Source organism: Podarcis filfolensis (genome assembly GCF_964270895.1).
Source record: "Podarcis filfolensis genome assembly, chromosome: 2".
NCBI lineage: Eukaryota > Metazoa > Chordata > Lepidosauria > Squamata > Lacertidae > Podarcis > Podarcis filfolensis.
Window position 1 is genome coordinate 67,423,441 of NC_139605.1, and position 72,089 is coordinate 67,495,529.

A 72,089-nucleotide genomic window follows, 5' to 3' on the forward strand; every position below is an offset into this window, starting at 1 on the left:
GCTAAAGTCCCAATGCTGCTTTCTGCACCCAAAGAATTTTACTGACAGTTTTCCAGATACACAAAATATTATCTACAAATCAATAGGAAAGATCCCCGACACTTGTTCTATCAGACAATCAAAACAGATGATAGTCACGCTGCATTCATTTATATTCTCTCAAAGTGCACCATACTGACAACTAATGACAAGAGTGTTATCAGAGATTTGCAGGACCTGGTCAATTGAAGAGGACAGTAGCAGCAATCAATAGTTTTCCATCATTATAGCAGCACTATTCATAGCGCTTGTGTAAAGAGGCTGTCAGCATTTCCATTTACACACCTCTTTGTAGTTGTTTCAAAGACTGGAAAGAGGTGATGATTTTTAAGAGGATTAAAGGTGGTAGGATAAACATAGTTGCCCATATCGAACATGCCCTCTGTTGTTCTAGAGTCATCCTTTAAAGCCCTAAACAGCCTTGGTCCTGTATACCTGAAGGAGCATCTCCACCCCCATTGTTCAGCCCGGACACTGAGAACCAGTGCTGAGGGCCTTCTGGCAGTTTCCTCATTGCGAGAAGTAAGGTTATGGGGAACCAGGCAGAGGGCCTTCTTGGTAGTGGCGCCCGCCCTGTGGAACGCCCTCCCATCAGATGTCAAGGAAATAAGCAGCTATCCTATTTTTAAAAGACATCTGAAGGCAGCCCTGTTTAAGGAAGTTTTTAATATTTAATGCTGTATTGTTTTTAACACTCGATATTATAATTATTATTGTTATCCTTGGTCAAACAGGTTTCACAGGTTGTTGAATCATTGCAAGAACCTTGCAGATCCTGTGATCAGAGGTGACGTGCATGTGATGGGCAAGGATGCCACTATCATACCAGCACTTGGAAAATATACGAAGAACCTTCTTATTCCAAAGTAAAAAATAACATGAAACACTGAAATAAAATGTGATGCAGAACATGGGACTGACTCCGGAACAGATATCCTCATATTTCATTCTCCTTTTCTCCTGTAACATTTAAGATCATCCAGTCTGTTTCATGACATCATCAAGCTCTGAGTCTTTGCCAACTACACCCAACATTGTGGAATGAGGGTGGGAAACCTCACCATCCAATGGCATGGCCACTTGGAGAAAGAGAGAACAATATGGCACAAAGGGAATGGAGGAGAACTCAATGAAAGAAAACTATTTTTGGCAGCACACCCAGGACATATATAAGCAGAGCCGGTGCAGCCATTAGGCAGGCTGAAGCAGCTGCCTCAGGTGCCAGAAGCCCTCAAGGTGGCAGCCCCGCTTAATGGGATGGTATTCAGAATCTTGAGTTAGGAAAATGAGAAATGGTTCACTGTAAGGCTGAGAGAAAAGAGCAAGCATTCAGACAACTTTTTTTTTTTAGGGGGGGGGGGTGTTGACTAAGAAAATATGATTTTGGGAGGGTTAGAAAAAAATGTCCAACAAAATCCAGGTAGTGATGGGACAAATGCATCCCCCCACAATTTGGCTTGGAAATGGATTGTGAATTCCCCAGTGCTCCTGGCATGTGGCCCACGCCTGGTGCTGTAAAGAAGATAAGTGGCTGGGAAACTGAGAGGGTAGAGGAAGATGGGTGGTGTGTTTGACAAAGGCATGGACGGTAGACTTAAGTCCTCCATCTAAGGCTATGCCTTTAAAACATATTTGAAGTACATTTTCCCACCCAAATAATTCTTGGCACTGGAGTTTGTTAGGGGTTGCTGGGAACTGTAAGTCTCTGAGGGGTAAATTCTTTGAGGGAAAGAATGTGTTTTGTATGTGCTTTAAAGTTATAGTGTGTATGCAGCCTTACATTAAAATCCAAGTCCAAGTCCAAGAAAGCGTGTTCTCCTTCATGGAGAGCACATGTTGCGGTGGGGGCCGCCAGGACACTCCAAAGTTGGGGGCGGGCCAATTGACCGTTGGCTTCCCTTGTTGTTGGGAAGAAGTTAATGTTGCCATTTGTTGATTGACAGCCAGAAATGCTAAAACTCCTTGCATGAGGCTAGGGCTTCCTCTTTTCGCCCGTGCATCAGATTGCCCCTCCCCCCCTCCCTAGAATAGGGTTGTTCACTTTGACCTTGCTATGCCTGTCATGGGGTCGTCTGCTCTTGGGGCAGGGGCCCGGTAGGAATTTTGTCCATCTGGCTGATTGGCTGGGGCCATTTGGTTTTTGCCTACTGCGTAGCAAATCGTCACAACTTGTAAGGTTGCGGTTAGGCATTGGTTTATGGTTTGGTTGGTTGAGGGGCATGGATTGGCTGTGCCTGCCCCTCTAATGCTGCTGCTGCAAGGGATTCCGTTAAGGGAATCAGGGGCTAACTATTGCTTGTCCACTCTGTCAAGGGGGCTCGGGCCACTGCAAGAGCTCCTGGCTGCATTTGGGGTGGGCTGAGGGCAGGTTCCCTGCTCCGTCGCTAGCCCAAAGTGTATTCCCCTTTTCTGACTTTCGCAGGCATGCAGAATGTCAGTCTGTCCCCCACGGTGGGGACAGATAGTCGCAACCAATGCCTAAGCAACGACTCACATGTTTGTATTTTAATAAAGTTGTGGCCAAAATTATGCCAAAAACCTTAAACAAAAATTTTGGTGTGATGTGTGAGTTATTGGGGTGGCCCTGGGGACCTTGACACGCAAGAACTTTTGGAATGAGACAGGAAAGCAGAAACTCAATCTACAGCACTATAATAACTCTAGTCTCATTCCATTCAGATGCACAAATGTATAATTGTTTTTGATATTGCGAATAACCTGATTGAATAGTAAGTTAGGGTTGCCATATTTCAAAAAAGTAAAAACCAGGACACCCCAAAAGTTGTTCAGCTTTGAAATTCCAGTAATATTTGGGAAACTCTGGATGTATGGCAGCCCTATATTTAGTTAAATTTTGGATTTTGCCAAAGAAAATGACTTCTGAAAGAAGCAAGGCTCATTTTATTTAACTTAGTAACGGGCAGAAGCAGTCTAGGTCATTTTTTTTTTTAGGAACTGAAAGCTAAGCCCCCAAATCCATATTTGAGTTTCTTAAGTACATGTCCTGATTTTTCAAAAGCACTGAACACCCATCAGCTCTTTCTGATAAAATACTCAGGGTTCTCTTGATATAGTTCTCCTAATTTAGGAGGAAACATGTGGATTTGTGTTACCTAACCCCATGCTCTCAGCTTTGAAACTTTGTCCCATCTTAGAGATGAAGTTTTGCAATTTTGAAAACAGTTTCCAGTAAGATTCATGTGGATAGAAATTCACTTTGATAATATGTGTTAAATAGCAATAGCTTTTGAACTTTTTGGTTGACCCCCAAGGTATAGCTCTTCCATTTTGTTCAAGATACCAAGAAGTGTATAATGTGGCTCTTTTTCCTCTATCCACCATGGAACTATTGTCCGGATTCTGCACCCTTGAATCACCATTAATTTCATTGGCTTCTATGCATTAATTTCTTCAAACATGGCAATAGTAAAGCTTATCAGCTAAAAACAGAATTGAGCTCATTCTCCTAGGAAGGCACTCAATTGCCTTGCTGCCTCATGGGAACACATCGATTTTAAACTGAATGGTATTGCTGGATATTTTGAGCATATATTGAACTTGGTATGTTTAGTGCTAGCTTCAAATCAAGACCCTTTCAAAATATATTTTATGCAAGACCAAAAGGAGATGAAAACTTTGATTCAGAGAGGGACAGAGTCTGGCACCAGCATTCTGCATAACTGCTCAGGAGTTGCCATCCACAATGTATTGCTGCAAGGGGACTCTTTCAAGAAGAAAGGCATGTTCCCTGATCACTGCTGCACTAACTCTTTCCTTCCTCAGCACCCCTTTCAATTCTGCAGTTTAAGCAAGCAAATAGAGCTTGTCATCTTCACCCTGACCCATTTCTATTGCATGCCTCTCAAGGCCACTCTGGGATTGTGAATCCACCATGTGGATTGAGATAACATGTTTCCAACTCCTGATATATATAGATTGAAGTAATAATAATAATAATTTATTATTTATACCCCGCCCATCTGGCTGGGTTTCCCCAGCCACTCTGGGCGGCTCCCAATCGAGTGTTAAAAACAATACAGCATTAAGTAGAACTCGCCATGTGACTCATGTCCACCTTGCAGTGTTTATCTCCATCACTGTCACTGGCCACCACTGAAAGGGATCACAGGAATGGAAACTCACAGGATTCCTTAATTGAATGTGATATGACAACATGGTCCCCTAAGCAATATGGTGGTGGGAGGAAACCTAGCATGGAAATGTCAGGATGTAGGTTGTGCCTAGGCCTTGTTCTCATGGAGGTGGGGGACCTGCACATGAGGTGTGCTGTTTTAGTACGCAATTGGTGGCTCACCTAGGTGAATGTTTCTCCACATAAACATCTCCCTCCGCATAGCAAGCTTGATGAATAGATCTAGCCTAGATGTCTCTCTGATATGCTAGTCTTCTATGTGCAGGGTTTTCTTCATTGTTTGGAAGAAGATTCAGTTATGTGATTCCCCCGCCTACAGTCTGAAGGCACTAGTCTACTATTTCAGTGAGAACTAAGTTGGGGACAGCTGCCAATGTTTTGAGCCAGTGCTTGCACATTCTCCTTAATCCCAGGTGAAATGAACCGTACTTGAAGATAAGTGTGACTTCTGAGGAAAAGGGCCATAGCTCAACAGTGGACCACCTGCTTTGGGTGCAGAAGGTCCCAGATTGAAGCCCTGGTGTCTCTCCAGGTAGGGCTGGAAAAGACTCCCAGCTGAAACCCTGGAGAGCTGCTACCAGCCAGTGTAGACAACATTGAACTACATGAACCAATGCTCTGGTTTGGTTTGTGGCAGCTAATCTTATGTGTCTATGTCCCTACATCACAAACTGCTGAAATCTCTTCATAACTCTTTTACCATATTGGCAGAAAAATATACAAATTCAATTGATTGTAATTAACTTTGACACCCTACAATTAGCCAGTTTGAATGACTGTATTAATAAACCCTGCGAACTAACAAGATTTGACAAACCATGTGTGACTTTGATGCTACAGGGCAGAGCTGCAGAACAAAAGAAAACATCGAATGTTCATTGACAAGCAGAAACTCTGGTGTCTCGAAGGCTTGACCTCGTCTTAAATTAAAAGGTGGTTTTCTTTTGCAAAAGACGAAAAACTAAAGATTGTTGGGCAGTAATCCAGAGTAATAAAATGGATATTGGCTTTCTTTGACAATGCTTTATTTGACAACCTCCCTGTGGCAGCTCCCACACCTGAAGTGGCAAGCTATGTAGAAGCAGAGGAGGGTGGAACCTCCCCTTTCTGTTGATAGAACTGGAAGTAAATATGGTCAGGTTTGAAATGGAGCGGGGTGAGGCCATTTTGGCTCTAGCAGAGGGGGCATGCTTTCTGATGGCTTAAAAGCTATGTGGGGACCCATGGAGAAGACTGCTCTTAAAGGGTAAAGGAGCATCATCTTAACCGCTTAGGAAAGAGGCATGTTTGAAATAAATCCTCTAGGAGGAAGGGAGGCTTTGTAGATTCTTTAGATTCTCTGTGCACCCCCATTATGAGCAGGGCTTCGCTGTCTATTGTAAAGACAGAGGGATGACAGCTTGCACTCCAGACATAACCAGGGAGCAGCTGTATTTGTCCCAGGCAAGCAATGTGTGATACGACATTTGTTTGCTTTTAAAATGGGAATTGGACTTGTAGAGGAATGAAGTTTGGCAATAGCCCCTCTAGCTTCAAGACTGTGGCTTAGATATGGTCACATCCACACCATACACTTAAGACACTCTTATACCATTTCAAGAGACAAAAGGAATCCTGGGAACTATAGTTTGTGCTGACCACACAGAGCTACAGTTCCCAGCACTCTTTGCAAGATTATCCATGACTGTTACGGTAGTGTAAGAAAGCTTTAAATGTATTGTGTGTTTTTGACTATGGCTAGGAAAAGTATCTTTTTCAGGTACTTCAGTGATTATTAATATGATTGTTTTATTTTAAACTATGGCCCGGTGAAGTTTCCCCGCACCCACCCAGCATAGTTCAGGGGCCTGCTTTAGGTGGTATCATGAAGGAAGGACAGGGGAATACAGGAATTGGTTTTTGATTGGTGCTCCATGAAATTTTGGAACTGGTAAAGGAGGATGGCGCCGTTTGGGCTCCACTTCAGGCAGCAAAATTCCTTGGGGCAGGGCTGGCATCAGAAACTGGCACTATCCTACACATGATGTTAGATATCCTGGACTTGGACTCCGATCAAAATTATTTTCAGTGACATGATGCCCATGAGTACTGCTTTTGTGTTTGCAATAAGTAAGGTCAGGAAAGAATTAACTCCTGGAATAGGTTCATCATCATATTTTGCTTTTGCCAGTAATGAGTGGCTTGGCTGACTTACATGAGCTTCGTGTGCTATGGACATTGTCTGCTATTGCTCTATTGAAAAGTTTTTCATATAAGAATATTTGGATGGGGGCGGGAAATGTTTCACTGCATCTAGTTACGAGATACTGCTTTATTATTATTCAAGGTTGTTTTGATTTCCTTGAGGGAAACGGTATTTTACATTAATGTACCCAGAGGCTAACATCTAACAGCCTCCACAGCGGAAAAGAAAGAGCCATTAGTGGGTCTTGTAATCAGGCTGATATTAATCCTTTCTAATGGCAGGAGGGAGATAAAGCTCAAAGCAGTCTAGCAGGGCAGATGATCGTTCAGGTGCACACTCCTGTGAAGAATCGCTCTTGGTGTACATGTTTGTAGCCAAAAGAATTAATTGCATACAATATAAAGGGAGGCTATCAGCTTTGTGCGAGACCCTCAAGGCCATCACATTTTATCTAATGCAAGTCGTTTCTACCTGCGTAGCTAGTTCATCAGAATATTTCCAGAAACAGTCCACTAAGAAGATGCCACAAAACACGTGTTTACGTCTAATGGTGCAGCAATAAAACTGCTAGCACATTTGCAAAGCTAAGCAGGGTCTGGTTTGGTTTCAAACTGGGATTCCTGAATTACAGGGGGTTGGACGGGATGACCCTTGCGAATCCTTCCAACTCTGCAAATCTATGATCATTGTACACAGGTTTATATAGCACTTATAAGAGTTGCCTGAGTGAAGCTGAAATTGGTGCAAAGAACGGACTTGTGCTAGTTCTTATGTGCAACCCTGACACTCCTTGCTTATGAGTGTTTGTTCTCTTTGGAAGTGAAAAGCAAGCAGGAAGGGAAAATGGAATGAAGCAGCAACGTGGAAAATTCTGTTGAAAACCCATGGCACCCACTTTCTTATTAAACAGTGGACTCTGAGTGCCAGGAAAGCTTAGACCTGCACAACCACAGTTGTGCACGTCAAACTGCAAAAACTTCCTTGTTTCCCCCATTTAAGCAGTTCATTTTGGGGACACACAACGACAAATGTGCAGAACCTAGAAGTGGTTTGTATATGGAGGTAACTCCAAGAGAAATTAATATTTATAAACAGTGTCTAAAACATACTTGTCTTACCCAAATCACATTTTAACCTGAGTTTCCTTTTCATGCTTCTTTAGCACTCCTGTTTATTTCCCTGTTTACGGATACTTTCTTAAGGCATTTCTGAGCTTATCGGTAACAAGAAAGGCTTAAAGCAAGCAATTGCTTCTTGCAACCCAGAATTGTCATCACACCTCACCATCACATTTTCACTTTTGTAGGAATGACAGATCCCATCAATCGTTCTACTTTTCTCTTTCTCTTTGTTGGCATGTGTCCATGGAATTGTTTTGGCACTTGTTATTGGATGGTTGGGGTGCGGGGGAGTTTAAACAATCCTACTGGATACCAAATATACATGGCAATGTCTTTGTGCTCCAGACGGTTTATTGTCATCTCTCTCTCTCTCCCCCTTCTGCTTTGTATTTGTTATTTTTGGAGTTAGACACTGGGCTTCAGATCTGAACATGATTTCAAACACAAACCATGCCAAAGTTGTACCGGTATTTTTCTTCCACATCAAATGCTATTAAGAGACATGGCTGTTTTGTATTTGCAGTGACCTTTACCTCTATACTTCTGCGTCAATGAACTGTGCTTTCTTTCTTTCTTTTTAAACAAAACCAACAAACAAAATTGCTGGTGGCATTAAAATAACAGATTTCTTCTGTTACCGCATAAAATCTCGACCTATTTAATCACTTATTCCAAAGCAGACACAAAGCCCGAGCCTTCAAATGATGTGTCTACAAACAAATTAAAAATAACCGAATTCATATGCATTTTCATCAACTGGTCGCATCCACACCATATTTTTAAAACACATTTAAAGCATCTGGCTCACCCTAAAAAATCCTGAGAAATGTAGCTTACCCGTCACTTAGCTACAGCACCCTTAACAAACTACACTTCCCAGGATCCTTTGGGGGATTCATATGCTTTAAAATATGGTGTGGTTGTGATTAGGCCAAAGGAAGGAGGATGAAAAAGTAAGAATATTAATTGCCTATTTATACCCTCCCCCTGGGTGGGTGTAGGTACCATGATCTCAGGCAATTTCTTGCGTGGTGCTCCAAAACAAACAAAGTGCCTCTTCTGGGCTCCATGATCTTGTGGGTCATGTGGTGTTTTCCACAACACAAAAGTTGGTGTTGCCTGCAAATTTGACCATCCATGATCAAGCTGAATAGGAATCTCCACATCTTATTCCCTTCCATTAGGAAAACAGGCCATTTACTCTCATTGCTGGGTGAGAGTTATTCTGTGGTAAGAAGCCTTCATGCCATCTTGAGTTGAGTATTTGCAAAGTCCTCTTGAAGTGTTCAACTTGCTAGGATGTTTTTTTAACTTTTTAAAGAAACGTGCTTTGGTTTTAACCAGGGCTGCTCCCACTCTGGTCCCTTAACATCTGGGGCTCCAGCTGTAAGGCTTTCACCTTGCTCCCCACTCTCCGCTGCTCGCTGCTGAACCTGAATTGTCTCCATGACAAGATGACAGCAATCACGCCTGTTTACAGTTAATTTGTTCTGACTAGTAGAACATACACAAAAGGCTTCAATTCCCTGCATGGAAGAAAACAAACCCACCACCTCCCCTCTTGTAAGGTAAAGAATTATGTTCAAATTCCTTGAAATTCCTAGCATTTCCACTTAGGAGACCATAAGGGAGACCTTGCCCAGTGCAGGATGTTTTAACATGTAACTTGCCTAGGTGTGCCCTTGTGCTCTAGCTCTGTGCAGCTAGAAATTAAGTCATACCTACTTCATGATAGAATGGAGCCTGTTCCTATCTCAAGTCTTTTTCACTTAGATCAAATGTGTCATGTTCAGTAATGTAAGTCCTAAGGAACTAATGTTTTGACAGGTGGACTGATGTGCTCGCCTCCCAATCATTCTCCATTAAGGAGCAAGTTCTCACACAGGTGCAGCTACGCATTTAAGGGGGTTCCTGAAAGATCCCCCCAAAAATAACAATCCCACAATTGTTCTACACAGCATGGCTGAAGGAAAGTGGTTCTGGAGAGCACTTTTTAAAATGGAGGATGAAGCAAATGTTACAATGTGGGAATCAAATGCAAACTTCACATTAATATTGATAGATACTGTCTTGGAAACTAACACAAACACCTACGTGGTTTTGAGGCAATTACACACTATAAAATATATCTAAATACTCACTACATGCTCCCCATTGAATAAACCAGTAACAGGATATGAATTTATTGCTTAAGGAATTATTTATTCCTATATATGTGTGTGTACACCCACCCGCACCAGATGTCCGTGGATCACTGTTAGCCTTTTGCCTTAAGGGGCCTGCAGCAAAAAAGGAAACAGCTGCACACCAGTCTGATATATCATACAAAGCTTTCTCTATTCTCAATTCATAGCCAGTGGGTTATAGGATGTAAGAGAGAACTGGAGTTGCCTAATCATCCTCATGAGGCAGACTTAAGAATGGATGAATCTGCCAATTTTTAGTTTCTATCAATTTCTAATTTTTCCAGTCTTGTCCAGCTTGCCACATTTGCACATCAGCTTGCAATTTTTAAAAATCAATGTTTTAGTTTGTATTTCTTCTATTGTTTTTTTTAAGAAATATTTATTAAAGTTTTACAAAAGCATGAATACAAAAATACATGAAAGAAAGAATAAAAATAAAAAATACAACATACAAAGACAAAAAAGTAAGAAAAATTTAAAAACAAATCCGTTTTTCATAACTTTAAACTCCTTTGCTTGTTTCTTTGACCTCCTCACACCTCCCCTTTTTGTATTCCCATTTACATAATCAAGTCAGCAAATCCTTACCCTCTTTCATTTATCTTAACTCTATATCTTAACATTTTTTAACTCTATATTTTCATCCATTATCAATTCATTTTTGCATATTCTTATTAACTTTGTTGCTAATGCCACTTATTTTCAATCCAACATCATTTTAACATTCATTGATTTTACAGTATTTCTGCTAGTTTGTATTTCTTCTAATAGGCAGAATTTGTATGCAATTTTGCCTAATAGACATAGGGAATATATTCTTTCCCTAATAGGGATGTGTGTGGATGTAAGTAGAGTGGAGGAGAATCTCCTCAGCGTTCATCTCCAAGAACTGTGCTAAAGTACACACTATGTGCAGAGGCTGTTTTCCTGTGAAGAACCCAAGTTCAAGTACCACTTCTCCTACTTCGACTTTTGAAATGGTTTCTGTGGGTTACGTGCACGTTACATTTCACCAGAATGAGAGATGCCTTATAGCAGTTCAGTAACTGTAAGCATTCAATTCAGATCTTCAGTTGAATGTGTGGCAAGGACCACCATGCAAGCCAGTCCTTGTGCAGCCTGTTAAATCAGGACTGAGGAACTTGTGGCTCTCCAGGTGTTGTTGGACTCCAACTCCCATCATCCCCAGCCATCCTGAAGGTCATGGATGATGGAAGTTGTAGTCCAATAACTTCTAGAGGGCCACAGGTTCCCTAGCGGTGAACACATCCAAAACTATACCAAGTCATTTATGCTACTTGATGATAGAGTCTATCTAGAAGGAGATTCCTGTGAGTTCCGGCCGGATTCCTTCACAGATGTGGAGTGCAGGATTATCTACTATTGTGCTTGGATGGTCGTTTTATTCTGATAAAACCCTTTCAACTTATACACTCATAGGAATCATTCCAATAACCTTCCTCTGAATGTTAAACAGATGCTGTCCTTCGGTATTGTTGGTTTGAAACTGTACATTCAAACCTAAGATAACAAACAATGGCACATTTGTCTTCAGTGTTTTTCTCTTGCACTGCTGTCCTTTAGAATTACTTCAAGCGATTTCTGCATATTTTGTTGCTGAGAGCTCTCTGACAATGCGGCACACCTGGGAAATAATAGAAAAATCAGATTACACGAGTTTTGCCAGTGTGGAGAGCAATTAATGTAACAAGTGTGCTCCGAGGACTTCTCTGCAAAAAAGCCTAACAATGGCTAATTAATTTCATGGGTGCAAATGCTTGTTCCTCTTGGGCCAGATTTTCCTACTGTTCCACAGTAGGGAAAAGTAATTTTTTAAAAAGGAAAGATGATAAAGAAAATATGAACCAAGGGAGAAGGTCAAAATGAACATTGGTGTGTTTGAATAAGTGGAGGAGCGCAAGCAAAAATATGCAGTAGAAACCAGAGCCTTGGGCAGGTCCCTGGACCTTGAGGATCATGTATAAGGACCCAGGCTCAGCTGCTAGGACCTCAAGTAAAATGTCTTGGGAAAGACCCAAGAGCTTACAAAAGGACCTTGATCTTCGGGAGGGATGCACATGGAGTGGTGTGGGAGGGAGGGGACACCTGCCTAGCCAGCCAGATTGCCCGAATCAACCCTGGTGATCAATGGGGTGACAGATGTCGCAGCCAGATCGCCCTCACATCCAAAACTCAAGAGCCTGGAGCACTGAAAACACAAGCTGCTTTAGTTTCAAGAGACCCAAGAGCCTGCATTATCACCACCATTTTAGACTGAACAAATGGTCTGACACCACTTTCACAAGTTATTTCATGGTCATTATAGGAACAAATTGTTCCGCTCCTAAACTTAAAGCATGACTACACATTTTTCTTAAGTATTGTACCTTCATGTTCCTCCGGCCCCCCAAGGAGCACAGAAGCTTGAAGGGTTGTTGTTGTTGTTGTTGTTGTTGTTGTTGTTGTTGTTGTTGTTATTATCACTGAAGGAATGATCAAGGCTCTCTCTCCCCAATGTCATGTTCCAAAGCAACCCCCTCTTTCAGTGATTTTAACATAAAATAACCTGCCTTTTTCATATCATATAACCCATGCCACTGTTATTGTGCTGATGATGACTGCTAGCTGCCCCCCCAGCCTTAAAAAACAACAACACCCTCCCATACATTTACATTCCATTTTTCCTTCACAGAATTCAGCACAGTATGGGTATGTTAGGCTGAGAGCCAGTGACTTACTCATGACTGAGCAGGAATCTGATCCTGGTCCCTCCACTCCTTCATCAGCATTCAAATCCAACAAATCTAGCCACTGGGCTAGAAAATCCTCAAAGAACATGCAATAATGGTTTAGCACTTGATGTTAGCTGTATTAGCAGCAAATCTAAGCATTAACAGACCCAACCCATTAGTCTTTTCTGCTTCTTTGTTCAGCATCCTCAAGACCTTACCTGAATAGGTTTTTCTACTGCTAATCAAACCTATCCATTTTTAAGGAAATCAGCCCCGAGTGCTCACTGGAAGGACAGATCCTGAAGCTGAGGCTCCAATACTTTGGCCACCTCATGAGAAGAGAAGACTCTCTGGAAAAGACCCTGATGTTGGGAAAGATTGAGGGCAGAAGGAGAAGGGGACGACAGAGGACGAGATGGTTGGACAGTGTCCTCGAAGCTACCAGCATGAGTTTGAACAAACTGCGGGAGGCAGTGGAAGACAGGAGTGCCTGGCGTGCTCTGGTCCATGGGGTCACGAAGAGTCGGACACGACTGAACGACTAAACAACAGCAACTGCTAATTAGTAGATTGCAAGCCACTGCTTGGGAGAGAATCACTGTATGGTTGTACATCATTGGATACATATTTTATTTGGATTTCCACTCCCATTGCTCTGAATTAGAGTCCCCATCCCACAACAAATAGCTCCTTATGTTAAATTTAAAGTGAATTTGGAGGGTCCTGCTTAGAACCATGGAAAGGAAAGTAATTATATAACATTCAGGAAACATCTGAAGACAGCCCTGAATAGTGAAGCTTTTTAAGGTTTAATGTTTTATTCTTTTTTTATATATGCTAGAAGCTGCCCAGAGTGGCTGGGGCAACCCAACCAGATGCGCGGGGTACAAACAAACAATAAAAAAATTTTTTTTAGTAGATTTAACAACATTTCACTTAGAGGTTTTGTGCATCTCTAAGTCCTCACCAAATTTTGGCCACTGTGAAATTTGGGAGCAAAATTTCTGTGTCTGTGCTTAGAATAATCATTTGAAGGAATTGGGATAAATGCTAAGAGAATGAACAAGTTATACAATATTCCCAGGGCAAATTTCAAACTTCTCTATTATGATAAAAAAAATTCCTTCTGCATCCTGCACTATACTGAAGATTATGCACATTTTGTGAAAAATAAATAAACACTGCACCAAAATTTAATGAACATCTGTTGAAGACTTTTGGTACACTTGGTCTGAATCAAACTAGGATATATTAAAAACAAAAACAAGCCCAAACTTTTTTCTTCAGTTTTAATAACAAAAATATGCTTTTGTTCAGCAATTTTCCTAAGAGGATAGCAACATGGCTCCAGGCATAAAAATCCATTAACACAAGCAGATGTAACTCTCACAGCTAATTTCTCAATATGTTATATCCAATCTCTTTGTTGGACTGGTTTAAGGGAATGGGTAGTGTTTTCCACTAAATTGGGACATGATCATAGATGAGTTCTACTTAACAGGGCTTTCTTTCAAATGCGGCTTGAATCATAGCATAACAAACCTGAAGTACTGGGAACTTCCTGACACCTTATGAAGCACCAGGCAGATCATACAGGGCCATCTTGCCCATAGAAGCAAGTGGCACGGGCGCCAGGGTGCCAAGTTCTGGAGGGCACCAGGGAAGAGGTGGAGGCTGGGTGTGGCGTGGCGCCTCCCTGCATCAGTTTGCTGCCCTTGCCCGCCTCACTGAAGCAGCACCGCTGCCCACCTCCTCCAGCCCCGCGAAGCTGCTGGCAGTGCCGTAAAAAGGTCAGCAACTCTGGGAAATGGGGGGTGGGGGTGCTGGAGGGATCTTTGCACTACGGCACCGGATATACTTAAGACGGCCCTGACATCGTATAATCTCCCCTCCCCTGTTTTGTTATGCTTTACTCAATTTAGATACTCTTTTTAAAAAAATCCTTTCAACTCAAGTTGGAAAAGTCAAGTCAACTCAAATTCGGAAGACATTTGTAATAGGTGTGCTACAGTGTTGCACTCCACTGATTGTTTCATCAGCACTCCTGCTCGGCAGATGGATGATTCCTCATGTCTTATGGCCATGTGCTGTTCTAGCCTGAATTTTGGGGAGGCACAGGGGGATATGGCGGGGAGAGAAAGTCCCATTGTGCTGGTGGGAGCCCATCCACTGATGTTCAATTGAATGCTTCCCAGTAAATGACTGTTTTAAAGCATATCATTACGAAGTTAGCCAACTAACATCTACTCAAAGTAGACCCATTTAAATCAATTGCTCTAAGTTAGCCATGCCTATTACTTTTAATGGGTCTTCTCCAACTAAGACTCACATTGTCTACAGCCCTTCGCATTATTATTTTTTAATGGCTCTCTTGCTGTTTCTCAGGTTAGTGCATGAGTTGCCTAATGGTGCATAAGAATTTCACATTGTGTGTGAAATTCCATGCAGGCAATATCCCGAAACGCTACCAACCTTGCCTGTATTGTGATTTCTTCAAGTCATATCATGGAGTTCTATGGATAGATAAATTCCTTGTTCAATATTATAGAGCACAGAGTGAGGGAAGCCCTAATACCTCGTAGAAAATATTTGTTTTTGTTTTGAATTCTGTTTGGCTTATGCATGGGAGTAGTCTTGAGGTAAGTAATTGTGCCCCTTGGGATCCTGATTAAGAATGTGATTTTATGTCAGGTGAGTGCAGCTGGGTCATGTTCAAGGATTGATTTCAGCATTGTCGTTATAATAAAAGAGCTTCTGGAGGCCTAATGAACCGAACTGTCAATGGAGATCAATGCGATTTTGTAGTAATGAAAAGCAGCTGTTTAACCTTTGTCTCCTTTATATAGCTTCTGGTCCCAGTTGCACGCCACAGATTGTAGGAATCAGAAGGCAGGAAGGAATCATAGGAGTGTTGTTGCACTCAGGTTCTGCTTGCGGGTTTCCCACAGGCATCTGGTTGGCCACTGTCAGAACAGGATGCTGGACTCGATGGGCCTTCGTATGTTCTTAGTTTAGTTTGGTCACATCACAAGCATTTTTATAGAAGTGACACACAGTCCAGCCATCTGGATGCAGACATAATGCTGCCCTGAAGAAGAATGGAAGTGTTCTGAAGCACCACCATGTGTTCTGTGCCTATCTTAAGAGCAGGTGCTGATATTTGGAAAGATTTTCCACTTGGCTTTCTGTGTATGAATTTGCATCTGAAAAAGAGACACATGAATGGTCACACTGGCTGCTTCTCTCAACAGGAGGGCGGGAAAGCATTTTGCAGTGTTTCTAGTCATTGAAACACCAGGGAGTGCTTGGTAGCTCATCACTTGAGATTTTATACTGTTCACTTGCATGAATAATCAGTTATAGTGACTAACTTGGGGCAGCAACACTTGTACCAACTCTAAACAAGGAAAAGAAAGCTGTAATGCATGCCAGTAGAGTTGAGTTTCTTTTTCTCTGTCCCATAAACTAGGGATAGGCAATGTGGTTCTCTCCAGATAACATTGGCTACATCTCCACCATCCCTGACCATTGAACATTGACCAATGCTCCATATTATGAGGCCTCTCTTCTGATTGTCCAATGCACTGAGAGTGTATAGGGAATCTAACAGCACAAACCTATAGATGTCTACTCACAGGGATATCCCATTGATCTCAGTGAAACTTATTCCTAGGTGAACGTGTATAGAACTGCAACCTAAATGTTATGAGTAGGTAAGGTTTTGTCAAAATAATAAAAGAAAAGGAAACAAAGTTAAGAAGACAAAAAATTGAACGAGAAATAAATTATAGTGCAAGTATTCAGGCTAATGTGATTAATAGACAAGGAAAACTATCGAGCAGCTTTTTCCCACATGAAATTTTAGTGCTAGAGATGACTAGTTCACAGACTCACCAGAATCATTCATGCAATTATTTCTCAAGCCTCTCAGGATACACATTAATGTGTGCTGCATGGTCTATGATTTGGGACCTTTGAGGATGATGCTGGAGTGTCCCCACATTTTCTGCAATTAGAGCAGCACACTTCTCAGTCATTGCGATTGTGGGAAGAATTTCTGGGTGGCTGATCTTACCTTACATTCATACTTCACTTTACATTCCAGTAATGTCATTGTGAGGGAACCATAAGCATAAAGTCATAGAACTGTAGAGATGGAAGGGACCATGAGGGTCATCTAGTCCAACTGCCTGCAATGCAGGAATCTTTTGCCCAATGTGGGGCCCAAACCCATGACCCTGAGATTAGGAGTCTTATGCTCTACCAACTGAGCTATCCCCAGCATGAGATGAAGCATGTGGTTCTTTTTTCCATACATCTACGGCAGACGTATGAATCAACCTGCTGGACTGGGAGAAGAAGCAGCGGAAACGCTTTGCAATGACCAAGAACTGTTACAACTGACACAAAGCAAGGAAGGTCCCTACAGTTTGTCCAGAATTCTTCTTCCTCCTTCCCAACTAACTGCATGGCACTTAAGAATGGATTATGGAGCTGCTGGAAAGCACAACCCTGTTCAGAGCAAGATCAAACTCAAGCGCAGAAGTTAATATAGTTCCGCATACTAGAGATGGTGAACTGATGCAGTGGAAGTAGGAGAGAGTATGTTTCCATTCATTCTGCTTCTGCATAGCCCCCATGTTCTCTCAGTGAACCTGCACTGCATTTCTCCCTGCCATATTCCCCTTGTTTCTTCACTACAGAAACAGCATTTGACAAATTTGCAGTGAGTTGTCAACAGCTCTTAGAACAATAGTCCTTATTAAACTCTGAAGCCCCCCTGGGTCATGATCTTTCTCCCCTTTGCATTTGTATTCATGCCTTCTAGATGGAAAAGACAAGCTAGATAAATTCTGATAATATGGAGGGCTTCGGCTTGTACCTGAAGAAGTGACCTTCGTGAGCCAAAGGTTTGTGTGTAATAAATTATTTGTTTGCTCAGGTATTATCTGTAGTATTTTTTGGTGTAGCAGTGAATGCTCTTAGCCTATCAGAAAATTCTGGGAGCTGAAAGCTATAGAGAACATAAATCTTCCCCATAAAGAAACCGGGTGAAACATCACATTGAAACTTAGCATGGCTCTCAACAGGAATAATAAAACTGTCAGTTTCAGCATCCTTATATAAATGTTCCCAATCTGCTTTTATTTCTTTTTGTGCTTTAGGTATGTATGTATACAGAATGGCCAAACATTTGTGGCACCTGACTGCATTTCTCAGAACATGAGAGTCTGATTTCTTACCATATTGACTAGCTGTCCCCCAGCTTCTGCAAATGGGCCACTTGAATAACTAAAAGAAATTTGACATTTTGTGCTCGTATCTCCAATATGGTATGTATGCATTTTGGGGGAGGTTGGAGAGAAGTATCTTAATCCAAGTATGTTGCCTTGTAAAGCTTGAACCTTTTGTAGTTCAGATTGTCAACTAATTTTAGTTTTGCCTTCCTGATTTGACAATGATTAGCCAATCAGCAAACTAGGGACTCCGAAAAAGAGAAAACAAAATACCAAGTGTTGTACCATTTAAAAAAGAAGGCAGAGCAAGTAGTACAGAGAATGACACAATATTATAATTTAGTACCATGGCTTGGATCCTAACTAGCCCTTCTGTTTAGGGATGGAGCAAGGATCCATTAGACTCTATCATAGGTTTGAAGGAGCATCATGATGGCAGTTTGAAAACTTTGTGCTGTGCTTTTAAATCCTGACAATTGGGGGATTTCAGAACATAGTGGTGGGAGGAAGAAGTGCTGAGAGGGAGCAGGGCCTGCTCCTACCCCCCACCAGCTGATAGGCAGCTGGCAAAGCACCTTGTCCTAGTAAAGGAACCCACTTTAAATTCAGGATTCTTGCTTTATAGCTTTACCCTTGTAGTTCCACACCCACACCATGTATGACAGGTGTAGGGAGTATGAATTTTGCTGCCTATAAATGGCTTTGTGGGCCAACTGGGGAGACCTGGTGGGCCAAGTCTGGCCCATAGGTCCCCCACCCAGCATTACAGGCTTATCTTGGGATATGTAGATGACCGTGGAGGTATAGAACATAGCCATCATGGCCAATAGCCATTGATAGCTTTGTCCTCCACGAATTTGTCTAATCTTTTAAAGCCACCTAAGTTGAGGTGTGCCTCTTTTGTGTGTGCCTCTTATGTACTGTACATCACCTAGTAACTGGAGGCTCAACAATAACACTCTGCAAAGCATTATTCAGCAATGTACTATGCAATGATGTACCAAGCTACTGAGTACCAAACAATCCTTACTGTTTTGATAAAGTGAATTCATCCAATTCTGAGTTGGGAAGATGCCTTTTCAGTGCAGCCTTTGTGCCTTTGGAAGCCAACCCCTTAAAAGCATTCCTGAGTAAAAGTTCTCTACTTCTTTGAGGGACAATATTATTTGTTACATTATTGCCCCACTTTTCGTGTGTTAGGTAAAGGGACCCCTGACCATTAAACCCAGTCGTGGCCGACTCTGGGGTTGCGGCGCTCATCTCGCTTTACTGGCTGAGGGAGCCGGCGTACAGCTTCCGGGTCATGTGGCCAGCATGACTAAGCCGCTTCAGGCGAACCAGAGCAGTGCACAGAAACGCCGTTTACTTTCCCGCTGGAGCGGTACCTATTTATCTACTTGCACTTTGATGTGCTTTCTAACTGCTAGGTTGGCAGGAGCAGGGACCGAGCAACGGGAGCTCACCCCATCGCGGGGATTTGAACCACCAACCTTCTGATCGGCAAGTCCTAGGCTCTGTGGTTTAGACCACAGTGCCACCCGCGTCCCTTTCTTGTGATAGAGGAGAGCAAATGAAAACAAGGAAGAGTCTGATGGCATCTTAAAGACTAACAATTGTATTATGGCAGAAGCCAGGGATAGTCAAATTGGCGCTCTCAAAGTATTTTGGACTACAACACCCAATGGCCAATGGTTGAGAATGATGGGAGTTGTAGTCCAGCAACATCTAGAGGGCACCATGTTGACTGCACTGCAATAGACTTCCACTCAAAGCTTATACCATAACAATTTTAAGACTCCAAAAGACTATTTATTGTAATTGCTGCAACTGACTAACTGTGGCCAGTGCAAGTCTGCTAACATTGTTCTTGAAGCCAATGTAGGTTTAACTATTTTCACATACCCTGCACTGCATAATGAGAGGGCCAGTACCAGACAGTGCTTCTGTAGTATGATCCAGGAGACCAGAACTTCAGCTGTGTGTTGAATTGGTAAATGAAGTAGATAGACACAAAGTTTGCACCTATACTTTCAAGTTAGAACTAGCTGAGGGCAGAAATTGGCTAGAGGTAGAAATGATTTAGCTTCCAAAGACATGAGCTGAAAAAGTATCTGCTTCTTGCTTCGAGAATGCTCTCATTCTCAAAGCTATTTTTGTGGCATTTTATAGCAGTGTGTAAAATGTTTATAGGCTAAAGTGTTGCCACAGTCATAAGCAAGCCTTGCTTTATGATGAATGTAGAGGCATCAGCATTGTGCTGTGGCATTGAGTCTGTGTGTCGGAAATGTACAGTGTTGCTTTTAAACTTCCGACAAGGCATAAACCAGCATACAGTGGGCATTCTGTAAATATCTGCATATATTTTATCATTTGACTTCATTTTCAAAAATCTAGGACTGTAATTTGGCTAATACAATGAGGACTCACAGCCAACAGAAGCGCCATGCTCCCAGATTTCTTTACTTTTTTCTAAAGAAGTGAGTCTCTAGATGTTGTAGAGAGAACGTTATTAAGCAAACTATGCAGGTATCCATCTAAATTATTCCTGTGAGATTAGGCAGCCTGGCTTGAAATTCTGAACTGTGATAGTACCCACAGGCTAGAACCCCAAGGAGTGGGGAGGGAGAGAAGAGTTGATATAGAGACTGTGCTGGAAAGAAACCCTCCCACCATCATTCTCTTGTGTCTGTAGTCTTGTTTACTTGCTTTAATGTTATGACTGGGAATAAGAGGAGGGAAATGAATTAAAAGGACCGCTGCCTTTTTAAATCCACTTTACTTTTGAATATTTTTAATGCATCCTACTTTATTAATATCTTGTTGGCATCTGTTTGTCTCAAGAGGCAACAGAGTGCACTTCTGGGGGTGAAGTCAAACTGCTACATTAGCAGCACCCAAGTGACCTTCCCAGGGTGCAAGCCTGGGCAGTGTGTATGGAGGTTTTTGGCTATCCAGACGACAAGACTCCACTCTCAGCCTCACTGGTGTGGTCCAAAGGAAAGCAGAACAATACATTTGGCATCAGCCTGACTGCAGGAGCTGCTGGAAGAAGCCTTCTTTGTATTTAAAAAGGCTGAAACAAGGAGGCAGACCATGTATTTATTTGTATGGGCAATACTCTGTGCTCTGTGAAGATAGATTTTGAATCTGGATATTTGGAAGCCACCTCTCACTTTCCAGGAGAAACTATATCCCGGATGCAGGGGGATGTCTCAGCTTCTGACAGAGTCTTAATTTGGGGATGAGTCTTCTCCACACTTGAGAGGGGTGAATCCTGATGAGGAGTCAGTTGGCAACCCTTACCTAGCTAGGGAGCTTAGGAAACTGCTGATTAGATGCTGGCAACACTTGACCTGTTCTGTGTTGATTTGGGCTCTAGCCTTTTATTCTCTACTACCCAAGAACCAATGAGAGGGATGGGGTGGGGCCTGCCAACAAGAATGTGGAAATCCATACCAACTTGACCTCAGGAATATCAGAACAAGCAGGAATTGCAGTATTCAGGCGTTCCGACGTAGGCAAAGGCAAAGCAACCCAAAGATTCTTACAAACATGGAGAGGCATGTTTCATTTGGATCTCTCCAGTGGCTTTATCTATGAGAAGAAGTCTTCCATAATAACCAGGAAATTACAGCCACGATAAAGGTAAGTTGGACATGGGGTTTATTCAGTGTTGACATTCTGCTTATGCAACAGACATCTGGTTGCAGAATGGAGCTTCCCCCTTCTTTGCTCTCCCCCCATGCACCCTCAACATTTGTTTCAGAGGGCTAGATTCAACTCCTTGTACTTTCCTGAGGTTTTAGAGATATTCACATATTACATTCAATGAGTGTACAATCTGTGTACCTGTGTGCATGAAAAGCTGAGCTGTACAATTCAATGAGTATACAGTCTTTCTCATAAATGTTTGTTCATGTGTACAGAATGCTTGTATCTGTGTTCATTGCAATGCATGAGCAAGCCCTTTGTCATAAAATAATTATGTCTGAAAGCCTATGTACCATTTCCTTCTAGAATAATCCTTGCATGATTGCTGGGCAAGAAAGCTTTATTTCTGTCTCCTGTGGTATATATTCTGAAGGGAGTGCTATCTAAATGTCTGTCTATCTCATTACAGAACTATACAAATGATTCTGTTCAAAATGTTGCTTATTCTGAACAACATTAAGATTCTCTTGAATGGCAATTGAAACCAAACTATATTAGGTAAAATTTAGACTGTAGAAGCATTTAAAAGTATATTTTATTATCATGCATTGGTGAAGTACTTAGCTTTTAAAATTCAATTATTGTTTTACATTGCAGCTGTCAGCTCATTCACCCTTCACCCACGCAAATTTTTACAATGTTCCCTTGTGGCTTCTCCTGCCTGAAAGGTAATGTTTCAAAAAAATACCACAAGGGAAGTTGCTCTTTCAGGAGTGAGTTAGATAAGCAGTGGGAGACAGTTGTGGCGGAGAAACGACTCAGGACAGTGTTTGAATTTATTAAGTAGGAACAGTAGAACTGAAGAATTTTAAATGAAATGCTTATACAGTTAAATGCTTATACCACTGGCATTCTTACAGCAGGACAGATGATTAACAGTTCAATGGCAAAGAATAATGAATATGAATTTGGCATGTGTGTTGTTTTAATTTTATACCACAACTTGGTAGTAGTGAAAATCTCAACTTTTAGAACCACAAAATATAACCCGGGGAGTTTGGTGGAATGCTATGTAAATAGCAGTCCCTTGGATGTTCAAAACATCAGGGCTGCCTTGCAAATAACTGTGGATAAATTCGATAGTACTGAAGAGAAAAAGCTCTTGCTGTGCTGTTAATAAAGATAATACCAAATCATGTGGAAACTTTGCTCTTGGATAAACTTCTGTCACTACGAATACGCATATAAGCTGACATATTGCAAATTTTTGTTAAACAAAATGGGACACTACCTAATTCTATAGTTGGCATTCGTCTGTTTTGATAGAAAATGGAGTGCACCTCCAGGGGTGAAGTCAAACTGCTGCATTAGCAGCACCAAAGTGGCCTCCCCAGGGCACAAGCCTCTGCAGTGTGTGTGGAAGTCCTGGGCTACAGGGTGGGAACCAAAGGTGGACAAACTACCTGAGAAGGAGCATAGTGTTTGCCTACCAAAGGTACTACCCCTCCCCTAACACCAGCTAATTCTGTGATGATTGATTAATTCCACTATGCTACATCATGGCTATGTGATAGACAACTATTTCTCTGTCTGCCTGTCTGTCTGTCCATGTGGTTCTTAGAGGGTGGGATGAGTGGGCATTTGCCAAGCCCTGAAGACAGTGCTATGCTTTCCATTTCATTCTAGAATACTGTATCTCTGTTTTCATGCCCTGCTTCTTCCAGTTGAGTTGGGTCCTTTGAGTGGTGCAATGTCCGCCTACCCCATCCTGGAGCCAGCATTTATTTTATTTATTTATCCATCCATCCATCCACCCATCCATCCACCCATTGGCCCAGTATACCTGAAGGAGTGTCTCCACCCCCATCTTTCTGCCCGGACGCTGAGGTCCAGCGCCGAGGGCCTTCTGGCCGTTCCCTCATTGCGAGAAGCAAAGCTACAGGGAACCAGGCAGAGGGCCTTCTCGGTAGTGGCGCCCGCCCTGTGGAACGCCCTCCCATCAGATGTCAAAGCGATAAACAACTACCTGACATTCAGAAGACATCTTAAGGCAGCCCTGTTCAGGGAAGTTTTTAATGTGTGATATTTAAGTGTATTTTTGGTTTCTGTGGAAGCCGCCCAATATTATTATTATCATTATCATCATCATCATCATCATCATCATCATCATCATCATCATCATATAATCATCACCCAGCAATTAGATTACTGTAGTAGAAGTTATTAGATAGAAAAAGGATACATTTGAGTTTAGCCACTTGCTAAAGGATGTCCTAAGTACAAAACACCTAGGGCCAAGCTCATAGATTCTATGACTATTATGTCATTTTTTTAAATCACCATGTGCTATTTGGTCACATAAGCTACCCAGTATTGTTTTTGTTTGCATCTGTCTGTTTCGAGACACAACGGAGAGTGCTTCTGGGGGTGAAGCCAAATCACCGGTGAATCACAGCACCTGTTTTGGCTGCAGAGACTGGTAACTCACAACTGCTGCCTCCCGTGCTGAGCACCAAAGTGACCTTCCTGGGGTGCAGGCCTGGGCAGCAGTGGCATAGCGTGGGTTGTCAGCACCCGGGGCAAGGCAAGTAATTTGCGCCCCCTAACCTGTGGATTTGCGCCCCCTAACCCATGGATTTGCCCTAACCCCAGATGTTGCGCCCGGTGCGGCCCGCCCCCCCTGCACCCCCCACGCTACGCCACTGCTGGGCAGTGTGTATGGAGGTCATAGGCTGCCCAGATGACAAGACTCCCCTCTAGGCCTCACTGATGTGGTCCAAAGGAAAGCAGAGCAATACATTTGGCGCCAGTTTGGCTGCAGGAGTTGCTGGAAGGAGGCACACAAGGCGTCACCTAACCATCTTAGGTTTTCCACTCCAGATTTGTGTAGAGTTTACTCCCCAACCTTTTCTTCTCCTGAAGGTGTCCTGTTAGGTGCCTGGTAACTGCTTGTTTTTTTTACTGAGGTTCATCAGTATGGATTTTACTCTCCACAGATATTTGTATTCCACCATAGGAACATAGGGAAGTGCCTTAGATTGAGTCAGATCCTCATTCCATTTATCTCAACATTATCTACGCTGACTGTCAGAGGCTTTCCAGGTTTTCAGACAGGGGTCTCTCTCCCCACCAAATCTGGGGATTGAAACTAGGAGCATCTTGCAGAAATAGTGCAGGATAGTACGCACCCCAGAAATGATCTCTTTCCACTTCTGCCTTCTGGAAGAAGGTACAGGGTTATAAAGACTAGGACTAGCCGCCTGAGAAACAGTTTTTAACCAAATACAATTTTGGTTTTAAACGCAGTGTAAGGTAGTCTCTGTGGGAGTATATTGTATTTAATTATGGGGTATCAGAGTTTTTAGGGGGTTAACCAGGCTGGGATAGCTGGGATAGCAGACCTGTTGGTTTTTGAATGTCTGGTGTAGATTTTTTCAATTTCGTTGTTCTGTATGGGACAATGACAATAAAGATTATCGTATTGTATCTTCTACGTCTAAGTAGTGGCCCTTTACCATCCAGATATTTGACAAAGTACCTGCAGATCTTTTTATTCAGGAGATCCACTTTTGTGTACTTTTGCTATATATTGCCTCCCCATCCCCCTTTCCTCTGTTTAAACCCTTTTAATTGAATTTTTTGGTGAATTTATTGTATTATGTAAAGCATCTTGAATCCTGAAAGCATTTTATTATATTATGACAAGCCGGCTGTGCACTGCGGGTCAAGGTGGTAGGGTGATACATAAATTATCCATGGTGGGAGTTGGTGAATATAATCCTTCTGGAAAACACTTGATAGGTAGCAACTTTAAATTATCAACAGTACATAAAGAATGAATAACTAACATACGCTGGGAAGCCACTTTAAATTTTAGGATGAGAGCACAATTACATAACAATTATTGTATATATCTGAGCTCCTTCTAGGCTGCCATTTTATTTTACAGGTGGATTCTGCAACAAGGGATTAACTCAATAATATCCAAATATCCACTGATGAAGGGACTCATTGATCTGACTGGCATTTCACTGGAACTGGGAGAGACAAAAATCCTTCAGCTGGGACAAAGTCAAGAAGTGACACTGATTCACATCAAGAGATGACTTGACTCTGACCTAGGTCATTTGGAAAGTACTGTGTACAAATTGTTTCTATATTTGATTATTTTGATAATTCTTCATTTCATCAGAGTTTCAATCCTGGATTCCTCACCTATGCCAAGGAGATAAAGAACTACACAACTTTTAGAAGACACCTGAAGGCAGTCCTATATCAAGTAGTTTTAAATGTTTGAGGTTTAGCATGTTTTTATATGTGCTGGAAGCCACTTAGTGTGGTTGGAGAAAGCCAGCCAGATGGGCAGGGTATAAATAACAATTAAGATTGCAGATGGCGGCTGGTGCGCACTGGAGCTGGTAGGGCAGAAGGCAGGGAGGTCAACAGTAGGGGGAAACAGAGTCAATGAAAGACAGTGGCAAGTAATGCTGCTGTTGTGCTCCATCCCCCTTCCTCCTAAAGGCAATTCTGAGACTAAGGGGGTGGAAGAAGCTGACCGTTTAGGCCGCTGGCTAAAGCTGACTAAAGGGGGCTGGCTAAAGCCAGACTGAGGGCAACCTCTATTGGAAGATTGTACTGAACATTATTTCCTGAAAGCATTTTCTTTTTTAAAAAACCCCAAACCCCTCAGAGCTACATTTTATAATGCCTTTCTCTTTCAAGTGGCATTTTCTTTTCTTCCTCTTTTTATTCCACAGACTTTTCCCCATTAATGTTTATGAGCAAATAAAAGAAAATAGCTAGCTAGGGCTGCTGGAACTTTCAGAACGGTTCAGTTATGACCCCATCTCATTTAACATAATTCATGAATCTTTCTTTTAAGAACATTTTCCTTGTGATGGGGTTTTGATTCGAAAGATATGAATAAAAATGGAAATTAGTTTAACTCCTAAATGAGGCGGCCCTTATCATTCTTTCAACTGGGAGGTGATAAATAACAAAAGTTTAAAAGAGACTGGAATTTTTGAAAAGGTAGTGGACATAGGGTTGTATCTAGAAGAGCTTCTTTCATCAGAAACAGCTGTCTGCTGATGAACATAGCTCCTCCACTACAAGTGCCTCTGGATCCAATCAGTTGTCTAGGGGTGAGGGGCACATGTCCCATCCTGTGTATTTTAAAAAATGTATCATTTCCCTTGATCCCACTCAGTGGATCAGTCACATTTGGTGGATCAATTGACGACATAAAGCTTTAGTGAACCAAACGGCTGTACAGTTAAAACACCTGTTATCTCAGTTCAAATACTGTTCTATCTGGATAGTTAGGACATTTTATGTTATTTGGGATATTGTGGCAAGCGAAAATGATGACCCTAGAAGTTTGTACTTTTCAGGCCCAAGGTTGTCATGATGCTCTTGCAGAGCTTCATGGCAGGCATGTGCATGTCCACAATATGGGCATTGTAACTCCACAGCTGGCATGTCCTTGCACACCAAATAATAATAATAATATTTTTTATTTGTACCCTGCCCTCCCCTGCTGGAGCTGGGCTCAGAGTGGCTAACATCATATAAAACACAATATACATAAAAACAAACAAACGATCGATTAAAATGCATCCCAAAATTAATTCAAATAAATTAAAATTAGACATTGCATACATGCAGAGAAACAGAGACACAAATACATTGCTTCTCTGTCCTCCTACTGCTCATCTATCTGGTCAGGGGGCTGGGGGCCCACCAGAGAAGACTTTGTGGGGCCCTATCAGGCCCTTGAACTACCAGTTTTCCCCTCCCGTTGTACAGGACCAGCCAATTAATGGTGACAACAGATATTTAATATAGTAGGCCTCTCAAATTTGCAGTAAAGGTGACAACCAATTTGCTTCTGGTAGAAGCCAGAATTGCTTAGTGACCTAAGGGGTAAAACTGTTATTTTTATATTTAGTAGAATGAAATGGGTATGAGGAAGAATGAAAACCTATGTAGGAAGCTGTTGTTGGATACTTCAAAAGGCAATGACCTTAAACCTTTGGTAATTTTCAGTAGCTGAAATTTTTCTCCCCCCACTGACCAAATCCCAAACCTTTTGCCTATATATAAATACGGAAAGCTGTTTCCTAGCTCCTGAAAATTGATATTGGATCTGCCAGTCTAGTAGTGGTCATTCTTCTGTTACAGATACAAATCTTATGCTGATAAGCAAGTTTGAAAATGGCAAAAGTTCTAGAAACAGGGTTTAAGAAGAGAAAATCATAAATGAAAATTTATGTAAGCTTAAATAGGATTCCAGGCTGTAGTGATAAGTATTGTTCAGTTCTGGGAAGGAGTGAGTACTGGTTTTGTGCTGTCTTTGAAAGAGATAGCATTCATCTTTATTTGCACTACAGCTTTCAATAGAATGGACTTAAAAGGCAAGACATTATGAGCCACACTCTATCTGCAGTGGGAAGGACAAGCGGATTTTATCAGAAGCAATAGGTATTTGTGGTTTTGGTAATCATAGAAAACTCAAGATGCATTTTGAATGGGAAATGTTTCATCTTAAAGGAAACCAGAATCCTGGAATGTATAACTTCAGCAACAGGAGGCAGCTGAGCTGCAAAGTAATGTTGCACTCTTACCTGTCCATTTGGAATATATTCCTGTTTGATCTTAGGCATAAGTTACCTTATTACAAATGGATTTTATCCCAGAGCCAGGATTCTCTAGGCAGTAGTGAATCATACCTTTGGGATTTGATCCATATGTCCCTTTTAACAGGGTAATCATGGAATTAATAATAGGATATTAATGTAATCATGTTCTTTTTAAATAAATGAACATTTATTAAGGAACATGGTATGTCTGAACATATGCGCAGCCCAGGAGCTTGTTCTGTGTGTAGACCATTCACACAAAAATCCACTCCTGATTTCCTACCACTTTCTTTTGTTTCATCAGCTTCTTTCTTTCCTTTTCCTTTTCCCTTTTGTAGGGGGGAAGCCCTTCTGTTTGAGTTAACCAATTGGGAATAAGAAACTCTTGCTGATCTGCTGTAAATCACTCAGAGATCCTGATCTAACATCTCTCCACTACTCTTGAGATTTGCCATACTCTACATAGCATCTGTTGTTTGAGCCAGGTAGGAACCTTTCCTTATATGGAGATGGGGCAGAGGGCTGCTCCTGTGAGCTTTGCAGCAAAGTAGTTCCCATGATCGCTAGCATCCCTGTATGCTGGTACAAGTATGTGCAGCAGTATTCTAGCTCTGAGACCCTATGAAAGGCTTCCCTGGAGTCTTCCTTACATTCATCAGCAATTTTGGGAATGGGATATGCCAGGAAAGACTCCTCAGGATCAAATCCCAAATAGACTGGGCAGGGGGATGGCACCCACTTAAAATGGATTATTATCATGATATGTCAAGCTCCATATATGTTTTGACTAATATAGCAATTCTATTTTTTTTAAAAAGCCTATTTGTAAAAATATGTATTTTAAGTTGCAGCAAGAAGCTCCAGGATAATTCATGGCTTGGGGACTCCATAGTGTTGAGAAAGTAACACATGCATGCACAGTATTAAAAAACTTCAAATTCTCTTTTGGGAAATTGGAATGATTGTCAGAGTCATGAAAAATGAAACAAATGTTGTTAGTTACTGAAGAACCTGATGACATAGAACAATATGTTCATAAACAATGGCCCAATTCAGAGGTAACTATCTCAGTCTGATAAATTTTTAGCAGTCTGAGTATGAAATTTGAACCCACACATTTCCTCCTCAGCTCTCCCCATCACTCCTCTTCTTCTTTCCAGGTTTTGAATAAGAATTGTGATGTGTTAAACCACAATTTTCTGCAATGTCCAAAGTAGTAAACAGTGGCTTAAATGCTCCTGACTAACCAGGATGTGATCATTTTTTTAGAATTCCAAAAAATCAGACAGCCTTCAGAGGAAAACCATATTAACTATCTCAAATGATGTCAAAAAATAAGGTTTTGAATGTGATTATTTGATAATGCACAAGTTATGATTGACTGTCTGCATCTCATCCTGCAGGGCATTGCTTAATTTAATGATTGACGCATTTTCCAAATCCTGATTCTTGTCACGTTCATTGTTTCGGTTGTGAAAAGTTCATGAATGGGACCAATGAATTCAAATACTGTGAAAAAGATTTACAGGAACTGATTTACATGTTCAACCTTGTCAATGTGGTTGCTTTTAGTGAACCTCTTTCTTCTTTATGCTACATCCTTAAACTGCAAAACTTTTGTTTTCCCATTCTCTGTTGTCTTTAGACATAGTGTATGCACTATTCATGAAGGCTTTTAGTGTTTCAGACAAGGTAATATATAAAATTCCATTTTTATTTTTGCTTGTTCCATTTCTGCTTCTTGTGCTGGTTTGAATTAAGGCTTTTTTTTTCCTGCTGGTGAACTTTGCCCAAATTTGCTTCTCTCCAAAAGAGTTCACTGCCAGGATGCTATTAAATTCCAACTGCATTCCCCTTTTTTGACATTATGCATAGAACTCCATTAGGTCCCCATATATCAATGAGTGCTTGAAAGTGATGTTGACATTGCATAGTGTGTCTTAGTTTACACACATAAAACACTTTTTTTTAGCAGCAACGTAATGGGTTTGTTTTTAATAATGGGGTGTATATATCATTATAAACGGCACACAAATTTAACGAAATATTTTAGGAGGAGGCGGCTAAATTGGACCATGAAAAATGCACAAGGGCTATAAATCACGGAGGAGTTTAAATAATTATTATAAAGAACACTGGGCTTCGTTATAGACTGTGAAAACTTTGACGGTGGCTATTAAAATAAAACATATCTGCTGCTCATAAGGCTCAAAAGAAATATGACATTCCATAAAACAATTACACTGAAATATCCAGCAATTCACAACTTGAGATCTTTCCAGATATTAACTATAGGTGCTTTTGCCAATGTGGTGCCCTCCCACTGTGTTGTACGCCAACTAACATCAAACCCAGCATTGGCACTGGCGGGGGCTGATGAGAGTTGTAGTCCAAAACTTCCAGAGGGCACCACATTGGCATAGGCAACACTATAAGCATGGAGAAGATGCATGGTTGTGCCAACAGAGGCTTCTCCTTTGAGATGGATGATCTGGTCAAAATGTGTGCACAGTGTCCTATGTGTTCAGACAGGGATCATGTAAGTAGTATATTGGGGGGAAATTGGGTGTACCAATCATACATTCCTGCCACACACAGATTCACAGTTTTATAAAGATTTGAACCTTTAATCTACTGGTCACCTTCATCTTGTGTGTGTGTGTGTGTGTGTGTGTGTTTTAAAATCAGTCTCTGATGTCTAAAATGCTGCCGGTTTGGATCATAAAAAGATGTGCAAACTCCTAAGATGTGACTGCTAAATCCCCTTCAACCTTTTAAGCACTTTCATAGTTTACTTTGATAATTCCAGGCAATGTGCATCTCAGCATTTCCAATAATTTAAGCGATCATAGTGATTTTTAAAAACAGATATGGCAGTCACTTTTTTCCATTGGTGACAGCACTATAGAGCAGCTGAGGAGAAATGTTTCAAATGTTACACATTGTTGCTGTCTACTTCCACTAAAGATTCAAGGACTAACCAGTGATAGAGGCAGAACTGGCACATTTGGGTATGGACCACTCTTCTGCTAAAAAAAGGTGGTGGTGGGGGAACCATTGTTAATATTTTTTGGAACAATAGTAATTCAGAAGTAACAGTGTATCTGAAGTGTATCTGAAGAAGTGTGCATGCACGCAAAAGCTTATACCCAGAACTAACTTAGTTGGTCTCTAAGGTGCAACTGGACAATTTTTTAATTTTATTTATTTATTTCATCAGAAGTAACATGTTCAGTATCAGCAGAAGACACTTCTCATGTCCTCTCTTAAACCCTATGTGGTAATCTAGAGTGTGATGGTCAACTATCAAAGGAAATGTTGTTTTGTACCTCAATATTTTGTTCATCTGTTTGAGCCTACAAAGTGATGAAGAAATGATGGTGATGATGATAGCTGCAATAACTACAATGACAACTATATTCTTTACTAAAAATCTATTGAATAATATCAGGGTTCCCCCCCCCCCCAGCCAGAACTCACAGGAACTGAGTTCAGGCACTTCTCAGGTGGGCTCCATTGCCATTATAAGAGAACAAGGGAGGCATTTGTGGTGAGTTCCCGAACCTCTTTTTCTAGAAAAATAGCACTGAATAATATTGTTCCTTTTTTAAAAAAGAATTGCAGATCTAAACTTATTGGTAGTCTTGTATCCATTGGTCTGGTTGCCAATGGTTTCAGCTGAGTTCAAGCTTCCTTTCCGAAGCCTTTAATCTAAAAAGAATTCACTGAGCAAAGGATTAATGGGGATTTCCCTGTGGAGACGCTTGAAGGTGCTTTGACTTAATGGTTGGTTAGCATTGCTACAAGCTTCCTACACCACTTTCTTAAGGTTAGCTAGTAAAAAAGAGGCCTTCCCCCCATCATGGCCTGTCAGACTTCATTTATCTTGTTGAATAAGTGTGAATCAATGAACCAATTAGCAACTGCTGAACTCGTTATTTTTAGAATTGTTACTTTTCTGTGATTTGCATATGTCTGCGCATGTTACCGAGCATAAAAGGGATAAGAGGACTCCTAATTACACAAAGTTTTAGAGGGTTCAATTAGATGAGGAAAGGATTCAGATCACTGTCTCTGCCAGAGGCAAATTTTATACAACCCTCAAGAAAAAAAAGGACAATTGCTTTCTTTCCTGTATCACATTCCCTTTCTTCTGATGTTACTGATGCAATGGATGAAACAATATCTAAACAAAAATATAATTTTAAAAGAGAGATGGTCCCAGCCTGTGAGGCTAATTGTTGAGCCATTTGTGTGCTACATGTGAAATATCTAAGGAGCTTTTTGCCAAAATTCACTTTCTTGACATTTTGATGAGTGGAAAACATTTCAAGCTAAAAGGGAAATATTTCAATTAGTACAGTAGTGGAATGTCTCCGTTGATTTCTGAAACCAGTCGGCATAATATAGAATCCAGATGTCATCCGTATTTGATAGTCAAGGAACAAACTTGGGTTGATTGAGTTTTCATTAGTTATATGCTGCTTTTCCAAAATAAAGTTTCTGGTACTTCTTTTTCCTGCACTGCAAGGAACCTGACTTAAATACAATTCAGAGGGGAGGGGTCCTCTCACCAGGCTGGATGACATACAGCAGGTGTAATTGCACTATTGGAGAAGCAATCAGATTTTAGTACAGAGGCCTTTTAGTATAGGGTGATACTTTGTCTTCATTGGAAGGCACAAGAGGAAAGAAAGAGACCACAGCCATAAAAACCTCCTGACTGGGGAAGGGGGATGCTCAAGGGCTCTGCTGCCCCAAGGGTTTATTGGGTTTACTACTGGGGTTGAATTGTTTTCTTAGGTTTCTTGGCAGGGAGGTTTGCAAACTTTTTACTTCCTCCCCTTCCATCTCCTTGAGATGACCTGCTTCCAGCCTAGCTATGAAGGAATGGGTTTCTGTGCAGTCAGTTTAAAACTGACTCACCCCCCCCCCCTTTATGGTCAGAAGTATAGGAAGGAATACCCTTTTATGGTTAAGAATACCGGAGCAGGAACATATGTGATGTCAACCTGCGTGTATAGGCTGACGTGGATGGATTCCTGGGGAAGGAGGGAGAGGGTGCCTGGAGGATATATATACTGCATGAAATTTCTCATTTCTTTGGACTTGCTGTGGACTGACCACGCAAGTGCCTTCTGCTATCCGGAGAGCAGAATAAACTCTTTCTTGGAATCAACCTCGGTGTCATTTGACTTCCTTCCTCCCTCTCGGGAGCAATGCAGACCCAATCGGTGAACTCCAATAAGGCTTCAGCTAGTTAAAACAGGATTTAAAGAAAAAGGGTGGGGGTTTGGTGACTTTGGTCACCTTACAATAGGAGTGGGGCGGGGAATCTCAGGGGCCACATGCCTGGAAGCTGTGCCTCCCTTCTCCCTGTTGAGTAGACTACCAAACAGTTCAGCTGCCAAATAGCCAGAGGTCTCTGAATATACATGTCTCCATTAAGCCAAGTAAGAGGCATTGCACGTCGAGGTCCCCAAGCCACCCCAAATAACTCACACTTCACACATCAATTTTGTTTAAGGTTTTTGGCATGAATTTGGCCACAACTTTATTTAAATACACACACGTGAGTGGTTGCTTAGGCTTTAGTTATGACTATCTGTCCTTGCCCCAGGGACAGAACTGACTTCTGGATTCCAGCGGAAGCCAGTCAGGGAAAACAATATTGGGGAGAAAAGAAGCTGGCCATCAGTCCCTCATTTCTCACCCTCATGCCCCCGGGGGCTTGCACGGCCCAAGTCCGATGCCAGTGACTAGGATGAAAGGATGGCAAGCCCCTGGATTCCTTTAACGGAATTCCCTTGCAGCACCACCATTGGAGGGGTAGGCACTTACCCCTCCACCAACCAATTTTAACCAATGCCTAACCGCAAACCTTAAAAGTTGTGACGATTTGCTACGCAGTAGGCAGAAAACCAAATGGCACCAGCCAATCAGCCAAATGGACAAAAATTCCTACCAGGCCCCTGCCCCCAAAGCAGACAACCCCATGACAGGCATAGCAAGGTCAGAGCACAAAGAACCCCCCCCCCCTTTTCAGGGAGGGTGGGCGGGTGATCCGGTGCACGCAGCCCAAGAGAACGCCCAAAGCTGTGTGGCCAGTATTTAAAACCTCTGACCCCTCCTACCAATTAGCGACATGAAATTCTCCCCAGAGACACACCTTTCCCAATCACAGCTCATGGCCATTCAAATGTATCTTCCCAGCAACAGTGGGGTGGCCTGCAGGCCCCCACTGCAACACGTGCTCTCTGATAGGGAGAACACGCTTTATCACACTTTAGGGACGCATTTCAGCCATGCAGAAAACTGGAGAAGGGTGTGGAGCAGGAGTGTGGCATGGGGAGAAGGGGAGGCCCGTGGAAAGTCTCAGGGGCCAGACAAAGAACTCTGGAGGCCAGAGGTTCTCCACTCCTCCCTTATAACATAAGCTCTCCAGTTTTGTGAGTGTGGTTTCACCTGTAAAATGGGAGTTATTTTGGGGCTCAGATTTCAACCTGACTCAAAGCAGAACACTTGAATCTCTAGGTTTCTAATGTTCACATCTTCTTTGAGGGAAGCATAATGGACCCCTGAATGTTGTATCTCATCTTGAGCTCAGTGTGTTTCACCAGTATCATTATTCCTGTAAAACAGAATGCTGACTGGGAAATGCATTTGTACTGAGAACAATTTAACGCAGATGAAATAGATATATAAAAATAAAAAAATAGTCCAGTAGCACCTTAGAGACCAACTAAGTTTGTTGTTGGTATAAGCTTTCGTGTGCATGCACACTTCTTCAGATACATGCACACGAAAGCTTATACCAACAACAAACTTAGTTGGTCTCTAAGGTGCTACTGGACATATATATATATATATATATATATATATATATATATATATATATCGGTATATATATATATATATATATATATATATAAACTGTGTCAGACCAACATGACTACCTATCTGAACTTTAACGCAGAGTTGCCCTTATTACTTCAATGTAAATGAAAGTTTGCACATGTGTTCATGATCTGCATTCCAGAGACTCATGTACATATAAACTTCTCACTATTTCTCCATAAGAAGAAATACCTGCATGTACTTGTGTTGTGGCTGTTATTTCTTTTCTTTCCTTTTCTTTTTTGGGACATTATATTTTGCTGTGGACTGCCACAAGTTGATTACAAATATAGTTATTAAAAGTTCAGAAAATATATCAAACACCGATGCATTCTAATGACACTGACATTAAACTGACAGCACAATCCATCTGGGCTATAATTTACTTTGCCACATTGCATGCTTATTTTAATAAGATTTAAGACTATTTCCATTTGACACGTGATAATTTATATAATAAGCATGTCTATAAACACCTTTCTATAGAAGGCAGCCTCTTATTTGAGACCTAAATTCTGGTTAGTTCATAATAAAAAATGTACCTGAATGACCCAGGAATGTCTTTCTTCCTGGCTGTAAGACATAATTACATATGACACCATAGCGAAGAAGCAAATAAAGAAATAAGTTTTCTACAAAGCAAAGTAAATTTAGTTTATAAATCCTTCAGTTTATTATGGGTGAAAGGATTAATTATACTCGTGGATATCTGCTTAGATGCTCAGCATTCAAATCCTTTGAATTGGCTTTAGAGACAGTGAAACCAGTAGTGATAAGTGGGACCTGCAACAAATTCTTGTAGTGTGGAGTGCTCCTATTCATTGTTCCAGTCCGTGCCTTCTTCCACAATAGTCCATTTCATGTTTTCTCTTACCCAGTTTTGTGTTTATCCCATTTCTTCAGTCAGCATTCTGGGGCCCCTGGGGCCACACCTTGTCCTTCCTGAGTTTTATTCCTTTTAGTGTTTTTGCCCCTCAATATTATTATTATTTTTTGGTAGTTCTACAAATCGCTGAAGCCTACTGATTCCTCCCTCTTCAGCCTGGAGGTTGTCGTTTTGGCACCATAAATATGGCCCAGGGAGTACTACTGAGGGGCACTTGTGTTGGCCATTGAGAAATATACCATTTCTAATACCTTGTGTCTGTACCATCACTCTGTTACACCATATCACCTTTAATTGAAAATGGAATTTAAAATGCTTGGAAATTGAATGCAACTTCCTGGATCCTTCAGTAAGCTGCCTTTGGCATCCCATCCATAAAGGTATGGCAGTTTGTGGCAGGCTTGGCCAATTTAGAGATCTAATTGGCATTCATAGCCTTGGTATCTCTCAAAATAAGATTGGAATTTGAACACTAGTGAGTTAATGGGGACAGAAGGACTGTTGAAACACCCTTAATAATAGTCAGATACATCTTTTTGTAGAGTGGGACACAGAGGAAGAGACATGAGAGAGCTGAGTTTTAAAGAATTATTTAAGAACATAATGGGTGTCTCTTACTGGAGAAGCGATGTGACACAGAGGGTTTGGTTGGCTGCTGTAGGGTTAATCTGCCCTTATCTCTACATATGAGCAATCTGTAGAAATGTAAATAAACTGAAATATTACAAGACCCGGGACTTCCGGGTTGGCGCCTCCAGCAATGGCTGAATTCCTCTGATCGGGAGGAGTTTGCTTCGTGGAAATCGGGGTCTGGCCGCCACGGCGAAGGCGGGGACCCACTAAAAATCACAGGCGGGAGAAGCCTGTGAACGTGGGATTCGGCTGGCACCTTTTGCGCCTACCCTACTCGCGGGGAAACCCGGTTTCGGGGATCCGGAGCGACGTGGGGTGAGTGGCGCGGTGCTTCGAATTGACTGCTTCTTTCACGGAGTGAAGCCGCATTGCTGTTGCCAGAGAGCGCTGACTTTTTCCTGTGGACAATTTGATCTTAAAACAACTACCCATGAGTAGAACGGAAAATTGGATTTTTAAACGTCTTAATTTGGCACCGAAACGGGGAGGTTTCAAACAGGAAGTCCGCCTTCCCCTTTTGTAAATAGACTGAAGCAAAGAGGCTGCAAGCTAAAGTCTTGGAAACTCCTCTGTAAAGGGTAAAACTTCCTTCTGCTAAAATCATTAAACCCCCCTTGGAGGCAGGAGAAGAGGGGGGAAGTTTTGGACCGCGTAAGCCTGCAGGAGAGAGAGTGAAGAAAGTTAAATTACCACCGCTCTGAACCTGGAAACGGGCTGCTAGTAAGTTTGACGTTTTGGGAAAGTTCATTGACTGTGAATAAAACGTTTGTTGACAGATAGTTAAATAAGAGAAATACATTGTTTCCATTGTTTCCTTCTGCGTTTAAAAAGGAGTAAAAGTAACTGAAAATGGAAACTAATTTTATCGCTTGAACCGTGCTTAAAAGGATTGATACAAATAGAAAATGTTTCCCTCTAGAGGGAGCCTTTGAAACTGTTACAAGAGTTGAGCTGGGGAAATCTCCAGCTGCAAGATAAAAAACCATGAGAACCAGGGATTGACCTTGGATCGGTAAGAATGTCGACAGAAGAAGCCTTAGTGATTGTATTATGCAAGATAAGTGATTCATTGGAACAGCTCCATAAGAAGATGGATGTGATGACTATCAAAATTGATAACTTGGGACAAAAAGTGACTAACTTGGGACAAAAAGTGACTAATTTGGGACAAAAAGTGAACATCTATACAGAAACTATTCAGGAATCGATACAGGAGCCTACTTTGACATGGCAAATTGTGGAGAAGGCGAGGGAGAAAGTTGTTGTTGTTGAACCTAAAGTAATACAAGCAGAGAGGGAGAGAACCCCAGCCTTACAGAGGCAATTTGATGAATACAAGTTGTTGCCTTCTATGACTGAATTTAGAGAAAGTCAGATTTTGAGGATTGGAGCCCTGCTTGGACAGGAGAAGGAAAGTTGGATAGATCCCTCCCATGCAGGGATGTACTGACCTTTGGGACCTGGACTTGGGTCAGGAGGAGATTGGAGTTGTGGGGACCTTCAGATTTGGAGGGATTTTGAAACACGCCCTGAAATATCTTTTGAATTTTAGTTTTAACTACGGAGATTTGGCTGATCTGTCGAGAAGGAATAAAAACATTGCTAAGTCAGAGCTTCCCCGAGATCTACTCTTCGGCATCAAAGGAAGGAAATTAAGAACAAGATCAGCAGAAGACAAAGTAAAGTGCATGTATAAATATGAAGAAGATCTGCAGAAGGGACTTGGAAATGAGTTAAGAGCCTCGGACAGAAGATCACCAGGTTGATGGACCATATGGAATTGACGGAAAGGACTGGCAGAATCCGAGACCAGGGAGAAGAGACGGTGGAAGAAGACTGGAAAAAGTTTAAAGTTTATTTATAGAAATACTGTAAAATTAATGAGTGTTAGAAAAATGTTGGAATGAAATTATATGGCTTTAGTAGAAATGTTATAAGGAGTTAAGCACAAATAAGTATTATAGTATTAATGGAAAATAAGGTTAAAATAAGTTAAGAAAATTATATGACAGAAAATAGAGAAAGATGGAAAGGAATTGCTGAAACAATTAACAGAAGTGGAATACAAAAAGGGAGGTGAGAGGAGGTCAATGAAACGAGGGAATGAAAGATAAGGCATTGAAATGGTATGATGTATGTTTTTAAATTGTTTTTGCTTTGTTTTGCTTAGTTTAATGTGATAATGTTGTGTTGTGTATTGTTTATATATTGTATTGTATTGCATTTTCTTTCTTTTGCTTCTTCTTTTTTCTTCTTCTTTTTTGTAAGGTTTAAAAGTAATAAATATTATTATTATTTTTTAAAAAAAGAAATATTACAAGACCCCACAAGTCTCCGCTGACCTCCTGCCACAGGAAACTAACCAGGGTAGAAACTACCTGCCTGAAACTTCTTATCACTCAGAGAAGTGAGGAGGACTTAGCAATATAGGGCTGGAATCAACTAACACGTCCTGCTAGCTGAGCCCTGCACAAATATTTCCACCAGCACAATGGGTTCTCCTTCTCTTGTCCCCTGCATGCCCTCATGTCATCCAAATGGGCGGGGGGGGGGGTAGGAGAATCCCCAGAACAGGGCACAGGGGGAGGAGAGGGGAGATCATTCCATGAGGCAAGAAGAAATGTTTGTGCTGATGGAGCAATCTCCTTAGCATTGTGTTGAATTGCTCCCATAATGACTTGATTATAATATGAAGTTTTCAGTTGGATAAACAAATCCAACATTAACTTGAATGTGACTGGAGGAAGGTAAGCCCGTTTAATATAATGGAAGAGGTGTTTGCATCATCAGCTTTCTTTTTCTTTTTAGAATTGTACACCCTAAATTAATTTATGATTACAACATTGTGTTGTGCTCTGAACATTCACAATACTGGTATGCCTCACACAATACATTTCTCACTGTTTGAGAAACTGTATTGATTCATTCCAGAAAACATTTCATGTTCAGTTGATGGCTTTTGCTGTTCTCTTTATTTAAGTGAACAAATCACTTTTATAGAACTAAACTATGTTTTATGGCTTTAGATTTACAGATAAAATTATCCCAAATGGTCTTCAGAGCACTGTGAAAGATTCCACTGCCATAAGAGCCAGAGGCTTACCACATAAATTTCCCTTCCAGTTTGTTTTTGGGACCCTGGTGGGCTTCCGGCGAGTGGTTCTCCTTTTCTTCAGTGCCTTCATGTAGAGCTATAATTTGGCGATAACAAATTATCATATATTGTTAATTTGGATCACAGAATCACAGAATTTAGAAGAGACCCAGAGGCTCATGTAATCTAACCAATACATTGCAGGATTGCTGCCCACAGTCGTCCCTGCCCACAACCACCACTGGTTAATAGCCAGGTGGACTGACCCATTGCACCACTAATTGTAAAGCTTACAAGCACTTCCTGTGTGTGTGTGAATGAGAGAGAGCAGCAGTAGCAGAAGATGGAAGAATGTTATGAAGGAAAAGGAGCAGACTGGCAAGACTTCGGCTTGAATCCTTGTTCACCTATACAACTCACTGGATGACCTTGGGCCAGTCAGTCTCCCTCAACCTCAGTTACATCACAGGGATCAAATGGGAGAAGCCCATATAGGCTATACAGTCATACCTTGGTTCTTGAACAGAATGTGTTCTGGGAGTTTGTTTGACTCCCGGAACCATTTAAAAACCAAGGTGTGGCTTCTGATTGGCTGCAGGAGCATCCTGCAGCCAATCAGAAGCCGTGGAAGCCATGCCAGACATTTGGCTTCCAAAAATTGTTCAAAAACCGGAACACTCATTTCCGGGTTTTGATCGTTCTGGAGCCGATTTGTTCAGGAGCCAAGGCATTTGAGATCCAAGGTACGACTGTATTGATCTCCACAGAGGACATGCAGAATATACATGTGATGATGATGTGATCCAAAGCACTACTTTAAGTGCATCCAGGAATTTCCACATGCCTAGCATAATATTTGCAGCACCCAAGCCATTTGGGGGAAAAAACAAAGATTCTGAAATGCTAAGGCATAAATAACGATATATGGCACGCTATACTGAATGCTGTTTGAGAAACCCTGGTCCCTTTGAGTGCATGGGGCTAATTGCATGGGGTGTTTTATCTTGACCGAAGTTAGCATGTCAGAAGATTCATGCTAATCCAGTGCACATTTGGGAAAGAGGCTGAGGGGATGTGTTGCTTCCACAACTGAAAGGCTGAGCAATATTTCACTCTCTTGAAAAGATTCTGTGTCATCCCACCCACCACCCACCGGGGTGTGTGTGTGTGTGGCGCAATCTTTGTCTTTGTGAATGCAGCAGTCAGTACTCTTAGATGTACGCACAGATTCATCCCCACTTCTGGAAAAACAACATCATACTGTGTTTTATGTTGATTCTTTCAAGTGTTCTGTTGCTGCAACCCGCCCTGGGGTCTGAAAAAGAAGGATGGTAGTTCTAAGAACAAGAACAAAAACTGACTAAATAAATCTTGGAAATGAAGGCAAATTATTTAATGATTATTTGTTCAAATGTGTCTTTTACCCCAAACATGTTATTAGCATCCCAAAAATGAATCCATATGCTATTTTAAAAAGCCCTTGGATGACTGCAGCAGCTAGCAATTCCAACTTTCTAGCATTTCTCTGAGTCCAAGAGAAAGCCACAGGGAAGGTGGGTAAGAGGCTGAGTGACTGCAGTCCACCAGCTGTTGCAGTCACCTGGAGACTTAACATGACACGTAGACTGATCTGTGGGATCCTTTGTGAACAACTATATGGTTAGGGGTTTTTTTTGGTCTATTCATCAATGGGATTTAATTAATGTTCTCGGATCTGTCAGGAATTTCCTCTAATTTTGATGGAAGCAGGCTCATGTCATTCTGCTGTTCACAGTTTTGATCTGAATGTCAAATCCTGCCAATCTGATTTTGAATTCCATAATTTTTTTTACAGAAAGCTTCATAATGAATATGAATGCTCCTATGTTGCAAAGTGACACACAAGGGTGCACAAATCTGTTTATTTCCGACTATTTCACACACTATGCATCATCAACTGTGCATTCAAGAGAAAGATGCAATATAGTCACAGTTCCCAGATGAACATACCTGCATGATATGTGCATTAGAAAATGCATATTTATCATAGTCCTATGTTACATTTCTGGGTTTGTGCATAAAACATGTTAAGCGTACAAATGATCTATTACAAGAACCGTTTCCCTTGTTGAGATAGAGTGGTAGTTGTGGCTTCTGTCCTCTGGGTGTCTATGCTGCAACACAGTTTCATTCCCCATCAGTACAAAAGGATAGAAAGATAGAGAGATGACTATAATCCTTGCCTCCTCAAGGTCAGGCATGGAGTTGAAACAAGCAGGACTTTCATATCTCACAAATTAAGCATTTGTTTTTCATTTACTTTTGATGAAAATAGGTTCAGAATATACTAATCCATGAGTGTATTTTATCCTTTATTTTGGAAAAATCATTTTCACCTAAATGCAAGATGATTGTGTGCACATGCACATGTGCTTGTGTGTGCTCGTGCGCAAGGCCGGCCACAGGCTGCACACTGAATGTGTAAGCCTAATGCTTCTTTTTGACGGCTTCCCCATTCCTCCCCTTTCTTCTCCTTTTCCTTCTCAAACAAGCCTTGCATGCAAAGGCTGGAACAAAACAGCTCTGCTAGTTCTGGTGGGGAATGAAATATAAAACCCACTTTTAAATTGTGCATTTTATTAATTTTAGCACATACTTGTCAGCCCATGTAAATAATTTTAAGTAGCTATAGTAGGCACCCTCTGCAGATTGCCTCCCCCAGTGATGAAGAACCCTGTGCAATCCGTGCAGAGAGCAAGCTCCCTGCTGCAGATATTTGCTCCCAGCAGTTAGACAGTGGGGATGCTATGGCAGAAGTGGAGTCAGTGGTCACAGCCATGTTTTCTCTCATTACAGTCGTATGGCTAGCTCAGTTGGTTAGAGCAATTGATAATGCCGAGGTTACAGGTTTGATCCCAGTATGGGGGAACTGCATATTACTACATTGCAGGGGGTTGGACTAAATGATCCTCAGGACCCCTTCCAACTCTACAATAATAATAATAATTTATTATTTATACCCCACCCATCTGGCTGGCTTTCCCCAGGCACTCTGAGAGGCTCCCAACAGAATATTAAATAAACATCAAACATTAAAAGCTTCCTTAAACAGGGCTGCCTTCAGATGTCTCCTAAAAGTCAGATAGTTGTTTATTTCCTTGACATCTGATGGGAGGGTGTTTCACAGGGTGGGTGCCACTACTGAGAAGGCCCTCTTCCTGGTTCCCTGTAACCTCACTTCTTGTAGTGAGGGAACCGCCAGAAGGCCCTCAGTGCTGGACCTCAGTGTCTGGGCTGAACGATGGGGGTGGAAACGCTCCTTCAGGGCCGAGGCTGTTTAGGGCTTTAAAGGTCAGCACCAACACTTTGAATTGTGCTCAGAAATGCACAACTCTATGTTGTTGAACATTTAAACAAGGCTATTGGATTGCGTTCAACTAAATAGTTGTGTCAGTGCAATGGCTTTCCGCTATGCAAGGTCTTTCCTCTCTCTGTGTCCTTCCATTCCTCCTCTAAATCCATGCCTGGAGCTCTCCAAACCCACTGGAAAAGATTCAGGTGGCATGGGGGTGCCCAGGAAGAGGAGAGGGCAAGGAAGTTACAATGCACATCTAAACGTCATTGTGCTAGCACAACTATTTTGTTGGATACTGTCCTGTTTAGGAGACTGAAATGAGTGTGATAGTGATTGCAATTTTAAACCTTCTGTACAAGTTCCTTCCAAACACCAAATAGGGATTATTATTTTTGCTATCTTTTACCCCTTCTGTCACCTTTCGTACCTTGATGGACACAACAAAGCAAGAGATAAACAAACAAACAAACAAACAAACAAACAAACAAACAAACAAACAGGAAAGTCTAAATGGGGTGAGTGGGTGGGTGAAAGAAGGGAAGACAGAGGGGGGGGGGGGAATAAATAACTAAAACAAATGATCCTCACAAAAAACTTTTTTCTATAATGTGTATATTTCCCTGGAATTTCCATAGATAGCTCTCTTCCATACCTTGGTTTTTATATGCTGCTTCTTCCCCAGCTGCCAGGTCCCCACCATGTGTGCAAAGAGGAACACAGGAAGCTGCTTAAACTGAATCAGGCTATTGGCTACTCTAGCGCAATACTGTCTACAGAGATGGGCTATGGTTCTGAAGCGTGTATGTGTCTGTGATCTCAAGGAACAATGAATATTCTGGGGAAGAGGCTATTCTGTTTAACTAGCTAATCTTTTTTGGTGGGATTTGATATTTTAGCAAATAGAATTATGAAGCTACTTGGATTTAGTTCTGCTGCCTTTTCTGGCTTTTAATGACAGGGAGAGAGACTAATCACAGATATTTACTATTCCTCTATTCCACAGTAGGACACACAAACTCACACACCATTATTCTTTTCCAGGGTTGCCCTAGGAATATAGTATCCTTAATTGGGTATCTGCAACACTTTACCAAACTAAATTTCCTAGGATTCTTTGCAGGAAGCTATAAAATTGATATGAAAGCAATATAAGTTGTAATGAAGAAATAGGATTTCACCATACCAATAAAACTGATGTTGTATTGCAAAAGATACTGAGAAGCAGAGTGAGAAGCAATTTGCCTCTTAATCTATTCCGAAGCTTATTTCTAATTATAGAAATCTGGTGTCCACTACTATATGATGTTCATGATAAAATATTTATCCGATTTTACTCTGAATAGGCAAGAAGTAAAATAAACATAAACCACAGCTTATGATTCTTGTGCCACGAATAGTATTGATTGCCAGGAATGCCACCCAAGTTTTATATTTACCAACCCAAGACTACTGGAGGGTTTTTGAAAGAACTTGGAAGTTTCTTTGGCATCATATGAATCAACTTTTGTCAGCAACTGACCCATCAACTGTATCTTCAGAATCAGGTCACTGAAACTAGCAAATCATGATGGGGAGCAGATGTTTTGGAGCGTGCTATTAGTGGTACCTTGGGTATACTTGGTGTTCTAAGTAGTCTATCAGAAACAGAGGGTCACACTGAGATGGCAATTTATCCACAAGGTCAAGCAGATGATGGGGACTGCTGGAAAATGTAGCCAAGACAGCAGGATCAAGGTCCAAGTAGGAGTGAATTTTGAGGGACAGAGTGAACATGGAAGGTAAAATATGACCCCCCCCAAAAAAAAACTTTTAGAAGGTTGGGTCATATGATCAAAAGAGTATATGAAGCAGAAAGCAAGAAAGAGAAAGCTTTAGAGAGCAAGGTTATGAAGTAACCTGTAGCACAGGATAATGAGTTTTGCAGGACAGTGTGTTCTAAGATTGACAGTGAGAGCTTGGGGAGCTTTCCTGAACAGAACTTGGAGTAAGTACACATGACCTCAGACATTAGAATGTGGTGAATCATGGCACAAGTAAAGGCAGATTGAGAACTAGGAAAGCTGAGAGAGGAGCTCCCCTGCTGGAGAAAGAAATTCAGCACTAGGAGTTAATGGATAACGTCCCCCAAGAGAGTTGTCTAGCAGGTGTGATAGGAGTTTTGGGCTCCTTTTCATGTGAGGTGTTAAGTTTGTACACTTACACTTAAGAATCATTGCTGAGGGTTTCCATACCTAATGAGTGCCTCCATTGGGTTAACCGCCTGATTGCTGCATACCTTATTAAGCATTAGTTCAAGGGCAGGGCACTTGCAGACAGGAAATTCAGCTTTAATCTATAGCAGCGGTTCTCAATCTGTGGGTCCCCAGATGTTGTTGGACTACAACTCCCATCATCCCTAAGCTCTCGCCTTGCTAGCTAGGGATGATGGGAGTTGTAGTCCAACAACATCTGGGGACCCACAGGTTGAGAACCGCTGATCTATAGCATCACCAGTACAAATGATCAGGTAGGAGATGATCAGAAAGATCTCCGCCTGAGATGGGAAGTCTGACCAGGTATGAGACAGCTTCCAAGGGTCACAACAGGGGATGTTTTATAATAGGATATTATCCTGAAAATACACTAGCCAAAAGGGGGTGGGGGAGAACCAATTTTTTACAATTACATACTGCAATTTGAACAACCAGAGATTCAAGCTTGTTCTCTAAGGATAATTTTTTGGCTAACCCCAGTCTTGGTTTGATTTGACTTGATCCTGGAGCTTTGTGATAACTTTAGTAAGTACATCTCCAAGAATTTCTTTTCTCTTATATTGCTATTCAAACGATAGGAAACATAAAATTCTCAAACCTGCCAAAATAAATATATGGCCAATTTGGTAGAAAGCCTTGCGTTTAACTTTGTTCTCCTTGAAGGAGAAAATGAGAAGTACATGGATTACTGGGCTTGAAGGTACTGAGTACCACCTATAATCCCATGTGCAATGTATACATTGTGTACATTGTTTCCTAAGAACATACAAAGAGCTATGTTGCATCAGGCCATTGGTTCATCTAGTCCAGCTTCCTGTCCTCACAGTGGCCAACCAGATGCCTTTGGGAAGCCCAAAAGCAGGATATGAGTAGAAGAACACTCTGTCCACTTGAGAATCCCAGCAACTGGTATTTAGGGGCATACTGCCTCCAAGACTGGAGTGGAAAGGAAAACACTGCCTTCTGCCCTACTTATGGTGAGCTCTCAGGGCTCTGAATATGGCAGTGGGTCCACCATGGATTTCTAGAACCTCAGGTGGGAAGGATTGCTCTGTAAAAAGCTTAACACTATGCACTCCTGCCCATTTAACTCAATTAGCCTTACCTCTGAGTAAACAGGCATAGACCTGCACTGTAAAACCCATGGATTTCAATGGCACGTATGCCAACCAAACACTCTCTGATTTGCAGTCTTATTTGAATTCAGTTGTTTTATAGCCTCTCAAGCAGTTTCTATATCTCACTTACTCCTTATAATCTTATAATGGTTTTTAAGTGACTGTTTCTTTATTAGCCTACTAATTGGCTTTAATCCTTCGAAGCTTTTCCTTGTCTCTGTCCTTCATATGGTATGCAAGTCCTTCCTCTTACAGTTTTATTTTCTTTATATTATCCACACAAATGCAGCGTCACATGTTAAGCTGTTTAATCTCGTTTCATTGGTTGCATCTTCCATTGATTTGCCTCCTTTTTATCCCCGATCTTCAAAAACGTTATGAAATTTCTGAGCTGGAATTTATCTGCAGGTTTGATTCAGTTTGTTTAGGTCTCAAGCAAGGCCGGCGTTTTCTCCATCACTTCACGTGCTTGCTAGCATAGCAAACCTAGGAAGAGAGTGTCACTGCCAAGTGTTTATCTTGTGCACATTTGATCTTGCCATAGAAAGTCACAGACTGTACCTCTTGTATTTCATGGCCTTTTGGTCCCACTGGACCCCCCCTTTTATACCCATGTATATATCTGCCTGGCAAATGAGATTCTCAGTCAGAGAAGAATCCTTCATTTATCTGATAAATTGTACTCTAACCCATGAAAGTTTATGCTATAATAAATGTGCAAGTCTTTAAGGTGTCACAAGACTTTTTTTGTGTTCGTTGTAACAGACTAGCATGCCCACCCAACTTGGGTATCTTTCAGTCTTTATGTCACAGCCATAGATATCCATTCATCTTGGTCTATGGGGTTGCCTGCTTTCTTCTAGCACACAATAACTTGCATTACTATGCAAGTCAGGATTTAAGCCAGTTCTTAAATGCTTGCACTGGCTGCCCGTATGTTACTGGGCCAAGTTCAAGGTTTGGGTGCTCATTTAGAAAGTATTTAACAACTTGGGTCAAGGATAGCTTAAAGACAGTCTGATACCTTATATCCCTGCCCATCATTGAGATCTTATGGGGAAACTCTGTTAATGGTCCCGCCATGGCTCAAACGCAGGGTTCCCATCTACCAGAAGCCATGCATTCACTATTGCGAGCCTGATTCTGTGGAACTCCCTCCTGGGTAACATCAGGCAGGGCCCCCTCCCTGTTGAAGTTCAGGTGTTTGACCTTCTATTCCTTCTATTACAGCAAGCATTTTTAGGAAGTTTTCTGTTTCTTATCACTTGTTAGAATTGATTTTATTCCATTATTTTTTATGTACGTTGCTTAGAAAATTTGGTGATTAAGCAATATATGTGAAATAAATAAATACTGTGGGGGGGGAGGTATTGTTTTTGTCTGTTTCTGTATGATGTATTTTTGTGTTTTTATGTTGTAAACTGCCTTGTGATCCTCAGATGAAGGGCAGTATAGAAATTAGATATGTCTATATCCATATATTTCTGGGGGGACGCAGAGTTACGCATACCCCTGAACATTTTGTGAATCTAAGTTTGGCCTCATTAAGGGGCAGTATTTCAATGTGAGTAGGAAAATGAGAGTACCCCTAAACATTATTTTTTTTTTAGAAAAAAGCACTATCAATTTATCTATCTATCTATCTATCTATCTATCATCTATCTATCTATCTATACCTGAAACAAACAAACTTCTGCTGTATGCACATTCAGTGAACACCTGAACAGAGTCTTCATATGCCAGGGTCCCAGGAGGCTCTGTTCAGGCATTCAGTGAGTACATGATGGAGCATAATGTGTGAAAAGGGCTAATTTCCAAAGATACCAGTCATTCATAAATTTAAGGCTAACTCATTTGTTTTGTGGTTTATGTGCATGCATACATATTTGTATATATTTCTTGTAAAATACTTTAAAAATTGTTTCCTTTAACACATGCAAACTATGGCCTTCTTTCCTGATGTGTATTAACCCACGAGTCCAAGAGTGAGTCTTCTGAAGGCCAGGTGTCCCTTCAGTTTTGCAACCCACCTCACAGTTCCTGGGGAAGCAACTGTACATGTTACCTACTGTTCCTTGCAAGCACAACTTGTTGCAAACTCATTTTTCCCCCTATACTGATGCAGTCATTTGGCCAAGGGTTTAAAAAAATCTAGGATTCCAATCAGTCTAAAGGGAAAGAAAAAATGATTACACATAACTCAAGCATATATGTCACTACTTGGCCATGATATGGGAAGTTTGCAATAAATGATTTCATGATTTATGAAGCAGTCATGGAGAATGTTTGATATTCAACCAAAGAGGACACTAGGAGAATGCCCCGTTCCCCATAATTAGCTGAATTTTGCAATGTTTATCATACATCAGATCAGGCATAGGCAAACTTGGCCCTCCAGATGTTTTGAGACTACAATTCCCATCATCCTTGACCACTGGTCCTGTTAGCTAGGGATGATGGGAGTTGTAGTCTCAAAACATCTGGAGGGCCGAGTTTGCCTATGCCTGCATCAGATAAATGAGTAGAACAGGTTAGATTTTTCACTGGCTTGACTTGAAAGAGTGTATTTCCAGCTTCTTTTGAGAATTTTAACCCTAGACCTTAGAATCTGGAGTGCAAATGCATTCAAACTTAAATGTCTCTGACAGAAAAATGAGATTAATGTTCTTGAGCTGCATAGGGATTGTCATACTTGCCTCCTCAATAAATGTAACAAACAATGTATTGAAATGAACAAATGCTTTCCTTTAGTGATTCCTTGAGTGTTCATTAGTTGCTGCCTTCTTATTGACATCAGTGTTGATTGGGTCACACTAAAGTGCAATTTTACACACCAGGAGCAACACCATACGGGACTGGGAACAGCACAAATTAAATCTGAACTCTGGTCTGAAGACTCCACTTGAACATAAGAGAAAACAAGGCAATGATTCTTTAAGCGAATAAAATTATTACTGACTTGTGTCTCAAGGTGCTTATTTTGGCTTATATTGCCAAGTGCACGGGATGTCTTTCCCAAGAGAGAGACACACAGATGATTACAGGTTACAGGATTTACATGAAAAATATTGTTAAAATCTGGTCCATGGTGTCATATTAGCCAGAACCCTGAATCTGGAGTGGCAGAGATGGGTGTCACAAGGTGTCCAGGAGGTAACATTACCAAAGTTCTCTTTTCTTTGGTGTCATCTTAGTTTACCAGCAGTGACTTGAACACTAAATCATAGGGAAAGGGGCCAGCTGAAAGGTGGGGATGGGGAGGCAGTTGTGCAAAGCACAAAGGCAGTAAGACAGTAAGGTCCCAGATCCATAAATGAAGGGCCTCCTGAGCTGAAACCCCTGCTGACTTCAGCCCCTGAGCAAACTACCCAAGCTTCATTATCTCCAAGGCCTTTGCACAAAGACCATTAACCCTGGCTGGCAGCCAGCATACCCAGCAACAGATAATGAAGAGGTAATGAGGTCAACAAGTCAGAGGACCATGTTGAAGGTTCTCAATTCCCCAGCAAGGGGGCTATAACAAGCTGTCTGTTCCCTGGGATCTGACCAGGGTCCTGGAGGACCTGCCTCTGACCTTTAATTACAGTCCTCACCTTTGAGAAGATAAATAGTCCTTGGCTGTCCATTTCCTGTTCTAGTAGCTTTTCCCAGACCTGCTTCCTCCAGACTCCTTTGTGGGCTCAGCCTTGTCAGGACATGGAAGTTCTGTAGCTGAGGAAGAGATGGGGGAAACCAAGGGAAAGGGTATTACTTTCTGGAGTGTGGGCACAGGGAAAAACCTGCCAAAGACAAGGTAGATTCCCAACCATTTAGGCATCATTGATGCCTGTGAATTGTGTTCTTTGATAGGCGTGAATCCTGCTCTACGTGCACCTCATCTCTGCATCTTTTTGACAACTAATGGACCAGAAGACAAGCCATCACCACCACCACCATCATAGTGTATGCACTAAGGCCAGAGTGCTCCTTCCTTTTAGAGTCATTTGAACTTCAGCATAGAAGCAGACACAAAGTGCTCAACAAAAGACTTCTCAGTTCACTTGAAAGAGACTACTAAGCCCAGCTCAGAACCTCTCAGGAACAAGGCTGGGGGAATCTCTACAGGACCCAGTTCCATGTAGAACAGGCATACTTCCTCCATAAGCTACCTCTAATAAGAGCTGTGTTCATGCTGGATGCAAATATAACTATCAGAGGAAGCAATGCCTGTTACAAAACTGTGAAGGACTTCACCCAGCCCTTTCTGATCGTCTTTGTTCAGTCTCATATAGCTTGTCATTTAGTATATTGGCAGTCCAGTTATGTTTTCAAGTCATGTCTTTATGTGGACTTAGTAGCTGGCAAAGTGATGCACTTTTCATGCATTTAACACAATCCTATTAAAGTTATAAGCAATGTCCAATTTACTCAAGAACAGTAAATGTTCAATACGATGCCTATATAATTGTTTTTTGGGTTCTTTTGGACATCCTATTTTTAGCAATGTTCATGGACCTGCTGACTTCAAAAGCAATAGGCAAGGAAGTTCAAATGTTAAAAAAGGCAATTATATTCCGGCTTTTCTTTGCTCATTTTAATGGCATTGGATATAGGGAGAAGCACAGAGAAGATGAGACTATAGGATGCTGCAAAATGACATTTTTGACAATTAGATGCTCTTTGAAACATATATAAAGGTTTCTGCCCACCCATCCCTGCGTTTAATCAAAATAGAACCGTGCCATCTCCTATGAGATATGCTCCCTTTTAGCCCATGCTGACAAGCTTTTGTCTTTTAAGGCTCACAGACATGGCAGGGTAGATTTTCTGTGCTTTGACAGACAGAACAGTAGCACTCGCTTCATGCCTGCAGGTCATGGTACTGTCCCGCTGAAAATCTTCTCCCAAGCTGCAAGATATGCAATAATTAAAAGAATATCTGTCTCTTCGTCCCAAGATATTGCCTACTGTAGGAGAAAAATAATCTTAATAGGAATGATCTGAATGAAATTGAAAGGCATACAAAACCTTTGAGAGTTCAGTTTAAGTCAGGTCAAGGAATACTGCTTGTGCAAAAAATGAAGGCTCTTCAGACACTCAGAGTGAGTCCCCAGACAAACCATAAAAGCATGCCAAAAGCCCAAAATAGGACCCAAGGAAACAGACATAATGTTGGAATTATGACGGAATTTGCCCAGATCCCTTTTTTGAAACTTGCAGAAGAAGAAATCAAGTATTAGCATCATTTCTCAGTGAAATAGGAAATGTTCCTCCGGTGCATGTGTAAATAACTATATTGAGACCTGCTGCTGGCTGTGGCTAAGAGCACAGTGCTGCTGCTTTCTGCTTCTCCTCTTCCTTTGGCTTTGCTCCAGCAGGAAGTATGACCCTATTAGCTTTCTCACTACACTCTTAGGCTTAGGCTGCAAAGGGTCAACCTACTGATTATCTGTCTTTATGATGGGATGACACAGACAATAACTATGCCCATTTGTGTCCATTCAATGCTGTCCCTTCTGTGTCTCCTCCACCCCTAGTCCCCTTAAGTCTTTGAGATTGTCTGTAAACTCAGTGTCGGGAAAGAAAGATTTCTTGTGGCTGTAGAATCCCCCTGCCCCCCAAGTTTGACTCTTCTAGTCTTCAAACAGCTGCCACATCTTGGTTCTGGACTTTCACATCGAAGTCTGTGAACTGATATATCCATGTGTTTTGGGTGAAAAGAATCAGCTAGCCCCAGATTATTAATATTTCAGGTGATGGAGGAATGGCACAGAAATTTAATTTAGTTTTTCTTTCTCTTTTGAAATGAGATTCCCAAAATGATTGTGTTTGCCTTGCATGTGTGTGGGGTGTGTGTGTGGGGTGGGAATAGTGCTGATGGGGATGAAATTGGGGCTTTGAGCAAGCCGAGCTCAGAGGAATGTCTGCCTGCAAGAGCTGGTGTGCGGTTTTGAAGGTGGCTTGACAGGATTGTAAATTATGTCATACGCAGTTCATCAATTATAGAGATAAAACTGTGAAGGAGAGTGGTTTGTCAGGAGAGATAAGGAAAGAGGGACTGAACCTAGATATATGTTCTATCCTGATGATCTGGTCATTTTTAGAAGTGAAAAGAGTCCACTGAAGGAGTCGCTTAATAAATTTAATGACTTGTTAGAAGGGACAGGATGAAAAAGTGGTAGGAGAAAATGTTAACTATACTCCCAGTTGCAAAATCACAGGGCCCCTTTGTTAAGTTTGCTAATGATTCTAGATGTGTTCAAATAAATATGCCTTGAAAAGGAGGTTGCTTTTCAGCATTAAACTGAGGCATTTCAGAGGCTTAGTTAGGATACATAGTTTTATGTTAACATCAGTATTTCTGCTATCTAATTTATTTGCATGTTGCATATTATAACAAGGGGTGGATTACACTGTTTGCCCAGTCCAGTGGGTCTGGGTAAACAACTGGGATGTATCCGGAACCAGATGCCAGGGCTTTTTGAGTCCCATGGAAGGATCAAACTGGAGAGCTCAACAATGGGCACTGACTAGCCAAAAGGCAACATGAAATAGGTGAGGAGTAGGTTCTTGCATATTCCAAGAGAAATGTCTACAAGGCCTAGGACCCTCGTGCCTACAGGACCGCCTCTCCCAGTATGCCCCATGGAGAGCCTCAAGGTCCATAAATAACAACACCCTAGTGGTCCCGGGCCCTAAGGAAGTTAGATTAGCTTCAACCAAAGCCAGGGCCTTTTCAACACTGGCTCCGGCCTGGTGGAACACTCTGCCTCATGAGACCAGGGCCATGCAGGATCTGATTACTTTCTGCAGGGCCTGTAAGACAGAGTTGTTCCACCTGGCCTTTGGCTTCTTCTTTTTTCTTTTTCCTTTCTCCTCCTGTGATTAGGCTGCATTTTAATATTTTAATGTTTCAGTATTTTAATGTTGTATTTTAATCTTGTTTTTAAGTTGTATTCATTCAACTTGTTTTTATTATTACTTGTTAGCCGCCCTGAGCCTGGCCTTGGCTGGGGAGGGTGGGGTATAAATTGTTGTTATTATTATTATTATTATTATTATTATTATTATTATTATTATTACACTATTGCTCTCACCAAACTGCAGATGAAGTCACAAGTGATGTATGTTCATCACTTGAGAACTCTACCATCTAGGAGCATCTGTCAGGGTAAAATGAGCCCCCCTGAACAGTGACATCATTTGCTTTACAAGGAATGAGCTGGGGTGGCAGCAAGGTTGGGGCTGTTGCAGTGCGCCAGCAAAACCAATCCAGCATTCCTGCTGGTGCACCCACACCGCTCCAGCCTCACTGCTGCCCTGCTCTGGTAAGCAGCAGTGACAGCACTGTCAGGAAAGATGCAACATGGCACCACTCCGCAGCTCCTGGTAACATCAAGTGATGATCGGCAAGCATGTGCAAAACATCTGTTGTAGATCAAGCATCCTGGAAAGTCAGAGCGTTCATGTCCTTTCATGTGACTTCAAATAAATACAATGACCATCACTGTCTCTTGTGGAAGCGAGTTGCACAGTGTTCACAATGCACTGAATGAAGAAGCACTTCCTTTCATATGTCATGAAAGATGGGGAAAGCTTTGGAAGTTGGGAAACTTCAAGGCGGCAGCAGGCAGATTGTGGGGCAGTGGGGAGAAGGCAGTGAGTAATACACCGTGGGGCCAAGAGGGAAGAGGTGGGGCTGAGGAGAAGAGGCAACAGGCCATGTGGCAATGTGCACTGAGTTGGCAATTCCCATCTTTGTTTTACATCTTCACACAAATTGGGTGATGCAGCGGGATTCTATTAGAACACACATTCATCCTCATTCTCCCCCGCAAATGTAATCATCATGACCTAGGAAATGTGAGCTCTAAGCCCATTCCAATCCGTATTTTCCACAGCTGAGATGGTTTCCCAATGAAAAATTGAAACTGTGTCACAATGAACATAATCAAACAAAGAGTGCATGACAAAATTATGCAAATTGGGTATTCTAAAATGGAACAGAACTGTAACTGTCCACTCTGTGTTTACCCAGGGATGTGCCTTATTATGCAGTGTTAATTACTTTGTAATTTTTGACTAGCTCCGGCTAGTGTGAGCGCACACACAGTGATAGACTCTGCCAAACCCAGCTGCTGCATCATGCTATGTTAATTATAGACAAATTACCATGGCCAAATTTCAGGTCAATTTCAATCTCTCCACTGGCCTTAGGACACACTGATGCCTTTGTCTATTGTGCAAGGAGAGCAGGCCAACCTTTTGCAGATTTTTCAAAAGAGAGACCACAATTCAGACAAATGTGTGATCACTTCCCTAAACTCAGTGGAAGGTTTCACCACTGACCTTGTCTTACCCCCATGGAAAGCAGAGTTAAGCTCCCACAAGCTTCAACTCTAACTAGCCCTTCTGCCCACAAGCCTCTTCTGTGCCAAGGGGTGGTATTCTGGCATACAGTTCTTTGAGCCATTTTCATGGGAACAAAATCATGCATGTGCACAAAGAGTGGTGACATATCCAATACATAGCTGTCAACGTTTTCCTTTTTTTAAGGGAAATTCCCTTATTCCGAATAGGATTCCTCGTAAGAAAAGGGAAAAGTTGACAGCTATGATCTAATGACATCTGCTATTGTGTCACATCATGACATGGTGGTGTATTGATCAAAAACTCGGTGTTTCACAATGCAGCATGTAATGCAGTTTAAAAGGAACATAAGAAACCAGGAAAGAAGTGTTAGCACTACAGCCAGTAAAGCTAATGCAATAAACTCCATGTCTGAATGCATCCTGGAGCTCCATTAAACTCAATGGCACCTCAGTGTGGCAGAGATACCATGTTGTGCCAGCTGCAATAAATGCTTGGCATGTGCCTCCCCTGAAGTCTGATAGCATCTTGGCTGCCTAATGTTGCAAGTGAAGGTGGAAATGAAAGTGAAGGTGGAAATGAAAACCTTTTTATTGTTGGACTATTTTAACACACTCATAGCTATACTATATTGTCAAATTCAGCAACAAAGCTTAGCCTGAGGCCCAGTTGTCCTTTTCGTTTTGATGTGTTTGTGCCAATGCAAAATGTGAACCAATCCATTCAATTTTAAGAAAATAAAATGGATTGTTTTCGCTAATCTGTTCTAATGAAAACTTCCAATATTACAATGCTTCATTTTCATTTGTTCCAGGGTAGTAACCCCTCCATTCTGTAGAGAAATCCCACATTTCTTATGCAGTCTCAGCAGCACCTTTTACTGTTTACACAGCATGAATCTCAAATCTTGAAGTCCTGCCATTTTGTCCTTGACCCACCTGGAGCCACTGCAAGAGATGCTAATTAAAGGAAGTAACTTGATGAGGGTTAAGGCAGCACAGAGCTTTGCTTCCATCTTTTGGGAATGATGCAGTCTCCAAAGTTCACCAAACACAGTAAGGTTAAATGATTTTCTTTTGGGTCACGGAGCTCTGTGTTGGCACCTTCTCATGGCCTGAGGTCTGAATAATTTCCAGGAAATGTTGGTGTTTTCCTTTTTTCTTAAAAAAAAAGGAACAAAAATAATCTTTGTTGTGTAGGTTCATCTAATATTGATGCCCAGTTATTAGAAAATAAAACCTCAGTACACCTCTGTAATACCCACAATGCTTAGGTATCTAGGCCAGTGGGAAGGCAGGGAACAAAAGTATTACATGAGAGGTTTGCATAACCATATGATTTGGTAGCACAAGCCGGCAGATTCCATGTGCAAAAACTACCAAACCTATCTCTGAGGGCCTCCAGATTAAGCTATAAAATAGAAAAACCTAGTTGTCATTGCATGGAATGTAGAACAACCTTCTAAAAACATTAGCAATTTTTAATGAAAGTGTTGGAGCCTGCACACTCAGCTTTTCACTGGAACTTGTGCATCTGAATGCTGTCACAATAGCAGCTTTCTGATGACAGCAAAATAGCATTTTGTTATTTCTTTTATTTAAAAAATTGAATTAGGGTGATGGAATACTGTAATGCTTTTTTTTTTTTTAGATAGAGAAAGATCTCAAAGAAACATCTTGGCATTTAAGGAACTGATTCATGTACTTAACAAAGATAACCCATTCCACATAAAAAGAATTTGCCCTTCTGTGTTTTTCCCATATAGGTCAATTTAACTATTTCAAGTTCATTTCAGATTCTATTTTGATAGACATTTGATGATTCTTTTTACTGGAAGCAATCATGGTCCACGCTATTGCTAATGCATTTGCTATCAATTCAAGATTAGCAATTTAAATTGGAGGTCTTTTAGTTAAGTCAGTTTATAGAGTCCATTATAAGCTATAAATTGTTTTCCTCCCTGTATTTTTAATAACAATGTCAGGCCCCAGACAGTTTGGTCATTTCTTGAAAAGTTGGCATTTGTAGGATTATCTCCCATTTCCTTCCCTCTTTTATGACCCCATTCCAGTGTTTTTTGTTTGGGTTTTTTCTTCCCTCCTGCTTTGGTGTTATACATTATAAGACAATTTAAACCAGGTGTGGGAAACCTGTTGCCTTCTAGATGTGGTTGGACTCCCACCATCCCTGACTGTTGGCCTTGCTAACTGGGGTTGCTGGAAGTTGGAGTCCAACAACACCTGGAAGGCCAAAGTTCCCTATCCCCACCTTATATTTTCAGGACTAGAGGGGTTAAATATCAAAGTAATGGCAACCAGTTAAAACCAATAAGTGAACTACTACATATTTCATACAAAAAGTGGATAGGCTGGTCACTGTTTTTGCTGCAGTTGACAGAAGTAAAGTACAAAGAGGGTCTTTAGCGTAAGACGCAATCTGCTCCAGAGACGGCAAGATGGTCTCTGCTAGTCATGCTACCCTTCTGTTTTCAAAGCAATCCTTAGTCCGACTATGAGACAGTGGCTTAAATGTATTTGATATTGTACACAAATGATCCGGCATCATGTTGCCTTAATTTTTTTTTAAAAAATTACTCCCTATTTTCACAGAGAAGATCATGCTAATAATGACTTGGTGTTCTGAATGCTCTCCTGACCTATAGAGTAAATATCACTGTGTGAACTAGTTGCTATGGCAGCCTGTGACAAATTGGAATGCAGAGGGGTAATCTTTCAACCTAGGATCCAAAATACCTAGGGTAGAACTATCACATCACTATGTCCCCCCTCTTTGGGGCAGGCCATAGGCTGAAGTAGACCAGTTTCTCAAATGTCAAATAACCCCTATATGAACTTCATAGGCCTTGCCTAAGACCTTGCCAACAACATGAGGGTAGGGACTGCTGGCAGGGTTCCAGCAGGCAGAATACAACAACAGCTGCAACAGTTCCACAAATGCAAGTGCAGCTCTGGGAAACCACATCCCGTTGAATTTTGTTCTGTCATGAAGTTGCTTATCAAGGCACAGAAGGCAAGCCAAGAAAAGTGCTTCTGTGAAGCCAGTCTTCACAGGGAGAGATCCAACGTAAGAATACCATAAGAAATGTGGCTGCTGACATTGTTGCTGAAGTAGCTGTACGAGAAGCAGGGCACAAAGCTTAAGTGTCCCTGAATAGTTGCACTGGACGGTTGCATAACATATTCTACAAATGCAAGGCACCCATTGGATTCTGCCGTTGTGCTGCACTAACAACAGGGCTCCAGTTTGGATCATTTCATTTATTTATTATTGCATTTATATTCTACTTCTCTTCCAAAGAGCTTCAGGTGGTGTACACGACTCTCTCTCTCTCTCTCTCTCTCTCTCTCTCTCTCTCTCTCTCTCTCTGTATCAGCCTCACAACAACCTTGTAAGGTAGGATATGTTGGAAGTTGATGACTGGTCCAAGGTTATGGGCCACCAGAGATTTGAACCCCGTCTTCCTAGTCCAGCATTCTAATCACTGCATCACAGTAGCTGCTGTGCAAGTGTGCTGCCCCAACTAGCACCAATATTTGTTCTTGTTTTTAGCATATGTACCTGGCACATTGTGTCTATTAAGACACAGTAATAACTTATTCTTTTTACTAATATAGGCTGCCATTTGGCATGCAGTTGTGCATTCAAGAGGCTTGCAAGCATAGGTGTTTATGTAGGAATTTGGATTTCTATTTTTTAGAAAATAAACAAATTGCATAAATCAAGAAGAAAAGGGTAATTCCCATGTTTTGCCTAATGTAAGAGAAGCACAAGGCTATAAGAACAAAGGTGCGGTTGGCAGGCTAAAGTGTTGCTTACGCTTCTGCTTCCAGCTGCAGTGAACGTGCAGAGTTGACGATGCAAGATTGCTTTGTTAAAAAGGGGAGTACCTGGAGAAGAAAGACTCTGCTAAGCCCTGAGAGTGGCATGTTTTATTAGTCGAAATAAAGCAGAAGGAGTAACAGCACCAGCTGTTGGGGCATAAAGCAAGATTATATGACTAGGACAGGGAGCTGGTTTAGAAGATGTGATCCAGAAACCAAAGAGGCAAAAGCAATTTCTTGACTCATGGCCAACTGACATATGAGGAGCAACAACGACCCAAGTGAGGTGTTAGTACAGAAGTTGGGAAAAGAATAGTAAAGACATATTTAAACATACACAACATGCCGCGCAAGAAATGTGGATGTCATGTTCATATTTAGAACACGTATTTGGAATGCATGCAGAGCTTCCTAGTGACTTGTACAACAATGCTTGCTGATGGTTAACTTCCATCTTTCCTGAGAAGCAAGAGATCACAACAGTTCCCATAACGGTGTCATCTGGAAGATGCTCTGCTACAATTATGCAACTATACTGTCACCTTCTAGATCTATGATTTCCCAGCTCACACACTGCAGACCTTCTTAACACAAACCTGTAATGGTGTAGGTGCCTCCACAACAGCTCTCAAATAGATGCAAAGAAGCTCTTTCTCTCAAATAGTTGGTCCAAAGCCATGTTCAGATACCACAAAAGCAATACCCAACCTTTCAGAAAACCTCTTGGGCTGGAAGAAGAAGAAGAGTTTGGATTTGATATCCCGCCTTTCACTCCCTTTAAGGAGTCTCAAAGCGGCTAACATTCTCCTTTCCCTTCCTCCCCCACAACAAACACTCTGTGAGGTGAGTGGGGCTGAGAGACTTCAAAGAAGTGTGACTAGCCCAAGGTCACCCAGCAGCTGCATGTGGAAGAGCGGAGACGCGAACCCGGTTCCCCAGATTACAAGACTACCGCTCTTAACCACTACACCACACTGGCTCTCAAACTGGCTACAACTGTGGAACCCAGAAATGTTTGCCTCAACCCAATCCTATATCTTTTCAGGAGCCACTTATTTGCTTCGGCCTTTGAATCTCATCTCTGGTGATGCTGATTTTTATGCTGCAATTGTACGTGCTGTTTTTCTTTGTGTTCGTTTTTCTTTATTGTCATATAATTCTTTATTGTTGTCTGCAATTGTTAATTCACCCTGAAAATAGGAGTGTTGAAGGGCAGAATAAAAATTTGTGAAATAAATTAAAACAATGAACAATCCATAGAGCTAAAGATGCATGTCAAGGGGAGTATCTTTGTCCATGCAAATGTGTGCCTGAAAAAGACCAGGATCTGTGAACAAAGGTATACTGTAGAAACTAGACCTTTTTTCTGCTCTTCAGCACTTTATCTAGATGGTTATTAACGACAAAATGATAGCTGAAATCCTTGGAATCGCAGTAATCTAGAATGGCATCTTATAATGAATACCAGTTTCCACCAAAGATACAATACTAGCTATCAGATGTTCTTAAGAACAACTCCTATTAGATGAATGCTTGACTATTAAAGAGGCCAAAGAAGGGCCAAACCACTTGAATTCTCTGGTACTGCTTAGGGACTGGGGCTGGGCCCCCTTGTTTTAGCTATACTTGGAGGGGCAGTGGACTTGCGGAGTTTGCTGAAGCCTCCCTATCTCATTCCCCATAATTCAAGTATGATAAGAGACCAGCAAACGTCCCTACAGGAAAGAAAACAATTGCTGATCCCCAAGACTACGAGGAGCTCTCAGGATGGCTTAATACTGTCAGTGTGACAAACCTAATGGAAGGAAAGCTTGTTCTTGTTCATCTGCTTGGGTTTGCTAATGCACTTTGTGGGATGCTGTTACCTTGCATGGAAATGCTGTGTTTAATATTCTCACTGACTGTGTGCACATTTCCAAAGCTGACTGAATAAAATTTACACTGTGAATGACAAGGAAACCCTGCATAGGTTAAATTCCCAGGTTGAACATTGTTTCCCATTCAGCCACATGAGTCCAGGATGCTTCTTCAGAGTGCTCGGAAATTCATTTTCTCATTAGTTAGCTTTGGAATCAGTCCCATTAAAATCCCCACAGACTGAAAATGTGGGTTATAGTGTGGTTTGCCTTTAATTTCCTGTTTTATTCTTGAGGCCCCTGTAAAATTGCTTACTGAACGAGAATGCTTATCGTATGCCATAACATATGCCAGTAAACATAATATTTAATATGCATATTTTTCTACACAATTACCTGCAGCATTATGCCTATTTTTTAAAAAAAGGCTTGTAAAATCAACAGAGGGAGGTATTCTGTTCATGCTAATAGGTTTTGAAGGGGTCGTAAAAATGTTAAGGGTGCCATCTCCTCCAAATGTTCAAAAATCAAGTCATTTCTCACAAACAGCTTTCCTTGTGGCTCGAGGTCTTTTGGGTTAGTATACTGTAAAATAAAATAAAATAAAGCTGAGCTACTGAAGATTTCAGCAGCTGTTGCTTTGACTGAACTCCTAAAAGTTGTTACAGTTCTAATGAAAGTGTTAGAGTTAGCAACTTGCAATATATGGGACAATAACAGTGGGGCAAAAACCCTGAAAAGTATTCAGAATGGCTGTTTCACACGAGCCTACACTTATTGACTTGATTACTTATTACTCTCAGCTGACTGTATGATAGGTCTCTACAGACACTTATTTCATCCGAGGTGACACCAGGTGCTGTAAAAATCCCCTCTGTGTCTATTAATCTGTGATAGCTCACTTATACATGGAAGCCATCTCATGATGCTATAGTCAATGAATTATAAACATGCATGTGTGAAGTGGCCCAAGTTGTTAAGTAAGCAGCCAAATTATCTGTTTTTCCTAATCTGCCGGGGCTATGGCTATGTGAACAGCAACACATTTCTTAACTACCTCTGGGAAAATCATTATTTCCCCAGCACAGATTAAAATATCATAATCTCATAATGTATTATTTATAAAATCATCCAAAATATACTCAGCGCCATGCATGGATATACAGTGCAGGTCCCAGCCAGCAGGCTCATGTTCCAAAAAGCATGAGACAAAAGGAGAGCGAGGAACTGGCTGAATGGGACACAAATGAAGCCAAAAGAGTTAAGCAAAACCTAGATAATAATTGACCTGTAAGTCGAAGGAGAGTCAAAGAAGTCAAACGGAAAGGGAAGAAAAAGGTGTGTCATTCATAATTTCTTCAAGCTGGAACAAAGAGGAGTTCCACACATAAGCAGCAAGAGAGAAAGCATGCAGATGAGAAATTGCACGAGGGACCAGCAGTTTAGTAAAGAGATTAGCATTTGATGAATGAAGGGAATAAAGAGAACAGAGAGAAAGCAATGAAGATGAATAAGAAGAGGCCAAAGCATGAAGAAATGGGAACGCTACACGTTTTGAAATGATATAGAGTATGGGGAGGGCATGTCAGAGATGAATAATATTATGCATGGTGTGTGGAAAAAGTGGGCAGAGAGGTATTTTTTTCTCCCTCTCTCATATTACCAGAAGCCAGCGTCATCCAATGAAACAATGGTAGCAAATTCAGGATGGAGAAAAGGAAGTACTTATTCACACAGCTACAGAGTTTTCTGCCACAGGATGCAGTGATGGTGACCATCTTAGATGGATTTAAAAGGTGATTACACAAGTTATTGGAGGACAGGGCCATTAATGGCTACTAGTGATGAAAGCTTTCTATTCAAGGAGGACATCAGCTCTGGGTGCACCATGAATTACAAGGCAAAATGCTGTGATTCAAGAAAGGTTCCCACATTTCCAAGTTGGAAATCACCATTAACAAGGTACCTCAAATTGGACTGGAGACTCCTGAAGCATCCAGGTAGCTCTGTGGTCTTGGCTGTCTTGCTGAAAAAACATAACTAAGTTGACCCAGAGCTTGAGAGGGAGAGGAGATGGGAGTGGGGAAGCTATTTTTGTTTGGATTGGCAGTTCTAGCTTTAAAGCACAGTGAAGATGGGGGAGAGCACTTGGCGTAGACATCAAAAGAGTGATTTGTGTGATGTGCATGAAACCAATCAACAACAGTCCACCAAATTTCAGAGAACGAAGAGAGCTAAGAAGCAGAAAGTGAACAAGGGTACTAAAACCTCAAGAGAGATCAAGGAGAATGATCATGGAAGAGAATCCTTGTGGCTAAGTATAGAAGAGATCAGTAGAGATTTACACAGAACAATCTCAGTACAGACAGGAAATGATGAGAAAGGGAATTTGAAACAAGAAAAGAAAATTGAGACACTGAGAACAGATCATATAGAAGGCTGCAGCCAGAACAAACATAACCTTGGTCACAGAAGCATACCTCATGATTGCTTTTTTGGGGGGATGTAATTCTTGCATTTTGAGGAGCAAGATAAAAGAATCCTGCCTTCTTTACATGCTGTTCTATCCCTGAAATAGTGTTAGTGAGACAGCTACAACATCATAAGGAAAGTATCCTAAGCTGCTTTTCTCTTTTGCTTTGGCCCTTTCCAAACCCTGGAAATCTGAACTCTCTTGAACTGGATCAAACTGAATGTAATGTGCCAATGTAAAATCAAGTGGCAGGCTTGATTTTGGTTTTATGGACCTTTTCTTAGTTCATTATAGTCACTTGTTATTTTTAATGTTCAGGGTGGTCAAGGGACAACTGAACACTAACAGATCACAGTGCAATTAACACCTCCTCTCCGTTTAATCACACTTAAACAGCTTCATATTAACAAAGCCAATCACAAGCTATAAATCACAAATTGCATTATAACCAACTAATAGATAACACCAACTACCATTTCTTGAAATTAAAATGTAACCATTCAAATATGTGAAAGCTAGCCAACACTAGCACAGAACTCTTGAAATGACTGAGATGGGAGGTGCACAGTCATTGCAACAAAAACTGTACTTAAACTACCCCAAACATATCAGAAATAGCACTGAAAAGTAATGTGGACCCCTTGTTTTTCAAAAGCCAAGCCATGGGCCCCCTACTTTTGAAATTGAGCAAATGATCTGACTCTGTATAAGGGAACTTTCTATGTTCTTCTGTTCAGACATGGGTTCATCGGCTCCACTGCGTTCTAAGGATTAGGTGGAAAAGTGAAATTCAGTTGTTGGCACTGAAACCCCCTGCACATAAAATGATGCTCTATACTATTTCATTTTAGGAATGGTCTTACCATAGCCTCCTTCAAAGCAGGAGAGAACGTTCTAAGCACTTCTCTTATTCAGTAGGCCTGTCTTGCTCCCCAGCACTTTCAAGTAGGGATGGGCATAGAATGTTTCACCTTTCCAAGGATCACCTTGTCTACATTATCAGGCTGCACAAACTGGAAGGTATCCCCCCCCCAAAAAAAGATAAGTGAGTGTCCTAGAGAAAATGGCACATCACAGTTTGGACCCTTAACAAACGCATCACCATTATCCCTTTCTTTAATCACAGTTCTTTTATAGGGGAAAGAGCTTTATTGCTTTTTTTAAACCAATTATTCCCACATAGTTAAGACAATTTGTTTCTGTATTCTGTGCTTTCCTGAAAACTTTCCCATATGCTGCTAAAATTTGAGCCATTGGCTACAATTCCCCGAATCAAGCTTTTAACCATCTGTTCCCTTTTTTTCCAGTTGCTAATCTCTTCTATTTTATTCAGTATGTCTGGATTTCATTTTTGTCATACAAGATGCTCTCCGCACTTCAATTTAACGACTGTGCAGTTCAAAAAATTCTTGTCTCTTAGCATTTTTATGGATAGTGACAAAAATGCTATTGTTACCTTCCAAAGAAAACATATGCAGATTAAAAAAAGCAAGTAACAAAGCTACAAAAAGACAAATGCTATTATTCAAGCATAGTAGTGTATGAATTGCAGAGATGCAATCCCATAGTGTGTGTGTGTGTTTGTGCTGTATCTTTGACTGATGGGGTGACTGAAGTGTATTTCATTTGTGCAAGCACAGAGAAATTGACAGAGGTTTGTAACTGCTATTAAATACAGTAACCTAATATGATGATGCATGTAAAAAAGAAGCCATATTGCTTATGTAACCCCATCCTGGTCCTGTTTCAGTGCCTAGGTGTTATGTTGTTTCATTTCTATCTGGGTCTTGTTTGGACCCCTCACCCCAGAAATACATGAGACTCCAGTTAGGAAGCCTGTGCAGTTGTTCCTCCCAACACACGTACACAGCTGAGATACGAGGAAGCAACAATATTTATCTAAATGAACCGATAATAACAGCAACAACAGCATGGTCAAAACCACAGCAATATTCCAAGTTGGAAAATGCTCCACTTCCTTCAAAGGTCTAGCTGTACTAATGAAAGACTTGCACCCATTGCATTTACACATGGTTAACCCAAAGGTCAACTGGTTAAAGAGTGTCCCTGGCTTTCTCTACCAAAGTGAGAAAATCCAAGAGTGCTGCAATGTACCAAACACATTTGGGAAGGTGGCAAGAACAGCCTTCAGTAATGCCTCCAAAAAGTGAGTGAATATACAATTCAGCAAATGTGCAGAATTTTGGGTAGAAAAGATTGCCTGGAAGTCTCTTTCAAGGGGGTCTATGGTCACTGGATTTGTCTCAAACAGAGAACACAAACTGGGACTTCTTTATTGACATTTTGAGATCAGTGGAAGCTGGCTTCTTATCTATATACATAGAGAGGATGGCTTCACCTTCTTAATGGTACTTGGTCAGTTCAGAGCAGTTGTGCTGGTGGAAAAAACTGGGAAAGTAGAGTGGAGGTACAATCAAGGATATTCGTTCCCAGGCAGGTCCAGAGCCCCAGGCTCGATGGCACTACTGCTCTGCCTTGGAATACATGGGTTCTCTGAAATTCTGCTCTAAATATAAAAGTATCAAGATGGATATATAGTTGAAACTGATATATTGTATGTTGTATGGCGACCTTCCATCCATATGTCTGAACTGTAACTCTCCCATTATCTCAGACCATTGGCCATGCTGACTAGACACTCCAACATCTGGAGACACCAGGTTAGGGAAGGCTGTTTTCTGGTATGAACAAAACTCTGGCTTTGTTTTGCATAGTTATTTTGAAAATGATGGCCTTAATCTGAATCACACACAAATATGATCCATGTAACAACCAGCAGGTCGCGAATACGGCTGCACGTCACCATCAAGAGACATATGCACCCAGTTCAATAATAATAATAATAATAATAATAATAATAATAATAATAATAATAATATCTTTATTGTCATTGCCCCCTCTCAGGGACAACGAAATTACTTGAATGCTCCATAAAAACACTAATTAAAACAATACAGTATAGTACAGCAAGGAAGATTAGATGACTTTCAAAGTCCAGGCTTCCCATTCAGGGCTGAGATCGCTCTGGAGAAGAAGCTGTTCTTAAGACGGCTGGTTCTTGTCTTCATCGTCCTGTATCTCCGTCCCGACGGCAGGAGCTCGAAGAGACAGTGACCAGGATGCGATGGATCTTTTACTATGTCCAGTGCCTTCCTATGGCACCTTGTGGCATAAATCTGCTCTAAGGTGGAAAGTGGGCAGCCAACAATAAGAGATGCAGAAGGCATTGCCTGGTTCTAGGATAACAGGAGACCTTCCTCTTTGATTCTTTGATCGCAGATCCTATAGTTGTGCCCTTATGAAAGCTGAATTTCTTGTCCTGTTATTAGATTGTAAGTAAACAAATAGTTATGGAAAGTGTGGAACAATTTCCCCGATGCTCAGTCTAGCAAGGTGAGCATCTGATGCCCGGTCTCCTGGCCTTGATCTACAAAAAGTTGAAAGGAAAAGAGGACAGGATTGGTTCCTTTTCCCTTCCACACAAATGGATTGTTTCAACGTTCTACACTCCTTTCTTTCCCTTCAAAGAACAGAACACCACCAAATCTCTGTAACCGATGCTCACCCTGATATAGCTCAGCAGTCCTATAATTTCCATACCAATATCCTGAGCCAGTTTGATTTACACCTTATGCTACAAGAGTCATACCTGCAATCTCTTACATAACATCATTTAAAAATCAAATGTAAGCTCTAGCTGTTTAGGATTGATATTTGGTAGCAACTTATATGAAAATAATAAAGCACCCTATCGCCATAACTCAGTGAGCAGCCGGTCTGTTCAAGTCACAAGGAAGTGGCTACTTGAAATGAGGACTCCTGCTGATAGCACTTTCTTATGCTGCACAAATATCCTTTTTCTCTCTCTAAAGCCTTTTGTGTACTATCACCCTTTCTATTAGGAGCACTGCAGTCTCTGCCTCCTAAGCAATTAATGAGGCTTTGCTCACTCAACAGAGCTGTCTCTGATAGTTGACTGGAAGCAGGTTAATATTTGGTTGCCTGTGTTTATTTTGTCCTTTTCCAGATTGAGCTAAGGCTCATTAAGGATGAAGATAAATACATATAGCATGTACCAGTCTGAAATCCATTAAACCAGCATTATTTTTAAATATGGAAAACAACCCATTACGCTTAACCTTATGCACAGTTTATTCTATGGGTCATCTAATTAAATAATCTTCCTCCTTTTGTAACGAGTCATCGTCACAAGAGGTTCAGCCTGCGAGCTTTAATTGCTTTTAAAAGTGAGAGCGGAAGGGGTGTAGAGATATTTAATAGCAGATCAGTTTCTCGCAAATCTCCCCTTGCAATTCAGACAATCCTATTAAAGAGGGATTTCTGGCAAATGATCTATCTTTTCTCACCTGAACAACATGTAACAGTTAAAGACCAATTCACAGGACCAAATTAATGTGTTGGGCAAATATCCCCTAACTTGATAATGATTGTGCATCTTTAAATGATGCCACAATATTGCTATAGAGAGAACACACTAAATATAATATACGTAAGAAAGCAGCAACACAGAGATCAAGATGAGTGAGATAAGGATTGAGTGGGAATGCAAAATTCAGAATTCAGAATCATACACTTACAGAAGACAATAGTCAATACTATTATGGAAACAGTAATTTGAGAACATGTCCTGGGCTGGCCATGTGCCCTAATTTACAGAAGAAAGTCCCAATGTAGGCTCCTCACTTAATACAAATGGGGTACTGTCCACCCCAAACCTCCAATTCCCCATATCCATTCTCTTACATTAAATACATTATTTCACATTTAGAACCACTCTGGACTTCATTCTGTCAATCTCCTGTGCTGCCCAGTCATTTCTGGATAGCACAAGCAATCACAACCAGCTCTGTCTCAGGGGTAAGAAAAAAGTTCTTAAACAATAAATTCTAGTAGGAGTGGCTTAAGGAGTGCAAGGGACCCCACTGAACCCTCAGTTTGATTTTATTTCCCTTGAAATAAACCAGGAGTCCCTTGTGTGGGGATCAAATTAAGAAAGAAAAAAACAGGTGTGATTCAAAAGGGATTATTTAAATCAAAGGGAGTGTTTTAAATGCTCTGTTGACCTTGCACAAAGACCAGAACAAAGACACAGTGCAAGAGAAGCAAATTACAACACTTTGGGAAGCATGCAAAGGGGTGCTTGGTGGCGGTTGGCAATGATCAGCAGCTGGCAGAACCATAAATAGTGTAATCCATTGTCCAGTGAGTTCTCACAACACAGCCTGGAGAATCAAAGTAAGTGATGACATTTTTTTAAAAAAGCAAGAATAAGCCGAGCATTTTGCATTTTGCATTTTGCGAGCAGTGGACCAAAGCAAACTGAGTTTATAAAGGGATACAGTGAGAGGAAAAATGAATGGGTACATTACTGTGAACCTCCTCTCTAGCTGCCGCCACCTCTTGCCTATCCCACCCCTGTCCTGGTGAACCCAGAGCCACTGCTATAAGGGTGCCAGTCTGTGCACCCCACATTCTGCTGCCCTTGCAAACATGTCAAGAACTGCTGCAGTGGGAAAGCCACCAGCAGGGAAGGGGTTAAGCCTGCCATTTAATGGAAGTGGCCCATGAAGGAATTTCTCTTTGGCCCTGACACACACACCCAAAATCTCTTTGTATTTAGTAGAAAATACGAAACTTCATTTGGGCATGAAGTTACCGAAAAAATTTAAAAGCAAGGTCATTCTTTTCTCCACTTTAAAGCTTTGATGGGGAATTACAAAAGCAATTAAACAGCCATTCTACCCTTTGCTTATTGATCACTAGAAAGCACATAAGGTTGTCTGTCAAAAGCAGATGGCATGGTGTGATATAGATTTTCCATATTACTTAATTGCATTACTGCAATCACTATAAACTGATAAACATGCCGTAGCACAACTGGAAAGGCAGATTGGTCTGTGCAAAGAAAGTGGGCAGCCGGGGGGGGACACTTTTGTTTGTCTTTTAGGTAATCATATCTGATCTTTCTTATTGGCCTTGTGATGAAAACGAGAACAGCAGTGGATGAATCATTGCTTGAAGGGAAGATGCTGACTAACTTAAATTTTCCAGGTGTTGTCATGTTTCACATCTGAATAAATTCAGGCTTATTTTTTAACCAACACTAACTATAGCACTCTGTGCCATAAACAAACAAACAGAATTTGAAACCTATAGCATACCTTCCACGTGCCCAGAAAAAGGGACACCCCCCTTTTTTGCATGAGATGCCGGCAGCCATTTTGGGTGCCACAATCTCACATCCTGTGCTCTCCCCCCCCCCCTCCAAAAGCACCTTTTCAGGTCAAGAGTGAGGCGCGGGTCACATGATTTGCCCAGGAGCATGTCCTGGAAGATGCGCATCCTGGTTTTGTGTCTGAAAAAGTTGGATAGTATGCCATAAAGATGGCTGATCGCTGAAGAATTGATGCTTTTGAATTATGGTTCTGGAGGAGACTCTTGAGAGTCCCATGGACTCCAAGAAGATCAAACCTATCCATTCTTAAGGAAATCAGCCCTGAGTGCTCACTGGAAGGACAGATCCTGAAGCTGAGGCTCCAATACTTTGGCCACCTCATGAGAAGAGAAGACTCCCTGGAAAAGACCCTGGTGTTGGGAAAGATGGAGGGCACAAGGAGAAGGGGACGACAGAGGATGAGATGGTTGGACAGTGTTCTCAAAGCTACCAGCATGAGTTTGACCAAACTGCGGGAGGCAGTGGAAGACAGAAGTGCCTGGCGTGCTCTGGTCAGACACGACTAAATGACTAAACAACAAAACATGCTATAGATGGCATGACTTTTTCAAGCGAGTGGCACCTGTAAGTTTACCTGTGATAACCTTGTTGCTACATGGCTACCGCACAATGCACTTTACTCTCATTCAGGAATACAGAACACTTAATAATATAAGAAGCTGCCTTGTATCGAGGCAGACCATTGGCTCATCTAGTATGATCAACAATGACCAGCAGTGGTTCTCCAAGCTTGCAGAGAAGGTACATTCCAAGCCCTGCCTGGAGATAATGGAGATTAAACCTTTTGCCTGCAACACATGTGCTCTACTTACTGAGCATCCCCCAAAACCTTGACCTTTTATTGATGCCAGAGATTGGTGGCTCATCTTCATTTTGATAGTCTCCATGCTATAAAAAAGGCTTCATTTTGTCTGGAAAGTTCAGCTGGTAAGTTAGGACAGACTTTATCTGCAGTTCCCAATGGCACCGTGTACTGAAAAACAACAACCAGTATCCCAAAATTCTATGCATATGCTTGGGAATTCTTGGACTCCCTTAAGCTTAATCTCCTCTGTTGACTCATTAAATCAAGGCAAAGTGGTAAAGTAGTTGGCATGTGTGGGAATGCTAGAGGCAAGCTGTGTGTGTGTACGCCCCCCCGGCTCTCTGCCCACTTTTAGCCTATGCAGATACAGGTGGATTCCATCATGCACCAATTGTTAATTGGTTATTGAGAGCCCTGTGTTTCTGAGCAACTTCTCAAGGAGCATTGCAACACATCCACCTGAAGAAAAGTGGTCAAAGTCCTCCCCTTGGGCACCTGGAAATCATCCTTCCACCCTAGTCTTTTGTATGGTTTGGTTTCTAAGACCATAATTGCTAGTAGGTCCTGAAAACTGTGTGACTTCAGCAGGCAGGGTGAACTCAACCTAGCTCTCTTTTGAGTCTCTGTGAGATCCCATTAGTGGCATAAATTCTTGGTGGGATAAACCTGGTCAGATTGACTCCTCAACTCTTGGGTTGAGTTCCACCCTCCACCCTCCACTCCTGCAATCTTTGCAAAGTAAAGCTGCCCTATAGCCTATGAAAGCTTGTTCCTTCTACCTAAGACTTATCTAATTAAAACTGTCTTTTGTTTTACTTTCTTAATAAAAGCTCATTTTCTGGAATGGCTCTGATCTCATCTCTGCGCTCCCTCCCGAGTACACTCCTGCCTAAACTCATGTTCCTAAGGCGCTCTTGTGTATATTGAAAAATGTGTGAGTTTCTGAATCAACAGCACCAGACTTACAGCAGAGCTTCCTTTGACAAAACATAGCCAACTCTACAGAGGGTCAAGGTCTCCCTAGCACTGGAGGTCAATTTTGTGTTACAGCTGATTCCTGTAATGTGGAATGGTAGTTTTCCAAAGAGAATAGAAACATGCTTCCTGAGCAAGAGTGCTGTCAGGCATGGAGAATCCTCTCCTCCTCCTCAGTCACTTCGTAGAAGAGAATAACGAGCAGTTTATATTTTATAGTTATTTTTAATCAGTTATCTGGTTGCAAGCAAAAACCCACATCTCTTCACAAGGAGAGCAGTTGGCTACTATGAATCATTCCTCTTCCTCTTCCAGCAACCTCCTGGGTGCCAATGGAAAGTTCCTCCTCCTCTCTGCATTCTCTGTTCTTAAATACGGATGAACCTCCTAGTTATTGGAGAGGGAGGGTCCCCCCCACGCTCTCTAATGACATCTCTGCTAGCTGCTCCCTCCCTTCTCTCTCTCCTTCCCTGATCTCGTAACTAGGCAACTCCTGTGCAAACTGCTCAGTGTCTCTCTCTGCTTCTGAAAACACGGGAAACAAGGGGGACAAATCTTTCCCCTCCTCTTCCTCTTTGGAGAGGAGCTGATCTGCCTCAGAATGCATTCCCCAATCCTATGATCCAGACCATTCCCTGACATCTGGTAACATTTTGCTTCTGAAGCTGGGTTTGTAAATATTTGAAAAGCCACTAAGAACATTAAGAATTACATTGCTGGATCATATCAAAGGACCATTTGATCCAGCAGTCACTCAGTGCCTCTAGAAAACTCACAAGTGTGGCATAATGGAGAGATCTTCCTTTTTAGTCCCTAACATCTGTTATTTCTAACTTAATATTGATTGATTGATTTACATTTATATCCTGCAATGGGCTCAAGATGGCATACACAGTTCTCCACCACCTCATTTTATCCTCACAATAACCCTGTAAGGTAGGTTAGCCTGAGAGATGGTGACTGGCCCAAGGTCATCCAGTGAGCTTCATGGTTGAGGGGTGGCTTGGAGTCCTGATCTCCCAAATCCAAGACATGAATTGGTATTGCAATCTGGCAATTCATGGAGATGCTCACAGACATTGCTTCTGTTGCCCACGTCAAATCTCTCTCTTAAACCTGACACCCATCCTACTCCAGCACTGAATTGGGGGCACGGAGAACCTTTCCCCTTCTTTCTCTTAAAATTATCTTTTTTGAAGGGGAAAAGGGGAGGATGAGATATTGACTTTCCTCCTACTTGAAGTGGCTAAGTAAATGTACTTGAAGGTGTTAACAGTCATGTTCACCGTCAAGAAGAAAGTCAAGTGGAAACCGAGAGCATTTCAAAGCTAAGTGCTGGACTTGTTTTAGATT

At 41.5% G+C, this 72,089-nt stretch overlaps 1 long non-coding RNA gene across 1 annotated transcript; it reads right to left on the reverse strand.

Annotated features, from left to right (window-relative positions):
- Positions 1-11,170: 11,170 nt before the first annotated feature.
- LOC310756263 lies at positions 11,171-18,092 on the reverse strand. Its single transcript, XR_014544783.1, has 3 exons — positions 18,000-18,092; positions 16,311-16,422; positions 11,171-11,329 (listed from the first exon to the last, which is right to left on the reverse strand). It is a non-coding gene; the product is annotated as an uncharacterized lncRNA (long non-coding RNA).
- Positions 18,093-72,089: the final 53,997 nt, after the last annotated feature.